The sequence below is a fragment of the Podarcis gaigeae genome (assembly GCF_964106915.1).
Source record: "Podarcis gaigeae genome assembly, chromosome: 16".
NCBI lineage: Eukaryota > Metazoa > Chordata > Lepidosauria > Squamata > Lacertidae > Podarcis > Podarcis gaigeae.
In genome coordinates this window covers 3,418,934-3,479,881 of record NC_139693.1, presented here as the reverse complement: position 1 = coordinate 3,479,881, position 60,948 = coordinate 3,418,934, and the positions used below count along the sequence as shown (strand labels likewise).

Sequence of the window (60,948 nt, the reverse complement as noted above, 5' to 3'; positions counted from 1 at the left end):
TGGATCCTCCCATTTTTTTAAGCCTTGCCGCTTTCCCACTGAAAGAGAAAAATGGAAAATAACCTAGTTTCTCCCCCATGCCCCCACCGCCAAACACACTTCTTTTTCCCCTCTCGCCACCAGATGGCACTGCCTCCTCAATAGGAACAACACAGAACAAGGTCTCAGCGGGGAAACATACGCAGAAAGTCTTTGGAATAGCCTTGACCGTAGACGCCGTCCTTTGCCTGGGAAACACCTTCCTCGCTCTCCGCCGTCCGGTTTTTGCCATAACCCTCCTTTTAGGTCGCAAAAAGGTTTGCTCTCATTTAGGATACGGCTAGTTTCTGCCGCGAGGTCAGATCCAGAGAGGAATGAAACCGTAAAGTCGTATTACACCCCCCCCACCACCCCCATCCTGGTTTTCCCCCTCCCACTTAGCGCATTGGCCAAGCGCCCTTCCGCCATTTTGTCTCCTGGCCAAAGGCCATCCTGCCATCTTTGGTGTAACGGAAGGTCGGGGGACGCGGGGGGCCGAAAGGTGCAAAAGGGAGGCCCGTTACGCTTTGGTGCAGGTGACGGCCGAGGAGGGGTTGGTGGCGTGGCCCCCCGAGGACGGGGAGCGGCCCTCCTCCATCCACTTATCTAGGCTGCGCCTCCGGGCGTTCATGAAGAAGTTGCTGACGGTGGAGAGCTCCAGGCCCAGCTGCTGGGCGATGGTGATCTGAAGGTCTTTGGAAGGGCGCTGGTTCTCGTGGAAGATGGCGTGGAGCGTGCGGCGCTGGATGTCCGTGAAGACCAGGCGGTGGCGCTTAGGGACGTGGTTTCGGTCGGCTTTGCCTTGATCTTGCTCTTTCCTTTTGCAGGCTGGTGGGAGGCAGCAAAATGGAAAAGAAAAGAGAAAATGAGATGGCGTTTGTGACGCACCGCAGGGCCAGATCATTGGGTCCTCTCACTCAATGTGGCCCCTGAGGCCTTTTTTGGCCTCCCCCACCCTTGCAGCCCTTCCCCCAAACCAGGTAAGTGAGGTGCTGGGCTTTGGGAAGATGGTGCGATGGCTCTGGCAGGGTCCTAGAGTCCTCCCAACTCCTCCCCAAAGCCCGGTTAGTGCTTTCCCAGTTTTGGGAAGGAGGTGGAGGGGCTCGGGGAGCCTGCCAGAGCCTCGTGCAGGGCTGGATCAACCTTCAGCACTTAAGCACTTAAAAGATTTGGGTGGCACGTTTTACATGTGGTGGAATTGTAAAGAAATAAAGGAATTCTTGGGAATATATAATGAGCCTCCGTTGCTCGGTCCCTGCTCCTGCCAACCTAGCAGTTCAAAAGCACATCAAGTGCAAGTAGATAAATAGGTACCACTCCGGTGGGAAGGTAAACGGCGATTTCGTGCGCCACTCTGGTTTGCCAGAAGTGGCTTAGTCATGCTGGCCACATGACCCGGAAAAACTGTCTGTGGACAAATGCCAGCTCCCTCGGCCAATAAAGCGAGATGAGCACCGCAACTCCAGAGTCAGTCACGACTGGACCTAATGGTCAGGGGGCCCTTTACCTTTACCACATGTGGTGGAATTGTAAAGGAATAAAGGAATTCTGGGAAATATATAATGAATTGGAAAAAAAATATGTTTTAAATAAGCCTTTTTGTTAGGAATTGTAGGTGCAGAGATACCGAAGGGAAAGAAAAGACTGTATATGTATGCCACAACAGCTGCAAGGTTATTGCTTGTCCAGAGTTGGAAAGACGACAAGGTCCCCACCAGAGTGGGCTGGCAGATTAAACTATTGGATTATGCCATTGGTATGAAAAGTTGGGCCTCCCTGATCTGTCTGCACTGATCGGCAGTGTTGTGGACAGGGAGTCTCCCCAAACCCCCTTCCTGGACATGCCTTTTCAGGGATTAATCTCTTCTGCATGCAAAGCAGGTCTCTGTTCCTGAGCTACAGTCGTCCCCTTAAAAATAAACCAAGTCTCTAGTCCTCATGGTTCTGAGGAAAATGCTGAGAAATAGTAATATCGGAAGCAGTCTTATACTGAGTCAGACCTTTGGGCCATTTAGCTCCGTATTGTTTACATGGCCTGGCTGTGGCTCTCGGGGGTTTCAAACTGAAGTGTACCCAAACCCTGCCTACAGATGGCTTTTCAGGCTGTTCCCTTAAAAACTGAGCTAGACGGATTTGGTTCTGTGTACGGCACCTTATTACTGCGTCCCTCTTTAAACCAGCCTTTCCAAAGGGGCCAACGCTTTTAAAGTTTTGCTTCTAAAGGGGATGATGACCTCAAAAGAACATGCCTCCCTTGTTTTTAATGCCTCTGTTTAATTGCATGGATTGGAGGAGGAGGGAAGAAAGGAGGGAATTTAATGCCAAATCAATAGTTCTGGTGACTGAAGTCTTCCGTCTCCATCCCTCGCTCAAAAAAAACTCTCGGCTCCCTTCCGTATAGCTTCCCCCCTCTAAGAAAACCATGCTGGATTTCTGTCCTGAATGTGCCTCCCGGTGATGTAGCATTCCCTGGGTTTCTTCTGTGCCGGAAGCTTCCGGAATGGTCGAATGTGGTGGGGAAAGTTCTTCATCTCTCCTGCCCCTCACCCCAAATAAATCACCCAAAAGGTGCACACATTTATGCAATTGGGGTGGTTTATTCTGAGCTGGACCGTAAAGAAGGCTGATCGCCGAAGAATGGATGCTTTTGAATTGTGGTGCTGGAGGAGACTCTTGAGAGTCCCATGGACTGCAAGAAGATCCAACCTCTCCATTCTGAAGGAAATCAGCCCTGAGTGCTCCCTGGAAGGACAGATCCTGAAGCTGAGGCTCCAAGCCTTTGGCCCCCTCATGAGAAGAGAAGACTCCCTGGAAAAGACCCTGATGCTGGGAAAGACGGAGGGCACAAGGAGAAGGGGACGACAGAGGACGAGATGGTGGGACAGTGTTCTCGAAGCTACCAGCCTGAGCTTGACCAAACTGCGGGAGGCAGTGGAAGACAGGAGGGCCTGGCGTGCTCTGGTCCAGGGGGTCACGAAGAGGTCTCCATCCAGTCCAAAATCATGTTCTCACAGTGACCATAAATGCCCCAAAGAACCTAGAAATCTAGAGGTGAAATCCCCAAAAAGGATGTTCCTTTTTTCTGTATGGCACAACAGCTGTGAGAATATTACTAGCGAAGAATTGGAAGAAACAAGATTTACCAACCATCAAAGAATGGCAGATGAAGATGATGGACTATATGGAACTTGCCGAACTGACTGGAAGACTCTGAGACCAGAGAGAAGAGACGGTGGAAGACGTTTAAAGAATATCTGATAAAATATGTTAATATTTAAATCTTAGAATAGCTTTGGAAGTGCATATAGGCTCTATGGGTAGTGTATTTTAAAACAGTATTATTTGTAAGTGATAAAATGTGAAGTTTTTTATGGTAAAAGTAAGCGTGATAAAAAAAATAGTTAGAAATTATGATATATGTAAACTGCTAAAGACGAGGTAAAATGAAAATCAGATAGGGGGGACTTGGGGAAGCCCACCTAACAATGTTTAGAAAAAATAAGGATAAGACAAGAATTTGTTTGTATTGTTTGTATTTTCTGTTTGTGATGTTTAGTTGTGTTATAAAATGAATAAAAAAAATGGGGGGGGGAAAGAACCTAGAAATTTGGGTAGACTCCCTCTGGACCTGGAGGTTCCATAAGAATGTCAGAAAAGCCTGGATGTTGGATCAGGCCCAAGGGGGCGGGATGCTGTTTAGTTCAGCATCCTCTTCTCACGCTGGTCACCCAGATGCCCCGAAGGGAAACCAGTAACAAGATCCAAGTGCAAGAGCTCTCTCTTCTACGGTTCTGGTATTCAGAACCATTTCTACCTCCGACTGTGGAGACAGGGCAGAGCCATCTTGGCTAAAAGTTCTTCCTTCCTCCATGAACTGGTCCCACCCTCTTTTAAAGCCATCACTGAAACCTCCTTTGAAGACACTGGTAAAAGGTAAAGGGACCCCTGACCATTAGGTCCAGTCGTGACCGACTCTGGGGTTGTGGTGCTCATCTCGCTTTACTGGCCGAGGGAGCTGGCGTACAGATTCCGGGTCATGTGGCCAGCAGGACTAAGCCACTTCTGGCGAACCAGAGCAGCACACGGAAACGCTGTTTACCTTCCTGCCAGAGTGGTACCTATTTATCTACTTGCACTTTGACGTGCTTTCGAACTACTAGGTTGGCAGGAGCAGGGACCGAGCAACGGGAGCTCACCTCGTCGCGGGGATTCGAACAACCGCCGACCTTCTGATTGGCAAGTCCTAGGCTCAGTGGTTTAACCCATAGCACCACCCATGCCCCACAGGTAGGAGGCGCAAATTTTTCAATTTCAGTCTCTCAGTTCAAGAGCAGATCTCCACATTTCCATATGAGTTTGCAAAGGAGAATAAAAGTTAAGTCCACATGGAAATTCATTCCATCAGTGTGAATTTCTCTTGCTAGACACATATTTGCATGCAATTTTGCCTGATGTTTGTTTTCATCCCCCAAAAGTTTTTGATTTGAGTTTCTACTGAAATGAGGCTGCATTGTAATGTTGTGTTTTAATCTTGTTTTCAAATTGTATTTTAATCCATTGTTTTTATATCTGGTGTTAGCCGCCCTGAGCCCGGTCTTGGCTGGGGAGGGCAGGGTATAAATATTATTATTATTATTATTATTATTATTATTATTATTATTATTATTATTGACATACCTGCACAAGCAATTTTGTCTAACACAATGCATTTGTGGATGTCATTTTCCCTAATATCTTTTTTGGGGGGGCACATATACCCTAGCATGTGCATTCCTGAACCTATCACTCAGCTGGAGGAGGGCACGATATCATTCGGAGATAATTTTGGAGGATGGCTGTGTTTGGATTTTTGGTATCGTTGTGTGATGGCCTGGGACATGTGCTCGGACTCGGAGCCAGAGGAGTCTCAGTCTGCATCGGATCCTTTGCCTCAGGTGGCAGCTGAACAAAGTCTGGGGCCTGATCCTGAAGAGCCCCAGTCTGCACAGGTTCCCCTGCAACAAGCACCAGCTGGGCCGAGTCAGGGGCCTGAGCCTGCCCTGGCTCCAAATGCGGGGATGACCTCGTTGCCTCCAGCTGGGCCATCACTTACAGCTGCTCCACTACCGGTTGGGTCAGGGGAGGCTGAGGCGGCCCCTGGGTCTAGTAACCCACCGACGTCTCCCGAGCTGCAGAGACTGAGGTCTGAGAGAAGGAGAGACCTGAGTACTCGCAGGAGGAGTGCTCGCCTTCGGGCGAGACAGGGAAGTGAGTCGCCGGGGGATCAGGACCGGCCATTACCCCGACAGAGATAAAAGGCTGTCGGACCCCACCCCAGGTTGCAGGAGCAATATTGCTGTTTGCCAGAACCTGCCTGAGATCCTGTAACTGACCTTGCCTGGTTTCCGGCCTTGGCCCTGTCGGACTGACTCCTGGCAGAACCCTTGGATTCGGGACCAGACCTGGACAGTGTTACTCAGCTTACCCCCGGGCCCAGCACACGTTTTGCCAAGTGAGAATGAGGCAGATCTGCTTTTCGCTGCGACCTGAATTGAATTTCTCTACCATTCCTACTTGAGATAGGAAGGGGGCCAACTTGGAAAGCCTGGAGAGGGAAAGGAGGAATTTGAGGACATTGAGGGGCAAAAAGCAGTGGCGCCCCCTAATGGTGAAGGCTAAGCATCTCCCCTCACCCCCATTACCACCGTTGGTGGTATAAAGTGTCTGGCAGTGTCTGGTTCCCCAGACGTTGTTGGACTACAAATCCCATCACGCTGGCCATGGATTATGGGAGTTGTAGTCCAATGACATCGGGGGTGGGGTCCCAATGTTGAAGAACAGTGGTGGATGTATAGCGTTCTTCTTGTAAGAAAACACTGTCCCTTGTTGCGCTTGATTCCATGGGATGAGACCCTCCTTTAACCTGTAGCTTTGTGCAAATGTGGTTGCCAATTATTTACCGGCCCCTTGGAGAGTTAGTGGGTCTGTTAACATCCATAAAGCCCATACACCAACAACTTCCAGATTATGGCAGACTATGCTCTCCAGCAAATGCAACTATGTAAATATATATATATAAATTGCTGGGGGGGGGGCAAGCTGCCTCCTGGCCCCTTGTCAACAGAGCACTGCCAACCTATCTCGCTGCCGTGAAAAGTTTAGGCCTGCCAAATTCTGTGAAAAGCACAAGAGCGTCCAGATCCTTATTCTCCTGATCAGTTGGCAATCCCTCGCCTGCATTCCCCCGTGGCGTCTTTTGACAGCTGCCAGAAATGGACAGAAAATGGAGGTGATGCACACACGAAAAGGAAAAGAGGATAGGGAAGGGAATGAGACGGCAGTGCTAGCAGCCACCCAGGTCCATCATAATATTAAAACAAGATGTAATTTTGCAAAGCTAAGACATTATTAAGCAACCTGGCAAAGGGTCTCCATTAACATTTAATGGGCTGAGATTTTACGGCCCTGTATTAAAACCTTGCAGGTTTTCTTATTTCTAAATGAGTCTTTTATTTTAATTAACAATCTGCAGGAGAACTTTTCAGGATGGCTTGAGGGCGATGGCTTCGGCAGGAGGGCTTTTGGGTGGGCAGGAAATGTGTGTGTCTGATAGCACAGATTTCTGTCGCAACTTTATCCCAGTGTCAATGTTTACACTTAAAAGGAAAGGAAAACCAATTCACTTGGTGGCTCACCCAAAGGCCGGAAGGTAGATTTTTGTACAGCGTCTAGCACACCGTTAATCTGTTTTTCTATATCCACTTGTATCCTGTATGTCTTTACTAAGGGAAAGTGCCTGGCATTACTTGGGAATCCCAAAAAAACAATAAAACCAGGGCAGTTTTGCGGTCGGTGGTAAGAATCGGGGCAGCTTGGAAAGTTTCTGTCTGCCATCTTGATTCAAAATGGCGTCCAGTTGTATCCAAACATTGATGAAAACTTGTTCCTTGGTGTCAGGAGCTGCCTGAAACCCCAGAGAGCCCTTCTACAATGCTGTCCAGGGTTGTAAAGACGGCGGAGAGAATAATTGGGTGCACCCTTCCCACCTTGAATCAAATCTATGCTGTCAGGTACCATAAGAAAGCTGCAGAGATAGCGCAGGATAGTGCGCACCCCGGAAATGATCTCTTTCAGCTTCTGCCTTCTGGAAGAAGGTCCAGGGTTAGAAAGACCAGGACTAGCCGCCTGAGAAACAGTTTCTACACAAATGCAATTCTGGTTCTAAACGCAGTATAAGGGGTCTCTATAGTATAGTGTATTTTAAAATGGGGTTTCAGAGTTTTTAGGGGTTTTGGAATGTGTTATGTAGTTATTCAATTTCATTGTTCTGCATGGGACAATGACAATAAAGATATCATATATATGAACAGTACTGAGCTAGGTGGACCAGGGGTCTAAAGTGGCATAAAGCAGCAAGCTTTCTATGTTCCTGTTTGAGGCAGCACTTGAGGACTAGAAACTTGCTTTGCTTTTCAAGGGAGGGCCGTTGCACAGTCTAGCAGCCACTTTGTGCTGCCTGCCAGTGTTGACAATGCTGTACTAAATGGACCAAGGATCTGATCTGGTATATAGCACCTCCTTATCTTCCTTTGCTGTCGTCCTTAATTATGTCTATTTTTTTAAAACCATGTTACGTTTTCTTTCTTTCTTTCTTTCTTTCTTTCTTTCTTTCTTTCTTTCTTTCAAAAAAGCTGCTTTGGGTCTTGTATTTTTATTTTTTAAATTCTGCTCCAAATAATGAACAAAATAAAAAGAAAAGAAAACTCACTAGCAATGGGAGCAAAAAACACCATACAATTAACTTTTTAAAAAAATAGTCTTAATTCATTAACAGCTTTGCTTGTCTGCCTGATGGTCTTGCGCTGGGGTTTTTTTTGGGGGGGGGATGTTTGTGGTTTACTTTATCCTGCTTTCTAAACATTTTATTATATGTTAAGTTTACAACGCAATTGGGATCCCCCTCGCTGCCTCGCCCACCTCCTTAGAAAAGTGTCCAAAAAACATTTTAAATGGGACAAATGCAAATCAGATTGCAGGTGTGGCAGGTCCCAGGGCAGAGGTAGATGGACGAAATTAGGAAAAGGGGGATTATAAAATGTGGATAACAGATATCAAATTAAGTTCTGCTTAGAGCAGACCCGCCGAAATTTATGAAACTAAGTTCACGTTGATGAATTTCAGTGGATCTCTTCTGAATAGCACTGGCAACAACCCAGTCACAAGTTTACACCTCCGTATTAAATCCGAATCGTATGCCGTCCCACAAGACCCTTTCCTATCCCTTACAGTCTGCATGCAAATATTTCAAATCAGATCAATTATAAAACAAAACAAAACAGCAGAGATGGGACAGTCCCAGATCAGAGGCACCAGAGAGAGAGGAGGGAAGAAATGAAATTAGATGATGATGATGATGATGATGATGATGATAATAATAATAATAATAATAATAATAATAATAGATGTCTTTTGGCATGAAGCAGCGAGGCTTTTCATTTCATCTCATTTTTGGAAGAAGCCCTAATCTGTATGGCGTATCTGCCTTGCGGCCATGAGACGTGACGAGCTGCCTTCACTCTCCCGTATTCCTCCTTCCCTCTCCACATCTTCCCTGAGTGGGCTCAGCTCAGCTCCCCCCCCCCACCTCCGCCCCCTGCCTCTGCACTGCCTGCACGCTGATAGAAAATATTGATCAGATCCAAGCTACGCCAGCTGCAAAGACCAGCCAGTTTTGCATTAACCCTTCCTGGGAGGGAACGGCGGCACGCCTGCGCCGAGGAAAAACGAGACGGGGACCCCATCCCCTCGCTCTTTGGGAAACACGGAGTGGGGGCGACTGCCTATTATTTTAGGGGAGAGCTAGCAAAGCCACTGGTGATGTGGGCGGCGCTGTGGGTTAAACCACAGAACCTAGGACTTGCCGATCAGAAGGTCAGCGGTTCGAATCCCCGCGACGGAATGAGCTCCTGTTGCTCGGTCCCTGCTCCTGCCAGCCTAGCAATTCGAAAGCACGTCAAAGTGCAAGTAGATAAATAGGTACCACTCTGGCGGAAAGGTAAACGGCGTTTCCGTGCACTGCTCTGGTTTGCCAGAAGCAGCTTAGTCATGCTGGGCACATGACCCGGAAGCTGTATGCTGGCTCCCTCGGCCAGTAAAGCGAGATGAGCGCCGCAACCCCAGAGTCGGCCACGACTGGACCTAACAGTCAGGGGTCCCTTTACCTTTACCTAGCAAAGCCACTGAGGGAGGAAAAGGTTTATACAGAACATAATAGATCAAGCCCGTGGCCCGTCGAGTCCAGTGTCCTGTTCTTGCGGTGGCCAAGAAGATGCCCCAAAGGGGAACCCCACAAACAGGGCCCAAACACAAGAGATATTCTCCCTTCCTGTGGTTTTCAGCTACTGGTATTCAGAAGCAACTATGGAGTCAGAGCAGAACCATCATGGCTAGCTATAATCCATGTTACTCATCCGTAAACGTGCCCAGTTCTCTTTTAAGTGATTTCCCCAGTTCAACTACACGTTTCATGAACAAGTTATTTCTTTCCTCTGTCCTGTTCAGCTTCGTTGGCTGTCCCCCCAGTTCCCAGAGTTATGAGAGAGGGAGGAAAACTTCTCCCCTGAGTAGTAGTGAGTGAAATGTTTGCCTTTTTTGAACCATCTGCCAATGCATGGGCTAGGCAGAAAATATCCAGGATCGCAGAAGCAAGTGCACAGGTTAGGCCGCAGCGGTTCTCCACCTGTGGCTCCCCAGATGTTGTTGGACCACAACTCCCATCATCCCTGAGCTCTGGCCTTGCTAGCTAGGGGTGATGGGAGTTGTAGTCCAACAACATCTGGGCAGCCACAGGTTGAGAACCGCTGGGTTAGGGGGAAGCAGGACCAGAGGAACCTCTCAATGGCAATTCCACGTAAGTTTGCGCTGCCAGGTGAATCTGGAGCAGGGCTTGGGCCTGATGTCGGTGTGGGAAACGGACAAGCAGGGTTGTCCAGAAACTGACAGGCCAGGCCTGCTGGAGACTCGGGTCTCTGATTATTTGGCCTCTGCTTTTTGGGAGGTGATGCCTGTGTCTGAATGGAGAGACTCCATCTAAAAGCTGCATTCTTCATGAACAAGGCGCAATCTGCACTTTACACTTAAAGCAGCGTCATCCCACTTCAAACAGTCACAGCTCCTCCCCCAAAGAATCCTGGGAACTGTAGTTTGCTCAGGGTGTGGAGACCTGTTAGGAGACCCATTCCCCCTCACACAGAGCTACAGTTCCCAGAGTTCCCTAGGAAGAGGGGTTGATCTTTAAACCACTTTGGGAACCATAGCTCTGTGAGGAGGACAGGGTGGTTTCGCAACTCTTGGCACCCTTAAACTACAGTTCCCAGGATTATTTGAGGGAGGGAAGCCATGACTGCAAAAGTGGCGTGATTCTGCTCTGAACGGATCGTGAGGATGGGGCCTGAATCTTGCAGCAAGGCAGCCACACACTTGGACCCCATCTGCTCATGCGACAATTTGTGTGATGCCGCATGAAGATTGTCCGTTTCGGTTCTCCCACTTTCTCATTTTCCCCTAATATTAAATTCAGCTCTCCACATTTTGCAGCAATTTGCGGGTTTCTTTATTTTTAATTCGCGTGAGAATTAACCAGCATTTGTGTGCAAATTCCTTCTAACGAACACATCTTCGCGTGAAGTTTTGACTAATGCACGCATTTTTCCATCTTCCCCCAATATAATGAATATATGCATGTTCTTTTGACTAATACCCTCGTTTGTATGCCCACTTTGCCCTAAAAGATGCATTGGAGAGAAGTGCTGGAGAATTTGGATGCGTGTGAATTTTGACAGGCGGCTATGTTCTGTTCTACACATTGTTTGCAATCGGCTTTAAATGAGAACAGAGTGGAATTTCTCTCCCCGTCCCCATCATGCTGATTCTGGTAGAAATTTAAAAATAGCCAAGTGTGGCTGCCAAGTGATCACCCACCTGCCCATCCAGCTCAGATGGTTCTTCCTATTTTTTTAAATATCTATATACTTTCCCCATTGAATGTGGTTTGTATCACTTACTTAAACTTTCTCCACGCAGATGGAACGGTGTGTCCAGTCCTCTAAATGTCAGAAGCATGCACTTTTTTTTGGGGGGGAGGGAGTTATAAAATATTCTCGAGAGAGATTTACAACAGAGATAGAAAACTCTGTGCCCCCTCCCCTGTTGTTGGACTACAAGCAGTGAAGCAAGAGTCTGTTAATTTCAGTTTCTATTCATTTGTGCTTTGAAAAAAGCTCAGTTCTCCATTTCTGCAACTTTTTGCAGATTTCTTTAAAAAGGTCCTTACAAAAATTCACCAGTGTTCTCCTAACGAGCCTGTTTTTGTATGCCATTTTTGCCAAATACGGATGCTTTTGCAAACAATTTCCCCCTAGCTGATGCATTTTTCTGCATGCTCTTTTCACAAATATATATGCATTTGGAAACACGCTTTCCCCCACAACATATGCGTTCTCCTACACATTATTTGGTTGCAGAACCACATCGCAAAATTCAGAGCGGTGTGACCATCAAAGGTTCGCTATGTTTCAATACACGTGTCAGTGTGATTTAGGGAGATTTGCTTTAAAATCTGAACCAAATTTCTCCCGCATCCATTAACTCCAACTCTCATTTGCCCTGGGTGGAAATTAGAGTTCAACAACTTCAGGAGAGGCACTGATCTGTTTGTGCATCCCAACAACAATTGGGTCAAACTGCAGGTGGGAAAATCCAGAAATTTAATCTCTCTCTCTCTCTCTCTCTCCTCCCCCCTCCCCCTCCCCCTCCCCCCAAACAAAAACATGCACATTTTGGGCACAGGGTTAAAACCAAGAAGGGGCAATTTTGGGCCAATCAAAACGGGGGAAAAAATCAATGTTTTGCTTTGCAGAACAAAACACCCTGGGGAACGGAACAGAGGGGATTCTGGGGGAGCACACCGCTTGCTAGCTTGTGACTGTGTCTGCCGCAGAAAATAAAATCAATGACTTCCCCTTATATGAAGTCCCTCAGTAGGTCGAGGGCGGGGGGGGGGGCAGAATAGAACTGTTTGCCTTCCCCTACCGCCCCACCCCAAACAGCTGCTCAATTCTGCGTGGAGGGGGAACAGGAGACTGCCCAGACTTTTTAACTGAGCTTTTTGCACACACACAAACACCCTGGACAATGGGAAATGCTTCTGCGGCCACCATGATATTAATAGCCAATCGCCGTGCAGTTGGGCTCTCGACAACATGGCCGACCCATCACGAAAACGTCCCCGAATCTTGACATTCACGCTTGCTTGCGCTAATATGTTCAAGCGCTCCATCATGTCACAGCAGGCCTGGCCCAATTGAACTGGATGTGCAGAATCCAAATGGTCCTACCCCCCCAATTGCTCATTAGGATGGGGCCCAATCCAGTACTGACTGCCACTCCATTTAAAATACATCCCTGCTGCCCCCTCTAATAATCTATTGACGACATCCTGAGAACTTGGCGCGGTTAAATGGATTGATTAAAGCTTAAAGAGAGCTGTGCTTGTGCCTGTTTACTCAGGAGTAAGCCCCAACTGGGTTTATTGGAGTTTAATTCTAAGGAAGCGTGCCCAGAACCGTTCTCGGCTGGTTTTTGTGAAAAGGCAGGCCAAGTGTTAAGAGCACACCTGCTTTTAATTTCGGGGCAATGATTTTGAGGCCGGTGGTGTCGCTACAAAGGGGGACGTCTTAAAAATCGTTAAAGGGAGCCTTTCTCTTCTAAAAAAGCAATGGGTGGCTGCTTCTTTTTTTATTAAAAAAAAAGCAAATTGTACTTTTAAGATGCCTCCTTCGCTCAAACTCTCTGCTTTTAACAAAGGAAGTGTTAAGCTGTGTGTGCGTTTTGTTTTTAGAGAGCCATGGGGGAGCTGTGATTAAAAATAAAATAGAAATACGTCAGCCACCAATCCTTAGGTTTGGGGGAGAATGCACAGGTTTTAAACTTTCTTTTAAAACTGAGTCAGTCTCGTGGTTAAAAGGAGGACAATAAATGGACTAAAATTTAAGTAAATTCGTTGACCATTCATAAAATAAAAATAGTTAAGTGTGTGTGTTTTGCTTGCAGTGTGTGTGTGTGCGTGCGTGCTTAAAATAACTTTTCTACACAAATGTTCTCATTGCTTCCTTTGACACTTGTCCTCCCATTACAAACTCCCATTTCTAAAATTAAAAAGAGTGTTCTTTTACCTCTTTATACAACTGGCATTATCATCCAGTCAGTCCTAAAGAACAGTCCTGGCCTCAGGTGGGAACGGACAAATCGGTAATTTTTAATTTTTCTTACTCGTTTCAGTTTCCTGTGTTTCCAATAAACGCATTTGTTACTGCGTTTGCAATAAACAAATGGGGGGAAAAACCTGCTAAAAAATTGTCGAGTGCTTTAGTGCAAATTTCTCCCAATTTCCCCTTCCTATTTGCAAGCAAATAATTCTCTATGTTCCCCTAATATATGGCATCTTACGGCACACACACGACTCTTATTTTGGGGCAGGAGGACTGCCTTGCAAAATTCAGAGAAGTGCAAATTTCAAAGCATCGATGTGTTTTGGTTCGTGCGTTGTTTTCAGGAAGTGCAAGCCAATTTCTCCCTCCCCACCATCCCTGCCTGACAGTAAGACCTAGTGGTCGGACTCGCTTGTAAGTCGCACCTTGCGCAGCACAGAGGCAGTGCTGGTTTTTAAAGGTAAATGATCTTTTCCCGAAATCAACGGGAGGCTCCGGGACGGGATAGTTCCTCACGCAGCTTTGCTGCTGATCCTCCCTCCCTCCCTCCCTCCCTCCCTCCCTCCCTCCCAGGAAAGCCCACTTCCAAACGCTGGCTTGGAACTTCCTGCTGCTTCGGGGAAGAGACACAACGCGTCCGCTGGCTCGCCTGGGCCCCCTTGAACATCCCAGCGCGTGACCGTCCTTCTGATGGATCCATCACCCCGTGACAGCTTCATTAGCTCCTAACAAGCCAGCGGTCGCTCTCTGCCGGTGCAGGTGACGAGGCCCCTTGCTCTGCCAGGGAAATGGCACTCGCGCAGGGGGAACGGAGCATGGTGGAGACACCCAGGGGGCCAGGGAGGGTCACCGAAGGCTGCCGTCGAGAGAGGGGGCGGGAAACGGCGGCCGGGTGTTTAAAAATCTGGTTGCTGAGAGGAGATGCGCCAGCATCGAGTAGGAATGAAAAGCTGCTGTGTTGGTTGTCTAAATGCACCCAGTGTTTGGAAAGCGACAGGCTGGCTGGAAGCACGGTTGCAGCGGTTAGAGGGTCAGCTTGGGTCTGGGGAGACCAGAGTTCAAATTTTCATTTGGCCTTGAGTGACCTTGAGCCGGTCACTCTCATACGAGCAGAAGAAGAGCCCAGCTTGCTGGATCAGACCAGTGGGCCATGCTGTTCTCACAGCGGCCAACCAGGTACCCACAAACAGGATTGGAGCCCAAGAGCAGCTCTCTACTCTCTTGTGGCTTCCAGAAACTGGTCCTCAGGAGCATTGCTGCCTCTGACTTTATAAATTCATCCAATCCTTTTTCAAAAGCCATCTAGGTCAGGGGCCATCCTGTGGCAGTGAGTTCCATAGTCCAGGAGTCCTTTCTAGTAGGCACGCAGCCTCAGCCTTAACCTCGCAGGGTTGTCACGAGGATAAATTAAGCACCCCAAGAACAGAAATGTCAAAAATATGCTGGATGAATTGGGTGTTGGTGAGGAATAAAGCTCGACCGTGTGTTCTGATTTACCACGGACATTTGCTGTCCCATTTTGCCTCTTAAGAGTCTGAGGATTTTTTTAATGAACGAGACTTGTCAATCAGGTTTCAGCCTCACCTCTGGGTCCTTTGAAGCTGGTTTTCTTGGTTAGGGGGATGGATGCAAATGAGCACTAGGGTGACACACAAAAATTGAGAGGCCTTGTCACTGCACACCCAGCACAGGAAAGCTATGTTTTTGTGCTGTCAGTTTTAACAGATTTTTGGGCCTCTGTGTGTGTGTAATATCAAAAGCAGAGACATCACCTTGTCTCTGATCCATATTGTTAAAGCTCTGGTTTTCCCAGTAGTGATGTATGGAAGTGAGAGCTGGACCACAAAGAAGGCTGATCACCGAAGAATGGATGCTTTTGAATTCTGGTGCTGGAGGAGACTCTGGAGAGTCCCATGGACTGCAAGAAGATCCAACCTCTCCATTCTGAAGGAAATCAGCCCTGAGTGCTCACTGGAAGGACAGATCCTGAAGCTGAGGCTCCAAGACTTTGGCCACCTCATGAGAAGAGAAGACTCCCTGGAAAAGACCCTGATGCTGGGAAAGATGGAGGGCACAAGGAGAAGGGGACGGCAGAGGACGAGATGGTGGGACAGTGTTCTCGAAGCTACCAGCATGAGTTTGACCAAACTGCGGGAGGCAATGGAAGACAGGAGAGCCTGGCGTGCTCTGGTCCAGGGGGTCACAAAGAGGCGGACATGACTAAACAACTCAACAACAATAACAATATCAAAAGCACAAACACTCTTCCAGCTTTGAAATCTGCCCACATTAGGCATTGTACATCAACTGTGCAAAGTTAATTCCTAATCTTTGCTGGGAAGACGAGAGAGAGACTTTAAGCAGTGATCCACAGTGAGGAGGGTTATTATTTTCTTATTTCCCATCTTCCCCCCCACCAAATCTATGCAAAGTTGGAGTCTGTGCCGTGATTGGGCACCAGTGGTAAGGACCTGCACTCTGCACATGCTCTGAAAAGCCATCTCCTGTCTAAATAACATATGACAGTCTCCAGGACTATGGCACCGCGTGGCCATTAGAAACCTGGCTTTTTTGAATAACTATCCAGCCTTTGCAATTCAGTATTAAGCTATGGATAAACATCAACCGTTCAATTTTCTAACACGCTTTCAAACGAGCAGTTGGAGTTTACAAAAGGCTGGTGGTTAAGGGCATGTGGTGTGAGCCAAACACTGTTCACACCTTGGTTGAACCAGAAACCGCAGTCTGTGCCCAGGAATAACATTGCTATCTCTAACCTTGTCTGATTATTTTGAGCATCCGTATTGGAGGGAATTCAATATGTCTAGCTGAGCAAAGTTACATGATAGCCAAATATTTGAAAGGCTGTTGCATGGACTATGTGAGCTTTTAACAAAATGGCACCAGTAATTGGGAATATACCCTCCCCACTTAAATCAGACAGGCACCTGCGGTACTGACCATTTTGTCACCCACTGAAAATGTTTTTGATTTATAGAATCGTAGAATCGTAGAGGGGACCCCAAGGACAGAAGCGGATTTAGGGGAGCACAACCTGTTCGGTCGCACTGGGTGCAGAGCCTCAGGGGCACTGCAGGGGGCGCCACAACTGTGATACAGAATGGAGTGTGAGAGGCGGGGGCTGAATTTTGCAGTTCAGTTTGAGACCCAAGGTCTGCCACTGCCAAGGATAATCTAATCCAGCCTTCTGCAGTGCAGAAATGACAGCGAAAGACAGTGTTGGCAAAACTATAACCTGTCGGCAAGTTTAATTCTATCTGTTTATGAACACCATCAAAGCCAATCTTCTCTGACTTAAAACTGGGGTTTATTTGAGAGTAGTTGGTGGTCTTCTTGGTGCTGTTGGGCAAATCTTTTGGAGTTCTACTAGTTATTGTTTGGAATTCTTGCTGAGTTTCATCGCGTTTGTTTTTCCCCTGATGCATTTAGTTGTTTTGAATTTTTGCTTTAAAATATTATTTATTTCTTTTGCATTTTTAGCTGCCCAGGGTTGTGGTTTTGGCAAGATAACGCAGGATATTCATTTAAAAATCAACAACCACAGATATATAAGCAGGAAAATTCTGTTGTCACCAGTGTCTGCTGGAATATCTGGTCACTGTGAATATGTAAGCTTTCCACAGATTAAACTGATTTTATTTTATTTTATGGTATGTATTTGTGTGTGTGTATATGTGTGTGTGTACTATACACATACTTCATGCACCTCAGAAAAGCTTATGTCATAATAAACAGGAAGCCGCTAAAGACTATTTAAAAACCTCTCTAATAAGAACAATTTTTGTAAAGCTCTCAGCCTGGTGCTTGCCGCAGACTCTCTTTGCTGTGGCTCCTGAAATTTCACACAAGAACTGCCCCAAATCTCTAGCTTATCTTTACGGTAGTGCAGTGCAGTGGTCAGAGTATCAGACTAGAATTGGGAAGCTGCAGATTCTAATCTCACACTCAGCACAGAGCCCATCAACATCTCTCATCCTAATGGGGTTTCTAGAGATTTTTATTTTTTATCATTCAGTGATTTTCTTTGTATTTATGATTTTCTTCATTTTATGATGTTTCTGTAATGGTTTTATTGTACACTGCCATGCTTGCCTTTTTTAAAGAGTTGGTGGTTTATAAATAGTCTTATAAATAAGTAAGGAGAGGATGGAACAAAACCGCTCACTGCTGTTTCAGAAGGTGAGACCCAGCAGAGAATGATTTCAGCTCAGCATTAAGAAGGGTAGAATTTGGGACCCAGAGGGCTGGACCCAGAGGGGTCCACTTCCTGGAAGAATGATTTAAACAAACATGAGAAGAACTTATTGAAGCTACGAGCTGTTTGACATGGACAGTGTGGGTCCTCTCCTTCATGGAGAGTTTCCTGTCTTGGCAGGGGGATGAAGAAGAAGAAGAAGAGTTTGGATTTGATAACCTGCTTTATCACTACCCAAAGGAGTCTCAAAGTGGCTAACGTTCTCCTTTCCCTTCCTCCCCCACAACAAACACTCTGTGAGGTGAGTGAAGCTGAAAGACTTCAGAGAAGTGTGACTAGCCCAGGGTCACCCAGCAGCTGCATGTGGAGGAGTGGGGAAGCGAACCCGGTTCACCAGATTACGAGTCCACCACTCTTAACCACTACACCATGCTGGTGTACCAAACTCACACCTTACGAAACAATTTGCCAACACAACTACCCTTTGACATTTGCACTTCTCTGAATTTTGCGCGTAAGCGAGACATTCTACCCTCCCCCATTTTCCAACAGTTCAGAAGCACCGCTGCCTCTGACCACGGGAACAGAGCACAGCCATTGTGACCAGTAGCCGCCATAGTAGTCCGTATAGTTCAAGCTCTGGTTTTCTCAGTCGTGATGTATGGAAGCGAGAGCTGGACCGTAAAGAAGGCTGATTGCCGAAGAATGGATGCTTTTGAATTCTGGTGCTGGAGGAGACTCTTGAGAGTCCCATGGACTGCAAGAAGATCAAACCGATCCGTTCTGAAGGAAATCAGCCCTGAGTGCTCACTGGAAGGACAGATCCTGAAGCTGAGGCTCCAAGACTTTGGCCACCTCATGAGAAGAGAAGACTCCCTGGAAAAGAGCCTGATGTTGGGAAAGATGGAGGGCGCAAGGAGAAGGGGACGACAGAGGACAAGATGGTGGGACAGTGTTCTCGAAGAGACCAGCATGAGTTTGACCAAACTGCGGGAGGCAGTGGAAGACAGGAGTGCCTGGCGTGCTCTGGTCCAAGCAAGAGGGTCACGAAGAGTCAGACACCACTAAACGACTAAACAACAACAACAGCCGCCACTAGCCCTACTCTCCTCCGTGAATTTGTATAGTCTTTTAAAGCCATCCAAATTGGGGACCATTGGTGCCTCTTGTGGGGGAGAGATCCACAGTTCAACTATGTAATGTGTGAAGAGGCCTTTCCTCTTATCTGTCCTCGATCTGCCAACATTCAGGATCGGTTAAAGGCGAGCTAAGTGATCTTGGAAAGGAAAGGAAAGGACGCCTTTTTAATTCCCCATCAAGGCAATGCTTGGCCATTATATATCATTTGTGATGGTCAGCAGAGTGAAGCCTGGGTTTATGGTCATCTTTTGACAGGGCATGCCGCCACGCGGGAAATATTATTAGAATAACAGTGTCTCAGCATATCTAAGTATAGAGACATTGATTCCTTTGGTCTATCCTTTCCACAGGGGGGTGGGGATGTCTCTCCTCCCTCTCCTCGGACATGAGCTCATCTGGCGAGCTGGGCAGACCCAGCTCTGGTTCTGGATTTGCAGGAAAAGAGCACTGAATACCCAAGGTCAAACCCCACCTGGAATACTGTGTCCCGTTCTGAGCACCACAATTTTTTTAAAAAGGACGGCCTGGAGTGTGTGCAGAGTGGGAGACCAGGAAGATTAAAGGCCTGGAAACCAAGCCTGATGAGGAACGGTTGAAGGAGCAGGGTTTGTTTAGCCTGGAAAAGGGGAGACTGAGAGGTGATTTGATAGCCATTTCCAAATATCTAAAGAGCTGTCACATGGGCGATGGAGAAAGCTTGTTTTCTCCTGCTCAAGAGGTGAGGACCTGAAATGGTGTACAGTCATACCTCAGTTACAACACCTTCAGGTTGGGTTTTTTCGGGTTGCAGACTGCTGAAACCCGGAAGTACTGGAACGGGTTATTTTTGGGTTTCAGTGGTCGTGCATGCGCAGAAGTGCTAAATTGCACTTTGCGCATGCGCAGAAGCGCCGAATCGCAACCCGTGAGTGTGCAGACGTGCAGACGCGGCTTGAGAACGTGCATCCCGCACGGATCACGTTTGCAACCCGAGTGTCCACTGTATTTAAATTACAAGAAATGAGATTTTGAGTAAACTCTCTCATGGTAAGAGCTGTTTGGCTGCGGAACCGACTCCCTTGGAAGATGGTGGACTCCTCCTTCGCTGGAGGTTTTGGAGCAGAGGTCTGTTGGCCATCCGCCAGGGATTCTTTAGCTGTGTTTTGGCATTGCGGGGGGTTGGACTAGATGAACTTTGGGGGTCCCTCCCCACCATAGGATTCTATTACAAGGAATGTGAAAGGGGCAACAGCTCTGCTGTGTGTCTTTCGGTGGTAACACGGGAGTGCCTGCGTGTTGCGCCAGGACTTTGGGGACCCGAGTTCAAATCCCCACTCGCCTTTTGCTACATGTGACCTTGGGGGCAGCCACTATCTCTTGGCCTAGCCTACCTCACAGGGTCATCGTGTGAGGATAAAACAGCGAGGGGTGTGGCGGGAGGCAGGAGTTGGCAGGCAGTGCTATAAGGAACCAAGCCAGAAGGCAACTGTGAAATATCAGGTTCAAGTCCCCATCCAATGGTGGTCTGCATTGTTACAGGTCAGCAAATGCCTCTTTGGCATTCATTAACCCCTGCTACCATTAGGGGGGGTCCATTTGAGCAAGTGGGGCGCTGCCCCACCAACCTCAGTCAGCCCCCACCTGGCTATCTTCCTGCTCAGCTTTGTCTCTCTGTTGCCCCTTGGAGAACTCAGCAGCTAAGAGGAAGGTGGTAAGAACTAGGGTGATTCCACCTGGCCATTGGCTCTGGCGCCCCCTACTGCCTGGCTCCCTGCTTTCTGCCCTACCAGTCCCAAGGGGCACCCTTGCCTGCTACATTTCTACAGGTACAAGAAACTCCCAATTCATGCACATTTGAGTCACGTGCAACTGGGTTCATGTGCATCGCTGCAAACCTGGAAGTGGCACTTAAAGAAGCAGAAACGCCCATGCCCCCCCCCCCCCCCGAATGCAAAAATGGTGTGAAAACAGCGTCTAGCAATCCTAAGAGCCTTTGCAAGTGCAATCCCAGGAGCCTTTGCACCGACCTTTGAGGCCTATGGAGAGTTGGAGTTTGAGAAAGGAGGTTTGGAGGGAGTCTGGAAAGTGCTGCTGGGTTTTTTAAAGGGTTTCGCAAGAGTTTCCAGAGGTTTAGAGAGCGTCTGCAGTTTTTTCGATGGTGCTCCCAATATACGCGATTTCACTCAAATGTGCGGTGCCTGGGAATGTAACCCCCACATAAATGGGGAGTAGCCTGTACTTGTAAAAATGCTTTTGCCTTGCTTTTTTAACCACAAAGGAGGACCCAAGCCTGTCTCAAGAACCTAGCAAGAACCCTCCTGAATGGAACAGAAGCCCCATCAAGTCCATCATCTTTCTTCCCAGCACAGGCCAATCAGATGCTTGCAGTAAGCTTACAAGTGGGCCATGAAGGCAACAGCCCCTCCTCCATGGGGGGGGGGAGGATAGAGGTTATTTGAGGGTAGACTGCGCCTGCACTTGGCCGTTCAACTGAGTTGTGGACAGACCTGCAGTCATGATTATTTTTTAATCCCAATTAAAGCCAGCGAAACTTCTGCCCATCACCCTGTTTTCTGGCGCCAAGTCCCTCAAGCTCACTGTTAGTTGCATGAAGAAGGATGCTATCTTTTTGTCTGTCCCAAAACCTACCAACCGTCAGTTTCATGGGTTGACCCAGAGCTCTAGAATTCTCTGCCCTGCCTTCTGCCTTTTCTACACTACATACAGTTTTAAAATTTCTATCCTGCCTGCGCTTCATCACCGGTTTTTTGTCTCAACTAAAAAGCCCCCCACACTTTAGCTTTACTCTATAAAGAACAGTGACAGGGGAGAGATGTCTGATTCTGTCTGCACTGTAGGCAGTCCTACCTAATTCATATTTTCCAAACCCAGGTGCAAATTGAAACGCAGCCGTCCTTCAAAACTCGCACTTTTCTGAATTTTGCAGTGCAAAAGTAATGGGTGTGCAAATGCATATGCTTGTGTATCTGGTGACGTTAATGTCGACATTAACTTTCAAATTTTAAATTGGGAAAGTGCAGCTTGCAGGGGATTCCACAATCAACACAATCAGCATTGCAAGGGGTTCAGCTAGATGACCGTAGGGGAACCCCCTTCCAGCCCTACAATTATATCATATTTAACACCTTGTGCTTCTGTTTACTCAGAAGAAATTACACCACCCCACACATCCTGGGTAGTTTTTAATGCTTTACTTTCAATCCTGGGCAAGTCTACTCAAAGGTAAGCTCCTCCACACCACTGCCGCTTCTGCTACACAGGGCTTATTCCCAGCCAAGATGTGTGAGCGGGATCACAGCCACATGGCTAAACCTTAACCTTGTCATCTTAGAAGTGAGTCCTACTGAATTCAAAGGGGCTTATTCCCAGGTAAGTAAGGTTAGGATCGCTACCCAAGTTCTGCAACTGAATTGTTACATTGTATATGTGTGTGTGTATATATATATATATATATAACATCCTACTAAACTCAACTATATATAAACCCTACTATATATATAGCATATAACATATAACATCCTACTAAACCCAACAACACCCGTATTTTAGATACGCTGGGGGTGGCTATTATTCTAAATAGATTATCCATCTCAGTTTGCCCTTGAATCACGAGAGCTAGAGGCACGGAAGAAGAACAGAGCAGCGTGTGTTTAGTGGCAAGGAAATTTTTCAGAGGGGGCAATTCGACTCTTGCAGTAGCATCCAGTAGAGGCCATGGGAAAATATTTGAGGGAGGCGCGGAACAATACAAGGAAAGCAGAAATATAACCACAAAGAATCTGTGGACAGATTTCCCTATTTATTGGGCAATCTTACCCCAACCCCAGCAAACCACTCTTACAGATATTGGATCCGACTCTATTGCAAAAAGCCTAATCAATAGCCGAGATTCATATTACCCAACAATAATGGATCCGAGAGGGTGATTATTCATTCAGCGCTCCGATATTCAGGACTTAACAGTTTTCAAGAAGTCGCCATAATGGTGACCTTTTGGCTCTTTCCTCCCTCACGCCCCTCTCTTCGTTTTATATATATATATATAAAATAACTGTGAGGGTTTACTTCCACACTCAGCCATCTACACCCGCCTCTCTGTGATCATGCGAGTGAATGACAGTTTGCAAGGCCTGGGGGGGAATGGCACTGAGCTGCAGCCCAGCACCCAAACACCACACGGAGGCATTTTGCAGGCCCCAATGAAGCCTGGTGTTGTGGTCAGCCTCTAAAGAACTGGCTGAGGAGGGAGCGCTGGGTTCGATCTCCTCGCCACTGTCGTGGACTTCCGTTGGGTTTGCCCATGGCCGTGTGTGGATCCTTCCCTGCGGCTGGGGAATGGCGCTCAGTGGGGCTCAGAGTCCCAATGTCCTCCTTGGCCATTGGCCATGCTTGCTGGGGCAGATGGGCGTTGTAGTTCAACAACATCTGGAAGGCCAGAGGTCCCCCCCACACCTGGTCTGGAGCTTGGGGATATCCCAGGGGCCTGATGAACCTGGTGGCTTGAACATTCAGGCTGGCGCCAAAAGACTTTGACTCCATCTTTTCACCCTGGCAACCCATCCCAGCCTGTGGCCTGGAAGGCTGGGTGCAGGATTTCGGAATGCCCCCAGTAACCTAGGCTGGGATGCTGTCCTCCTTCCAAGCCCAGTCCTGTCTCTCAGTGTAAGGACATCAGGAGAGACCTGCTGGATCTGGCCAATGAGGGCCCCTTTAGTCCAGCATCCTCTTCCCTCAATGGCCAACGCCCCTGATAACATACAAATCTAGCTAGACTGTCTCTGGAGCTGGAGGTTCCATAAGGACATCAGGAGAGCCTGGCTGTGATTTCCATTTCCCTATCTCAGGACATGCCAACAAAGGAAGAATGGATTTGTAAATTAAGTGAGTATATAGAATTGGCAAAATCAACTTCAATTATAAGATATAAATCTTATAAAGTTAAGAATGGAGTGGAAGTATTTTGAAGATTATATGTCAAAATATTGTTCTAAAAATGATATGTTAATAGGCTTAGAATTAAAAATGTAAGCAATAACAAAACAAAGAAAGAAAGAAAGAAAAGGAAAAATAAGAATTTAACAAAAATAATTTATTATAGAATGCAAGGGGAAAAGGTAGAAAGAAATATAAAGAAGTCGAATTGCTTTGGAGGGAAGTAGAGGGTGGGAGGTGGGTTTTATAATTAAGTCTATAATTATGCAGCTGTTGTAATTTAGGTGTTATATTTTATGTGAGGGAATCATTGGGAATTTTGGTTACGATGTATATATGTTAAGTTTCAATAAAGATCTCTGGGGAAAAAATCAGGAGAGCCTGTGCTGCTGGATGAGGCCAAAGGGGTCCCGTCTAGTCCAGCACCCTGATGTTCCAACTGGAAGCCCAAAAGCACAACCTGAGTGCTTGCAATTCACATCAACGGGTCTTCTCCAGAGGGGCTTTCAAATTCCAGCGGTGCCCTGCGCAGCACCAAAATTCGGTGCGCGATCCTGCCTCTCAACTTCCATTCAAAGTCTTTGTCGTGGTGACCACTTGGCTCAGCACCCAGTGAGGACAGACCAGACATGACCCCCTAAATCTGCCTCCGTCGCTGGAGGGAGCACACAGCTGGTAGCCCCTGACAGCCCAATCCTCCTTCCTGAATTTGTCTAATCCTCATTCAAAGGTGGGTGGCCATAGCTGCCTCCTGTGGCGGTGAGTTCCACGGTTTAACTGTGTGCTGTGTGAGGAAGAAGTCCTTCCTTTTGTCCCCAAGCCCTGGGCTGAACAAGGTGTTCCTCCTTCGAGGAGACCCTTGGCAGGTCTGTTGTCTCAGCAGCCAGGCCTAGAGAGTCCAGCGAGGCTCAGCTCCCAAGCAAGGGCCTGCCTAGAGCAGTTGGGGGCCGCCCATCCCATTTCGCCACCTGAAGCAAGATGGGAATGTGCCGTCACCTGCCTGCCCCCCGACTGCCCCCATCGCACCCCACGGCTTCCACCGCACGCTGGAATGCAACCCCATCGCCAAATTCAACGAGGGAAGAGCACTGAGCAAGGCTATGGCCATGTCTTCTCCACCGATGGGGTGAAACTCAGCGAGGGGGTGGTTTCTGCTGCCAGCGGAAATGGACGCTGCTTCACCCCACCTAATGGGTGCTCTGGCTCTGTTAGCAGCGGTTCCCAAGTGGGTGGTGCCACTGGTGTGGGATAGGGGTGGGATTCCCTAGTGGGGAGCTAAGGCGCAAGGGGGCAGCAGCGGCTCCAGGAGACGCCAACGCCCAACAGACTTTGGAAAGCCGAAAGCGCTGGATCCAGTTCATTCCTTCTGCTCACTTAATTAAACCAAATAGTTTTGGTTGGGTTTCGAATAAATGTGCAATTAATTGTTCCTCTTTTGAACTCCCTCGGGAGATGCTGGACGCTCTTTCCTTGGAGGTTTTTCAGCAGAGGCTGGATGGCTGTCCGTCATGGATGCTTTCGCTGAGATTCCTGCATTGCAGGGGGTTGGACTAGATGACCCTCGGAGTCCCTCAGGGGTGCCAACTTGAATTAAAAAATGGGGGGGCCTAGGTAAGCCCCAACCCACATAACCGACCACAAGTTTATGAATGAGACACCATTTGAATGGCAATGTGCGTCAACTTGGGGAGGGGGCTGGCCCCCTCAAATATTTTATTGGGGGGTGAGCGGAAGAGACTTTGACCCCCTAGGAATGGGCTCCTATGCTCCCCTACAATTTGGTGAGTCAATGAATTTTATTGGGCTATCATCTTCCTTTGTGGGTCATGCAAACCGCTGTTCTGAATAACGCTTTTATTGGGGTAGCAGACACAGGGGATGAGTTTGTGGAACCGAGGGGGCAGCATAGCTGTCAACGTTTCCCTTTTCTTGTGAGGAATCCTATTCAGAATAAGGGAATTTCCCTTAAAAAGAGGAAAACGTTGACAGCTATGGGGGGGCAGTGGCCCTGAAGAGGTTGTGAAGCCCTGATAGATAGGGTTGTCATGTCTGTCAAGGACCTTGGGGGGGGCGGCAACAGCCCCTCCCCGCTTCCTTGTATTGTTCCAGCCTTGCTTGCTCCCCTTGCTTGCATCTGGGGGAGGGTGGGGGTCAAAAATTATCTTACCTTCTAACCTTAAAGCTGCCATCCTCTGGAACTCGGGCTCCTGCAGCCACCTCCACATCCTCTTGAAGGTCTCCCTCCCGGACTTGAGCTTGCTCCAGGGCTTGGGGTTCCTCAGGAGGTCCGAGAGGGTGCCCTGCGACCGGCAGAGGACCCTCTCGGCGAAGATGGCTTGGGGGATGCTGTAGCGCTTGAGCTCCGCGATGATCCTCTGAGCCACCTCCTTGGTGTTGATCTCCTCCAGCTGGCTGGAGAGGACGGTGGTCTGGGTGGCGATGGGCGGGTTGGGCCGGGCGTTCATCTCCGCCCGGGGGTGTCCGTAGGGGGTTTGGCCCATGGCGCTGGGAGAGGCCATGGTGGAGTTCTGCGAGGGGGACATCTCCCGGGAGAAGTGCTGCTCCATCCTGCCAAACATGGCGGCCGAGTGCGCCTCGAAGCCGTTGCCCAACACCATCTTCTCGTTGCCCAGGGGGGCGGAGGAGTGGCCTGCATAGTTGTGCATGGGGCCCAGCTGTGGGCTGGGCAGGGAGGACAGGCTCTGCCCCATGCCGATGTCCTTGGGGTAGGGGCTGTAGAAGTTCCCCCCGGCGCCCAGGCCCCGGTCCTCCCGCATGAGGGTGAAGCTGCCGATGACGTTCCCCATGGGGAGGCACTGGTGGTGGTGGTGGTGATGGTGGAACTTCTCGTGCAGGGGCTGCAAGGGCGTCAGGGTGGTGTAGCTGTTCCCCGCCCCGGCAGAGGGCGACTCCCCGCCAAAGCCCAGCCCTGGGTGCAAGGTGGTGGCCAGGGCATGCTCCGCCGGGTGGTACTCGCTGCCCTCCAGGACGGAGGCCACCAGCGACGGCCTCTGCAGGGCCGAGTGCAGAGCCCGGCTGTCGCTGTGCATCAGCTCCTGCTCCTGGATGGACATGTCCCCGCCGTTTTCCAAGCTCAGCTGGACGTTCATGGTGCAAGACCCCTGGCCCTAGGCCATCATCTTCTCATCCGTTGGGCGAACCCGGTCTGAAATCTCCAGCTCACCGGGGCTCTGGGAGGATGGGAACTGTGGGCTCTGGAAGGTGGTGGTTGGTTGGTTGGTTGGAGAAGACCAAGGTGGTGTTTCTTACCGTCCTTGAGAACCTTCAGTGGGACAGAAGAGCATCAAAACATACAAAAGAGTCTGGGCTTATGGATCAGGCTCAAAGGCTCACCTAGCTCAGCTCTAGAGTAGGTGGGCCTTTGAGGAATCTAGATAGACTTGCTCTGGACTTGGAGGTTCCATAAGAGCACAAGGAAAGCCCTGTTGAATGAAGCTGCAAGGTCCAGCTCCCGGTTAGTTCAGTAGCCAAAAGCCCCAAAGAATCTAGCTCAGGCATAGGCAACCTCAACCCACCAGATGTTTTGAGACTGCAACTCCCATGATCCCTAGTGGTCAGGGATGATGGGAATTGTAGTCCCAAAACATCTGGTGGACCGAAGTAGCCTATGCATGATGTAGCTAGACTGCCTCTGGACCTGGAGGTTCCATAAGAACACTGGAAGAGCCTGCCTGCTGGATCGGGGCCAAAGCAAAGCCCATCTCGCCCAGCCTATCAGTGGGCAAATGCCCCATAGGACCTAGGAACGTGGATAGACTGCTTTTAGATATGGGGGTTCCTTTGGGATATTGGTAGAGTCCTGTGGCTGGTTCATCTACTCCAGCATCGCGGTCTCCCTGGGGCTGGGCAGAAGCCCACAAGCAAGACCCAAGGACAGCAGCAACACTACCAGCAACGGGCATTGAGAGGCATCCTGAGATAGGTGAACTGCTGGTCTGATTCATCCCAGGGCAGTCTACCCCGCGGGAGCCTTCCCGGGTCAAGTCGAAGGAAGCCCACTGAGTCCCTCATCCCATCCTCTCCTTGGTCAACCAGGTTCCTCAATGGGGAGCCCACCTGGAAGGACCTGAGGGCCACACATCTCTCCCCACCTGCGACCCCCAACACCGGCATTCAGAGGCATCCTTCCTCCAACAGGGGAGGACACAGCCATTGGGGGGAGTGGTAGCCATGGATAGCTGCCTACGAGTTTGCCTGGTCCTCTTGGAAAGCCATGCAAGCCAGTGGCCGCCACCACTACAGAATTTGTGGGGACGAATTCTGCAATTTCGCTATGTGCTGGGAAGTGGCTGAGGGGCACACAGGCATGGGAGAATGCAGCCGATTTTTAAAAAAGAAAATGCATTCATCAAGGATGCCAAATTAAGGATGCACCGGTCAAACTTCAAAGCTCATTTGTTCCCCCCTTTTTGCACTCTCGAAACAGGTAGATCCTCATCGGAAATTGGGGTGGGTGGGGGAGAGACTGTTCAGAGATGCTCACGGCTTCTGAATGCAGAGGACCCCAGAAGCTCCTTGCCCCACAGGTAAAGTGGTCTTGGCACTCCCCACTTCATGCACACAAAGCGAGAGACACCTGCCCACTCTGCCCCGTCCAGTTGAAGGCAGATTTGGAGATCAAGAGGCAGATTACGAATCGTAGCAAAGAAATCACACACCCATCTTCTCCATCCCTCTGCAAAAGTCCGAACGGCCCTCCCCTCCTAATTTTTATAATTAATAAAAACAATTAATTAATAACAGGGCTCATAATTTATGTGCCTTACCTAGCGTCGAGCGTTGTATTTTCTGAGCATCTTGGAAGCACGCAGGGCTGTAAGAAGGTCGGGGTGGGGGGGGGAAGCAGAGCAAGAGTGAAAGAGAAGAAGAAAAAGAGAAATTATTTTCAAACCTGAGCGTTTTTCAAAGAAAGAAAAAGCATCTTGACCAATTCTGCTTCTTCAAAGGCATTTCCTCCCCCGCCCCCCAGAGCGGCTTGCCTCCCTCTCCTTCTCCACCTTTATAAAATAAAAATAAAAGAGGGGGGGAAAGGCACTTCCTGAACGCAAAAGAGATTCGAACTCCCTCTTTTGGTCAGAAATTAAAAACCCATCTGCATTTCACATTCCTCTTAGTCCCCCCCCCCTTTTTTTCTTTTCTTTTTTTTTTAAAGTCCCACTCTCTTCAGATCTGTCAAACTGACTGGCTGCAGGAATTGCTGAGGATGTCCAGGAAAATCCCTCATCAGATGCGTGGAAATCTGTTTTTTTGTTTGTTTTTTAAGGCTGGTGTCCATTTAATTTTCAGTTTGTTTTAGAATCGGTCCAGCATCAACTAACCTCTTCCTTTGTCTCGTTCTCTCTCTCTCTCTCTGATTCCTCTGCCTTCCTCCAGAGAGCTCTGCCCTGCTTGCTGCTTTTCAGCCCAAAGCCACTGGTATCGATTCCACAACCCAAACCCTCTGCTTCCCTGCTCTCCCACGTCACCAGCCTAAAAAACTGACAGATCGCAATCAGGAGCCAACCTGATTTAACCCAGTCAGCCCTGGACCCAGAAAGTATAAGAGAGAGAGAAAGAAAAAGAGAAAAAGAAAGAGATTGAAAACTGAGGCTGCTGTGGAATGGAAGAGGGGAGGAAATAGATGTTCGCTGGTGCTCATCAGTGCCACCGTTGACACTGCCGTTTTGCGGGCGGCTTAGGGTCAAGACCCTCTGCCATTTAAAAGCAAAAACATTGCATCCCAATAGATTTGCATGATGTGCAGAGAGAGCTATCAGATGCCTATCTTTGTCTGAGTTTGGCACCTGTCCATTTCGACGAGGTGAACTTTGGGAGGGCCCGTCTCCAGGGACTCGGCTCCCTCCCCTGGCCTGGTGACTTTTAAAACTAGCACCTGGGGTTCGCCATCTGAAACCAGAGCTCAGAAACCCAGAAGAGGCCTGCCCAGATCAATGCAAAGGCCCGGTTTCCTGTTGCCAATGGTGGACAGCCGGATAATTATTGGTAAGGCCCCCAGGAAACAAACCACCGCCCCATTCTCTGCTTGCTTCTGGGATCTCGTCGTTGGAGGTAGACTGCCCCTGAGCCTGGATGCTCCACCTCTGTGCATTTGTGTTCATCCCCCTATTTAACCCTGTAACCATCGTCTCATATTGCAACAACAAACCCTACACAGCAGGGTTGACAAATCTATTTCCCTGTCTGTCTGTCCTGAATTGACTGCTTGCCAATTTCTGCGAGAGCAAAGAAAATACCTCTCTTTAACTTCTCCTTTATGTTGCATTTGGGGCGTCTTTGGGAACAATCAGTAAACAAAATAAAAATGAGGTTTTCCTTAAATATATCCCTCCTCTGGATATTATACAGAGCTTCACTTTCTCGGCTATACTAAGCTACGTAGGAATTCAGATCACTGTTATTATAAATCAGCATTGGCTGAGTGCTCTTCATCTCCCCTTTCACAAGCGCACAGAAGAATTTATTCAATTTTTTCCCTCCCTGTGGCAAAATCTTTCCATAGTCCTTTTCCACCCATGAAACGAACAAAACACAGGCCTTCTTCCTATCTGTTTATGCGGATATTGGTCATGAGGAAAGAGTGAGCAGCCAGATGGAATCATGGTCCAAACCAAGTGACTTTCTGTAGTCGAACGACAGGAACACAAAATGCAGGAGGCATTCTGAACACCGGGCAGTGTGTGTGTGTGTGTGTGTGTGTGTGTGTGTGTGTGTGTTTTAAGATGCTGGGTATTATGGGATCAATTATAGAATTTATTGACTGTATGCATACAGCCCACCCGATAACGTATATACTGTAGATAGCTTATAGATAATAGATATTATAGGGGTAGGGTTTTTTTTGTTAGATTTGTAATATATCTATATCCATATCCATATCTATATAAATATATCAGTGTGATTTCTAATAGGATAACAGAATAGAAATACATCAGAATTGAAGAAAGAAAATGCAGATTAATGTGTCCAGACAAGCTCATATGCTGATATTCATACTTAGTGATATTCTCCGAAGATAGAGAGAAATTCGGGAGTGAGGTTTGCTTTTATTAAGAAACTTACAGCAGGTTATGACCAAATGGCAGTGGTCCCCAGAGTCGACTCATTGAAATTCATGTGCACGACTGATTTAAATCCATTAATTCTGGTGGGTCTACTCTTGTGTAGGACTAAGTGGGAGGCAGAGTATTTATTGGTCTTAAATTCCATGATGGTCTTGGTGGTTTTAATGCACAAGGAAGGAATATTACTAATTAGAAAGGGCTGATTGACTCTTTTTTCATAGAGGGCTCAAACTGTAACAAAATGTGGGGCACCGGGGATTAAAAATCTCCGCCTAAAATCTGGGAAATCCTGGCTGTGGATAACATCTCACGTCAGTTAAAGGCTACAGCTAATCCCAAATTTACAGATGACTTTTATAGGCATGGTTCCAGAGTGCTTTTTGTTAATAGCCACATTTAAAAACTCAGTACATGTGTGATTTACATTTTTAAAAAATGAATGAATGTATGCACATATGCAACTTATTCTCCATCCAAATCTGTCAACAAAGAGAACAGTAGCTCAATTAATCAGTGCATCCTATATTTAAAAATGGACTGATAATATTGACGCAGTCGGTGCAATATTCATAGCGTCCTAGGGGTTACTCGATATTTTTCCACCTTCCTGTTTCTTTATGCGGATTTAATTGCGGGTTAGCACATATTAAGGTGCCGTTTAAAGAAATGAACAGTTCTGCAATAGACACACGGGGCTATTCTCCTAGGGAATGATTCTGCTCCTCCTAGGCGAGTCTCTAGACCAAACCGAATCGTAGGTGGACCTACATTTGTTTACAAAAAAAACCCCAACCCTGCTGTTTCCTCAGCAACAATCAAGCCTGCAGGCCTTTCTCCAGTGCTAGGAGGTCAGACCCCTAGGCTGGGTGTGGGCAGTGGGGGGAAACCTTTTTAAAAATGGTACTATTTTTGAAACATCTGTGCTACCTTCACAAAGCAGGTAAGCTTAGGGAGTTAACCTTCTGTTCATTCTGCAATTGTGATTTTTTAAAAAATATAAAAAAGGAGATTAAAAACCCAGGCTTTTAAAAAATATATAATAAACCAGAAAGTAGCAGTGAACAAGACCACATCCCCACATTTTGGAAGCCTGGGCTGGCGGATTACCAAATAGGAAGATGTGCCCAGCGCACTCTTAGAAACATGCAAAGCTGTGGCAGCTTTTAAATGTACAAACCCTCCTGTATCAATATATATATATATATATATATATATATATATATATATATGCTTTCGTAGATTTTCACGGGTACAGGATATATATATATATATCTCAAAACCTCTGCCCTCCAAAAACATCCTCAGGGTGATTTAGAAGACACACACGCCAGAGGAGCAGCAACATTTTCAAGAGTTGATTCCAACAGGCCGGATCCTGAACCAATGGATTCAAATTACAAGAGATTCCGACTAAACATTAGGAAGAGCTTTCGGGCAGTAAGAGCTGTTTGCCAGCAGAAAAGATTCCCATGAGAAGTGCTGGACTCTCCTTCCATGGAGGTCTTTAAACAGAGGTTGGACGGCCATCTGTCAGGGATGCTCAAGCTGAGATTCCTACACTGAAGCGGGTTGGACTAGATGACCCCTGGGGTCCCTTCCAATTCTACAATTCTGTGAACAGATCCACTAGAGCCATCCTCTAGTCTAGTGGGAAGCTCCTGCTTAAAGCAGAAGATGTCCTCTGCTCAAACAGCTAAAATTTGAGACCAGCTTTCTTTTAATAATAATAATAATAATAATAATAATAATAATAATAATAACAACGACAACAACAACAACAACTCTATTTAAAAAACCTCTACCTTTCCAATCGGAAGGAGCAGTATGCAAGCTTTCTGATGACACAGGACTCTAGATTGGTAGGATCATCAGCGTCTGCTCAAGAGGTTTTTTTGTAATCTCAGGGCTGAAATATGTGGGTTAGGCATAGCTTTCAACGTTTCCCCTTTTTTAAGGCAAATTCCCTTATTCTGAATAGGATTCCTCACAAGAAAAGGGGAAAGTTGACAGCTGTGGGGTTAGGGGGTGTGCCCACCGCGGGAATCGCTCTTCATTCAAAAGGGGTTTGCACAAACAATGTCTTAACATCGCTCAAAACGCCTTGCGATTTTTATATGGCTCATTTGTTTTTCCAGGATCAATGGCATGACATCTGCAACTAAAAAAAATACCGTAATTTTTGCTCTATAAGACTCACTTTTTCCCTCCTAAAAAATAAGGGGAAATGTCTGTGCATCTTATGGAGCGAATTCCGGCTGTGCAGCTATCCCAGAAGCCAGAACAGCAAGAGAGATCGCTCCTTTCGCTGCGCAGCGATCCCTCTTGTTGTTCTGGCTTCTGAGATTCAAAATTTTTTTTTTCTTGTTTTCCTTCTCCAAAAACTAGGTGCGTCTTGTGGTCTGGTGCGTCTTATAGAGCGAAAAATACAGTAATCAAAGCCCCAGGAGAGCTGTGGCTCCCAAACTATTTCACCTATGTCACGGCCAAGATTTGAGAACGCCTTTGCTGGATGAGACCAAAGGTCCACCTGGTTCGGTCAGGTGCTTCTGAAACGGCCACAAGTCCAGGCCACAAAGGTTTCAGTTTTCCCCTCTGTTGCTTTGTCCTTAGCAGTGGCTACTTGGAGGTTGATTGCTCCTGTATACAGGAGATCTATCCTCTGTGATAGCCGAGGGCAATACATTCCCTCCAGGAGCCCTTCCGCTCTGCTATGGGGCACCCCATAGTGTGGGGATGCATGGCTTCCAACTGTAAGGGGTTGGCATGTGGGTTGCCCAGCTCTGCATCGGGGTCAGATTGGACATCCTCACAGTGCCCCCTCTGCTCCGGGAATTGGGAAATAAATAATAATAATAATAATAATAATAATAATAATAATAATATATTTATACCCTGCCCATCTGGCTGGGTTTCCCCAGCCACTCTGGGCGGCTTCCAACAAAATATTAAAATACAGTAATGCACCAAACCTTAAAAGCTTCCCTAAACACAACCTTTTTAGGACATGCAAGTTTGATTGCTTACAGAATGTTTTACTGACGCCTCGCCTCTGCCAAGTGAGGAGACACCAGGCGAGTAGGAAACTCAGTTTCAGCCCACTGAAATGACTGGGTCTAAGTTAGTTGTGTTGATTGATTTCAATGGGCCCGAGTACCTTGACATCGGATACAGCCCACCAGTTTTTCATTTTCTTAGCTATATTCATTACTAAAAAAATAACCCTAGTGTATATTAGCAGCATTGTTGGGGTGGGGGTGGGAGTTGGACTCTACTTCATTGGAGGTTGTTAAGCAGAGATTGGAGGAACATCTGCCATGAATGATCTTGTTGAGATTCCTGCAAATCAGGGGGTTGGACTAGATGATCCCTGGGTCCCCTTCCAATTCTAGGATTCTGTGATTCTATTATTACACACAGAGAAGTATCTTCAGGGCTGCAGCCCATATGAGTTCAACCAATGAGCTGTCCTGAGATCCTTTATTTTATTAAAACAATGCCCCCCTTTAGGATAAATATTCTCAGGGCAGCTTAATACAATAAAAGACTGAAACAAATTATACCAAAACAATAATGAGATTTATTTATTTTTAAGGGATGATGTCGACATAGGTGCTTTAAGAAATAATCGCATCAGGTTTCAAACGCAACAGGAACAACCCTTCTCTAACTTTTATGAAGAGGGCTGGTTATTTGGGTTGGGAGGGGAAACTTTCCCTACTAAATTCTGCTAATTTGATCCTGGGGGGGAAATATCCGTCCCCTGCACGACATTTATCTGATTTCCTCCCTCCTGCGTACAGGTGCCTGCTAAAAAAAAAAATCCTGTTTAGACAAGCTTAACCAGATGCTTAGAAAGTTGAGGTAATTTTAATTTGTTTTAGTATTTTAACTTCTGTATGTTTCAAAGGATAACTGTGGTTTTTGTTTCCTCAATTCCATTGTTTTATATTTTTGTAAACTGCTCTGAGGGGTTTGTGTGTGTGTGTTTACAATCAAGTGGCGTATGAAATAATGAAATATGAAATAACTTTATGAAATAAATAAAATAAAAGATAGATGGATGGATGCAACAGGTATGCTGATTCTTCATTCCAGCTTTCTTGAGATCGTGGTGCCTATGATCTAGGTGAGTAAATTGAGGACCAGCGGCATGAGCAGGCACAGCACAGCATAAAATGGCAACTGCCTTGCTTCCTTAAGCGTCCGTGCTCATTGGTCCCCATACCTTGTGACATCTTTCCTCGTTTTAAGAGATGGATGCAACCCACTGCAAAGCCATGACTCCAGCTGCAAGCACCAAATAAACAACTGTGGTTTGAATCCTGCCTTAGCCTCAGGCCAGCCAGGTAAATTTATTCAAGCCACAATTGTTCGTTCCAAATCGCTACACCTGCTTTATGGGTTGGTGTGCCTTGTGCCTGTTGTTTATTTATTAACAAATGAGTATGTTGTACAGGTTATTTACTTTTTAAGACAGATGGGTGGCCATCTGTCATGGTTGCTTTAAAGGTTGAGATTTCTGCATTGCAGGGGGTTGGACTAGAGGACCTTTGGAGGGTCCCTTCCAACTCTATTATATATACCCCCATCCTTCTGGTGATTTCAGAGGGGATTAGTAGATCATGCCAGTGATCTTTGATGCTCTGAACTCTCTACTTTTCTTTCAGGCTAAGCGCTTTAGCAGCTGGTGGATTATGTTGCCGTGAACACTTGTGATGCAGGACTTTAAAAACACATCATGTCAGTGCATTCTTGTGCAAAGTGCAAAGTGTTGGTGCTGACATTGAAAGCCCTAAATGGCCTCAGTCCAGTAGACCTGAAGGAGTGTCTCCACCCCCATTGTTCAGCCTGGACACTCAGGTCCAGCACCGAGGGCCTTCTGGCAGTTCCCTCGCTGTGAGAAGCCAAGTTACAGGGAACCAGGCAGAGGGCCTTCTCGGTAGTGACCCCCGCCCTGTGGAACGCCCTCCCACCAGATGTCAAAGAGAAGAACAACTACCAGACTTTTAGAAGACATCTGAAGGCAGCCCTATTTTAATATTTGATGCATTATGGTATTTTAATATTTTGTTGGAAGCTGCCCAGAGTGGCTGGGGAAGCCCAGCCAGATGGGTGGGGTATAAATAAAAAATTATTATTATTATTATTATTATTATTATTATTATTATTATTATTACTGCCATGGGCTGGACTACTCAAGCCTTTGGGTCCCTTCCATCTGTACAGTTCTGTGATTCTATTCATCTGGAAGTCTAAATGTTATGCACTGCTAGCAGTTTATAAACAGATTTTGGGGACATGACCCCAGGGTCCCATGCCCTCTCCTCGCCCCTTTGTTATGTTCTAACACTTAAACTGTAAGTTCTATGGATGCAGAGACCTGTAACAATCTAGCCTTGCATGCACAACCCCTCTCTCTTGACCATGGCTCCGTGCAGAATCCCAGAGGTTTCTCTAGGCTCTAGAACAATTCTCCACCCAGCAGTGACTGGTGTCAGTAGTAGAATCCCCAACATTTATTTTTTATTTTTATTTTAATCAAACCGATGAAAGAAAGGGGTTAGGGAAGGCCAATTCAATCCTAAGTATTGTGGACTCACTGTGGAAGGCAAACTATTATGGCAGGCCTTTCGTCTGCAGATGAAGTTCAAGCACTGTCTGCGTTGTTTTCCTCCTGACTTGATGAAGCGCTCTGCCGAACTCACAAACTTGCATGCAAAGCCAGAATATGTTGGTTGGCCTAACAAAAGATATTCCCATAATACGTACCATATTTGAGCATTTTCCGTGTCTTTTGTGGAGGAAGGAAGAGGCATTTCTAAGGAGCTGTCCAGCTCATTCGGTGCTGAAAGGATCCGGATTTGCTCGCGTTCCTTAGAAATCGCCGTAGCAGAGATACTGAGTGCGAATCTCTCTCTCCAAAATATTATTATTGGTTTGTTTGTTCGTTTAACTTCAGCAATCTGTCTTCCCAGACCTTTATTCTACTCGAATAGGAGATTTTCTTGTAAGTAGCAGCACATTCCAGAATCATACGCTGCGGTTACAGTTTTATAGCATGCAACAATACTTTTCCAGCAAGACTTGAGAAAGACTTCAGCTAGGACCAAACGGCACGGGGTTGGCTCCATCCCAGATTATACCAAAATCTCCTCTTCTAGAATTCAGTGAGGGGGGAAATGCACGATTATTAAAAAAAAAAAAAGTCCCCAAACAACAAAATTACCGGGTACACTTCCATGCTTCTCCCCTAAATCTTAGGTCTAGACTGGGAAAGGATTTTAAAATATGGGTGTTTGTTGTTGTTGTTGTTGTTTTTGCACAGAAATATCAGTGGCCTCTTATTCTTATTCTTTCCCTGACTCTGTGTGTGTGTGTGTGTGTGTGTGTGTGTGTGTGTGTGAGAAAGAAAGAGAGAGAGAGAGAGAATGAAAACTGCGTTTCCTGGAGCGCATGATAAGAAATTGATATGCCCCCCCCATCTAAAAGAAAACTATTGTTATAAATATGGCTTTAAAAAGGCATAGATTTTAAAGATTTGATTTTAGATGCCTGAGCTTCTCCAGAGATCTGTGTGTGTGTGTTTTAAGAGAAGGCAACGCAGTTTTCCTATTATAAGTGAATGCAAATTCAGCAATCAATGGATAAGAGGACAGAAGAAAATGTGGGCATATAGTTCATATTCCAATTTAACCTAATTATGAAACAACAGCAGACGCTTTGCAACTCTGAAAGCCCTCTCAGGGAATCCGAGGCGGCTCCTACATAACTCTTTAAATGGAGTTGTCACATCAATTTGAATTTTTTTTTTAAACTCCCTTGGATAGAGTTTAAAACACCATTTGGTTGATTAATTGTCTTTTATTGATCAATCTGCTATTTGGCAGAGGGACACTGTTCGCTGCATAGATTTCAATACATTTCCCAGTCATTAGGAGACACCAAATTCTCTTGATTCCTTAAAATATATATACATATACACACACACATACTGTATAGATACACACACACACGCATATACTGTTTGATCCCCGCCTCTCGTTTCAAGAAAATCTGAGCAAGAAATATATGTACAGGCCCCATCGTTCACTCTGCGGAAATGAAGACGCCTATAATGCAATCGGAGACCCTTTTAACAGCAGGAAAATTGCATTATATCAATTTAGTCTTTTCCCCCTTCTCCTCCTTTGCAGGGCTTCAGACAAATCACTTGCCCCTTTTTAATGAAATGCAAGTCAAATTTACTGAGAGGCTTAAAAAAAAACCCACCTGACGTGCAAATCAAGTGATTTATAAAGGGGGAGAATTATTTCTCCATCCTAAATTTCACTGGACCAGTTTTTCTGGGGGGGGGCAACACTGATTGTTTTTAAGGACAATAAAACCTCCTGCTATTTAATATTTCTCTTTCCCTCAGACTCCAGGCAGACACCATATTTCTTCCCCCCCCCCTCAACTAATCGAAAGAGGTTTCAGAATAAATAAAATATACCCGCCCTCGACTAACGGCCGAATTGTTATATTTAAAATATCTCATATATAAACACACACCCCATATCGATGTCCCAGACGTCTTCGGAGGCTCTGTTGTTTAACAGAATATATTTTTAAGAAATGAAGAGATCATTAGAAATGTGAGCGTGTCAGACAGACGCATTTATTTTTTTAATTCCACGATAGTTTGAATTTGCCACGAAATTCTTTTGCACCAATCGTTTGGTCTCGAATCACAAAACACTGTAAATAATCTGGGCAGAATGAGCTGGGGTGGAGTTATATATATATATATTTCTTGGTGGTTTTTCTTTTTTCTTTTCCAATCAAGAAATCCAAGTCTCTCCGAATCTATATCTATATATCTGTGTTTGAACTCTGGGATGAAAAGAAGAAGAAAATATGATTAATGCAGGAGGCATCAGAGGAGGACCTCGGTGATATTTCTCCCCAGGAAAAATCTGCCCACGCTGGCAATTTTCGTCCCTAAGTGCTCTTTTTATAGGAGAACTGCGGTCTCTCTCTCTCTCGCTCTCTAAATGTATGCAAAATCTATTTAATGGAGATCTTCCTCCCCGCCCGCCCCCACTCCAAAAAAAGAAAAGAAAAAGAAAAAACAATTTACATTTTCAAGGTATAGATACAGTACAAGTTTATAAGCACCAGGTCGATTAAAAAGCAACTCCTCACTAATACGCCTCCCCTCCAAATTCAGGATCCATCAGCTTACACAAAAACAGCCGGTCAATACTGGCTTACTCGAGAGCAAGCCCCGCCATCCGGTGGTTCCACGCCCAGGATCGGGAGCCTGCTTTTTAAAAAGGCTGCTGTCCTGATTTGCGCTCTTACCTTGGGAGTAAGCCTCCGTTTGGACCGCAATGGATCTTTTACTCCTGAGTAAAAAGAGGATCGCACTCTTAGGGCTGAGATCCCAGGCCCCTTCGCCTCCCCTCCACTGAATTCAGTAGGGTTACTTCTGAGTAATCAGGGTCCTCTGCAGAGGATTCTGACACACCTGGATGGGGGAATATTGAATTTAAAGCCATAGCTTTCTTCTAATGGGATTGTATCCGAGGGAGTTTATTCATGGAAGTGAATGGTCAGCCATGTCTGTTAATTACTCTGAGCACGGCCAGAAATGGGTGTCGTGATTCTTATTCTTATTACTATTCTTACATTAACAGAAGCGACCAAGACTGGGGAAAAGCCAGACACGGTTATTCAGACGGGCTTAATGGGTGTTTACAGGCTTAAAGTGTTTGTGTGCGTGTATATACAACCATCCTTACACGCTGTTGTTGTATTTCAGAGTTGATCGAGGCCACGAAAGGAGGATTTGAACCCACGACTTCCCCCTGCCAATAACTTGCCGAGGAACTATTAAAAAAATTAAATGGCAATGAAAATTCCCCCCAAAGGTCCTTGCTGGATCAGTCCCCAAACAGTCACAGATTCATAAGACTTTGGAGGGAGGGGGGAAGAGTCGGTGGAGTTTACTTCAGAGTAATCCTGCTTTAGGCTCGCAGCTGGAGGGGCCCTGAAACGGCGTTGGAGCCGCGGTTGCCACTTTCCCCCTTCTCACAAGCCTCTCCGCTCCCATGCCCTTTTCGCAGGGCCTCGATCCGCAGCAGTTCGTGTCGGACTTTCCCCCCTGTAGAGAGGCTTCCTTGCTACGGACCGAGCTGCCAGTTATAAAGGTATACAAGAGCCGGCCAGGGCGTTTTGCCCTGGTCAGTTGGCAACCTTGAAGGCAGTCCAGGCGTCATATTCAGGGGAGAACCCTGTTTATTATTATTATTATTATTATTATTATTATTATTATTATTATTATTATTATTATTATTATTATTATTATTATTTCATGGCAGCGGATTCCTGTGCCTTTCCCATCTGCTTAGCAGGCAGAAATCCAACAGGTTGCAGCTGCCCTCATTCCCCTTCTGGGCGAGGATGCTCACCTGTTGAATTTACGCCTCTTACGAGGCTGTGAGGCGCGCAGAGTGGACACAACGCAGTCACTCTAAATCAGATTTCCGGGGTTATTTTTGACCCCAGCAGTAGAGTCCAAAATCTATTTATTTTAATTTTTAGAAGCCCCCCCCTTAAAGAGAGTCAATTGTTCATAAGCGTTCTGCTTTTGAACCTATCTAGTTTTTGGAATTTATTTTTTAAAAAGATATTTTAACATTATTTCGAGGTCCCGATTTTAGGGACCCACATATAACTCTTCTGGTTCATTCATTACTATAGCTCCCCCTTCACTTTCACGGTATGTTAGTCCTACTCAGAGTAAACCCATTGTAATAAATGGATTTAAGTAACCTGGTTGATTTCAGAAGCACTACTCTGGAACTTGGTTGACAACCCCCCCCCCAAAAAACATTAAAATGAGCGGACGTGACCAGCTGGAGTCCATTCATTTCAAAGGATCTGCTCTATCTATTAGATACAAATAGGTCTCTGCCTCTAGCCGCTTACAATCTTAATACTCCTCCCAGGGGAATCCACGCGGGTCTGCTTTATTTACAAGACGTGTGGTCGAGATTTGCTTATCTCTGCATTATATACGGCAGTTTAAACACATCAGTTACTTGAACACCCTCCAATCCTGACTAGTCAATAAAAGCAGTGATCGATAACGCCTCGGTTTTATTACGGAGAGAGGCCCCCGATCCACCCGTGCATGTTCTCACTCGGAAATAAACCCAGCCAGGTGGGTTTCAAACAGCCACGTCGAGGTACATCTTTCCCTCGACAGATCCGCCACGGAGGAAAGGCCGCCTTCTTTCTCCCCACAGGGGCAAGCCTGTCCAATGGGGTCTACTCGGGAGTAAACCCCTGGGCGGCGGTCCAAGGGCTTACTCCCGAGTAAGGGTGCGCTCAGGACTTCGGCTCGGGTGCTGCCAGGGCCCCCTTAAGGGAGACCCATGGGAACGGATGCGGGTTTACTCCCGAGTAAACAACCGCAAGGACCTTGGGGCATATTTAAGAGCGCAAGGGTTTGAGTTGGGCAGCAGGGAACTCTGTTCAGCGCCATCCTAGGAAGGTCGATCCACTGAGATCCGTGGGGGTTACTCCCAAGAAAGGCAGCCTAAGGTGGAAGCCGCGGTCTCTGCCCCGCTGCCCTACACAGTAAGAAGGCAGTTTGCTCTTGGGTTTGCAGGGCGGGAGACATATATTTAAGACACATTGTGCTATAGCGTAATCTCTTACACTAACCCATTAGGATTCCCCTTGCAAATATCAAATTCGATACCAAGCACAATATATTTTTATTAATAGGTGGTGCAGGTGTCAGGATTGGACCTGGGAGAAAGCAGCGTCAGCCGTGAAGCTCCCTGCCTGCTACCTTGGCTCTGTCGCTTTTCCTCTCCTACCTCACAGGGCTGATGAGGAGGAGCAAAAGATGGGATAGGAATGCAATAAATAGATAAATCCAGTGGCTGTCCTGCTCCTCAGATGAGACCTGTTGCAATCAATGGACACGATCCGCTTAGGCCCAGTCATTTCAAAGGGTCCTCTCTTAGGAAGAACTCGCTTGGCTACAACTCAATATATTGACTGACAAACGCAGCGCCGGTTTACGGAGCGACGTGGATGGTGCAGGAAAGGTCTTCGCCCCGCAACGCCTACAGACGTTGGAAACAGCAGGGGGAGAACTCGGAGGGGAGGCGATCAGCCTAAGCCAATGCACTTACATTGTAGGACTTGGCAGAGGGGGGTCGCTGCGTTGGTTGCGGCAGAAGCAACGAAGAGCCTTGTGTTAACCCTAAAGCTGGCGCATTTAGTGAGGCTATTACGTTTCCAGGGCTTCTTCGGACGCATGGAGCGTTAACTTGGTTTGAGAGAGAGACAGACAGACAGAGAGAGATGGCTGAGGCTTTTGTGTAAACCGCGCGGTCAGAATGAAACAAAACTCAGGAAAAAATGGCATTTATTAACATGGCCGTTTCCCCCGTCTCCCAAAGCGTTTTGGATATCACCAACACCTCGAGTAAGAGAGATTTCTGAACCGGGGTCGGGGAGAAATCCACTCCTAAACAATTGGGGTGGTGGGTAGCGGGGCTGGCCTGCTGGCTGGCTTTTATAGGCCTGCGTTGCTTAATTTGGGAACTGAATCCCACCTGAGAAAGAGCTGTGTGCGTCCCGGAAGCTTGCTTACTCTTCCCTGCCAACAATGCGCATCCGCGGAGACAGGACTGTCTTTGCTTTGGCGCTGATTCCAACTTGCTGGATGTTTTTAAAATACTGCGTGTTCTCCGAAAGAATGGATGAGCCCGTTTTATTGCTTATCTCAAGTTCCAAGCACGCCATAGATCCGGTAAGAACCTAAGCCTTGCAAAGTAGATCCTTTATTAACAACAAGACGCTGAAACAGAGTCTGGCCTCGGGTCATTGATCTGAGCTTGTCCTCTATCCTAATATTACCTTTTCTGGTAAATATTTTTAATCTCATTTCACATTGTATAGAAATATCTTAATGCTACTGATCAAATTCCCCGACACCCCTCATAACTAGAATAATTTGCCCATCTCCTTTAAATCTATGGGGAATTTAATAATAATAATAAATTTTATTTATATCCCGCCCTCCCCAGCCGAAGCCTGGGGCATCGCGGCAGTTTTGCCAGCCGAGGTACAAACATACGGCGAGAATTCTGAGTTTGCATGTATAGAATCGCCACGTAGCGCAGTACGATCCTATCTATACTTGCTTGCAGGTTGCTACTGCATGCCTTGGAGACCTCCTCCCTTATTTAACGTGCTTAGGATCGCAGCCTGGCGCCGTGATTTACCATCTAGAATTACGAAGTCCGGAAATAGCAACGCCCACTTTCCTTTTTAAGAAGCCTTAATCAAATAGGGGAATAAATTATCTCCAAGCCCGGCAGAAAATTTTTCACAGCTCCTAAACCTTCGGAGAACGACGGATGTGGCTGGTCTGTGTCTGTGCGCGGGCGCGCGCGTTTCTAAAGAGGGAGAAAATAATAATAATAATAATAATATCTAAACCTGATTAAACCTAATCAGCATTATTCAACCTATTCCCAGAAGTATCTCCTCCATGAAGTTTCCCTCGCAGAGAAAAGGAAACGGAAGAAAGGGAGATTGAATTAAAATCCCTGGGTTTGCCAACGCCTTGACAGGCGGAAAGGAAAAAGAGAGAGAGAGAAAAGCGGCTGTGAATCACTTTCCATTTTAAAAACCGCGAGCGCCTTTTGCAAAGGGGGGCGGATTTTTGCAGAGAGTCGGATTGGTCCCTCCGCAGCCGCCGAAGGCGCTCTCCGAGGTGCTGAGTAAGCGGTGAAATTAACCATCTCCCTTTAGCAAAAGAGCGAAGGAAAAATGAACAAGGAAGATGAGTCCAATGTACTCCAAGGCAGTCCCGTAGGCTAGCTTTCTCCCTCCCCTTCTTTTTGCTGGTGTATTGCCACACCCCAAAACAGACACACACACACACACACACACACACACACACACACACACGAGATCCACGATTCTTATGGGAGTTTAAAAGTTGACTTTTTAAAAAAGGAGCGTCCCCCATCAGTTCCCCCCCCCCCGCTTTAAGTATAAGGGGAGGGGGTTAATTCACAAGATGGGCTTCTCCGGTGTATCTCTCTCACACACAAACACATATTAAAGCACAAAACCTTCACATCTCAAGGACTTTATGCTTCTAATTTTGTCTGTGGATTTTTTTTTTAATTAAAAAAAAAGAGATGAATATGTTTGGGAAGCAGAGCTAGGCTTGCAGCCTGTAGCTGAAAGGAGGGAGGAAATTCTCCTGGGCTTCTAATTGAATTTGCTCAGGGTTTTCTTCCGAGTAAATCTGCAATAGGTCTTTCTGCATTGCTATGATTTTAAATTTTGGTTGGAGGTTTTTTGTTTTTGTAAGAATCTCCCCTTCTCTTACATGGGAGCAAGCGCCACAAAAATCAGTGAGCCTTACTTCTGAGTAGACTATATTCATGTCATGTTGCAACCTAAAGCGCAGGATTCTGAACCACAGCATCACACCTCCTTCTCTATCTAAAGCCCTGAATAACTGAAACAGGTGTGCTTTTAATATGTGTCTTAAGGGGAAAAGAGGATCTGAGTAGCTTCCGTAGCTCATATCCACCTTTCTTTTTTCCACCCCAAACTGGCAGGTCAGAAACCTGTTCAGTACCTTTTTTGTTTTCCTGCATTTATCTCCTTCGTTTCTTATTGATTGGAATGTGTGCATAACACACACACACACACACACACACACTGGGCAGAGGAGAAAAAAGATAATTTGATTAAAAGCGTTTGAGATCTCCCCAATTAGAAGACAGGAAGGAGGTGTCTGCTAAGGCAGCATGAAGTTACATATTGGAGGAGGCTCTGGGAGATATTTCCAAAGTAGTAGCAAAGGGGCCCTGTCTCTCCTCAACCTCAGAAGTAATTTTAGAAGGGTGTGTGTATGATGTATATAATTTCTGACTCACATACACAAAGTATTTTCCTTTTCAATACAGTATCAGGAGCAATTTAAAGGGAGATTGTATAACTCTCACCCACAAACACGCCACTTTCCCTTTCAATGTAAGTGTGTGTGTTTGTGTTTGAGAGAGAGAGACAATTCTCCCTTTCTAAATCAAGAGTCACTTGAAAGGAGTGTATATATGAATCTGTGTTACGCACAGATTAAAACCCCCCGCAAACCTCACCTTTCTGAAGCCCCGTTTTTAAACCAACATTTTAAAAATGCCAGCTTTGTTTATTTACAGATCAATCAGAAGGTATTATTCAGCCACAGCGCTGTAAAACGCTTGCTAGCCTTGTCTCCACCCATAAAACGCTGTTAGGTGAGCTTGGCTGGCTCTCTAGTCATCCATCCATTTGCACACTCATTATAAACGCCAAATCACAACTAGCACTAGTGATTCCCCACGAGCTAATTCACAGATTCTGCAGAAAGGGAGAAGGCACATTATACTAATAAAATATGGCCTTGTTTTAGAAAACCAATTTGGGTGGGATAAGGTGGGTGGGCAGAAGTAACAGAATGAGCTTTGAAACAGGTAGAATTTCTTGGAAGAGATCACCTTGTTGATTAGGGATGAGCTGGGAGGAAAGTGTGTGTGTGTGTGTGTGTGTGTGTGTGTGTGTGTGTGAGAGAGAGAGAGAGAGAGAGAGAGAGAGAGAGAGAGAGACTGAGATTGTATCTCCCTCTCTTTGTTCGCTTTCTCTAAAGGAGACCTACAAGATAATGAAACAAATTAAAGGGATGCTATCTTAAGAGTTGGATCTGGTGCTAACCCTACTCAAAGTAGACCCATGAACACAACTCATTTTCCATGGGTCTGCTATATGTGTAGAATTCATTTGTATACAGTTCTGGAACAATCAGCTTGGGGACCCAGCCCAGTCTGTGTTCTGTATTGTAAGACATGTTGACCAATTTTAAAGGAGTTTATTGCTGTTGCAGAAGGATGGGAGAGATGCTTGATTCTTCACCCTGCTCTCAAACCAGATTAGGTCAGCCCCAATGTATCGACGGCTGAATATAAAATATGACAATTTTTCTCCAATGCTTCAGTTCTCAATAGCAGGGAGATTTTTCCTGCCTCTTGCAAGTCAATCTGTTTGTCTATCAATGATCTCTCTCTCCGAAGATTTTATTAATGCAAAAAGAAAAAAAAGAAAAGGAAAAAAAGAAAAGAAAACCCTGCCTGGAAATTAATTTAATTGTATTTGAATGCACTAAGACTGGCACCGTGTAATCCGAACCCTGATTGGCTGGGGAAATTTCATCAAACACACACACAATCGTGTCGAAATGGATCACCAAGGGAAATCAATAGGACCAAAAAAAAACACACAACATTTATGAGTGCCGAATTAGATTTTTGGACACTTCCCAATCCTGAGAAAAGCCCAGGATTTTCTTCAGTGTGAGAGAGGTTTGCAAAGCCCCTGAAGAAACACAGACACAGCCAGTAGTGTGGAAGACTGAATTTCCTCCCATTCAGGTCTCTGCTTTTTGTTTGGTGAGATATATGATTGACACCTGTCCTGTCGCGAGAAGCAGTCAGAGATTGTATGCAAAGTCCCTTGAACTGTGGCTATGCCAATGGAGATTATTTGTTCTCTTGCTGGAAAAATGCAACCAGCCCCCAGCCATGTTGTAGGGTGATGGGTCTTCTTGACCCACTGTGAGAGAGAGACTGGGGAAGAGGAATGGAAGCAGGTTTATAATCAACCCTAGGAACCAGCCCAAATCCAGAAAGTGGATTTATTTGTGTGTCAAGGGAGCAAATCTGAGTGGAATGACTCAAGTGATGAGTGAAAGGAGCTTTTCACATGCTCAGAGACCCTTCCACTATTAAGCTCCACTGATGTTGAATTCAGTAGGTGTTTTAACTGTGTCTCATTTGTGGTCCAATGATTTAAAGTGGGGGAAAGGGGTGTGTGTGCAGGCCTCCAGTTAAGAGTATAAGAAAAGCCCGCTGGATCAGGTATATGGCCCATTTAGTCCAGCATCCCATTCTCACAGTGGCCAAACAGATATAATAATAATAAGAAATAATAATAATAAATTTTATTTATACCCTGCCCTCCCCGGCCTGAGCTGGGCTCAGGGCGGCTAACACCAGTAAAATTACAGTAAAAACATAATAGGGGGGGAAAAAACACAATTTAAAATACAGGTTAAAATGCAATTTAAAATGCAGCCTCATTTTAAAAGTCAGAACCATAAGGGGAGGGAAACATAAGTTTCAGACTGAGTCCAAACCGAAGGCCAGGCAGAACAGCTCTGTCTTGCAGGCCCTGTGGAAAGATGTCAAGTTCCACAGGGCCCTAGTCTCTGAAAAGGCCCTGGCCCTAGTTGAGACCAATCTAACCACCTTGCGACTTGGGACCTCCAAAGTGTTGTCATTTGTGGACCTTAAGGTCCTCCGCGGGGCATACCAGGAGAGGCGGTCCCATAGGTACGTGGGTCCTTGGCTGCGTAGGGCTTTAACAGTCAAAGTAAAGGTAAAGGTACCCCTGCCCGTACGGGCCAGTCTTGACAGACTCTGGGGTTGTGCGCCCATCTCACTTAAGAGGCCAGGGGCCAGCGCTGTCCGGAGACACTTCCGGGTCACGTGGCCAGCGTGACATCGCTGCTCTGGCAAGCCAGAGCCGCACACGGAAACGCCGTTTACCTTCCCGCTGGTAAGCGGTCCCTATTTATCTACTTGCACCCGGAGGTGCTTTCGAACTGCTAGGTTGGCAGGCGCTGGGACCGAGCAGCAGGAGCGCACCCCGCCACAGGGATTCGAACTGCCGACCTTTCGATCAGCAAGTCCTAGGCGCTGAGGCTTTAACCCACAGCGCCACCTGCGTCCCTGGTTTTAACGCCACCTGCGTCCCTGGTTTTAACGGTCAAAACCAGCACCTTAAACCTGACCCTGGACTCCACCGCGAGCCAGTGCAGTTGGTAAAGCACTGAATGAATGTGATCCCATGGCAGGGACCCCGTGAGGAGCCTCGCCGTGGCATTCTGCACCCGCTGGAGTTTCTGGGTCAGCTTCAAGGGCAGCCCCACGTAGAGTGAGTTACAATAATCAAGCTTGGAGGTGACCATTGCATGGATCACTGTGGCCAGATCAGGGCGAGAGAGGTAAGGGACCAATTGCTTGATATGGCAGAGATGGAAAAATGCCACATTTGCTGTGGCTGCAACCTGCTTCCGCCATGGAGAGGGAGGTGTTGAAGGTCACACCCAAGCTCTTGCCCCGAAGAGAAAACCACAACAGGACATGAGCACAAAGTCCTGCAGTTTCCAGCAACTGATATGGACTCAGAGAATAGCCATTGTGGCTGGTAGCCACCGATAACATTCTCCTCTTCCACAAATTTGTCCAATCTTCTTTCAAAGCCATCTAGATGGCTGGGCCATCTCTGCCTCCTGTGGCAGGGAGTTCCACTGTTTAACGATGTGTTGTGCTATCATCGTTCCTGACCGTTGGCCCACGCTGCCTGCTGGGAGTCCAACAACATGCGAAGAGCCACAGGTCGCCCAATCCCTGCCTTGGGCTGGAGAGACAGACGGTGAACCTGTGCGGTTTCTGCCCAGCTCCACGGTTACTATACATCACTGGAGCGAAATGCATTTTAAAAATAATAGCACTGCAACTAACAGTGGGGGGAAATGAACCCCAGTCTGTCCTGATAGATCCAGATCACTAGCAAACCCCACAGTCTGTGAAGCTCCCTGCTTTCTACACACACACACACACACACACACACACACACACACACTACAATACGCTTCACTTCCAATCATTTCTGGCTCATCAGCATGTTAATGAGAAGCTGTCCTAATTAATAGTTTCCATCAGGAAAACAAGAAGATATGATGCTTGCTGTCTATCATTTCCCCTCTTCTCCCCCCACCCTCAAAGCCCCCACCCCACCCTCCGCTCACTCCATTGCGACCAGCTAATGAAAACAAATACTCTTCATGGGTTCATTTGACAAGCCAATTTAATTATTCCCTAAACCAGATATGAGCATTTCCAGAGTGGAAACGCCGGGAGATTCATTCATCTCACCCTTCTCCTTCTGCTCCTCCTCCTCTGCCTGGTGGTATTTGGCGAGGAGAAAGGTGAGTTTTGTTTCCTGTTAGTTTGGGGATGTGGCCATGCAGGTGTTTCCAGGCATCACAAATACAGGTAGGCAGGTAGACACAACTTGCGTACGCAGGTGATCGCCTGCATTTTGCTCAGAAGTGTGCTGGTGTCAGGCAATGTCAACGTGTGGGCAAAAGTCTTAGCTTAGTGGCAAAGCATGCGGAAGGCCCCAGATTCAAATTGTGGCCTCACAGAATTGTAGAGTTGGGAGGGATCTAGTCCTACCCCATTCAACGAAGGAACCACAGGCAAAATCCTTAAGGCTGAGGGTAGAAGCCACCCCGAATGACAGATCTGCACCGCAGCCCCACTGACACAAAGAGGACCTGTGCAAGATTGAACAGGCGGATCTCCAAGGAAAGGGAAGTGTACCTGTTGGATTTCTGCCTGTCCAATGTCTACCAACAGCAACTCTGCCTGTGTGTCACTTTTATTGACTCTGGGTGGGTCTGGACTGCTATTGGGCTTTGCATTTCTTTTAGCCTAGCGCTAGCGGGTGGCGCTGTGGGTTAAACCACAGAGCCTAGGACTTGCCGATCAGAAGGTCGGCGGTTCGAATCCCCTCATCAGGGTGAGCTCCCGTTCCTTGGTCCCAGCTCCTGCCAACCTAGCAGTTCGAAAGCATGTCAAAGTGCAAGTAGATAAATAGGTACCACTCTGGCAGGAAGGTGAACGGCGTTTCCATGCGCTGCTATGGTGCGCCAGAAGCGGCTTAGTCCTGCTGGCCACATGACCCGGAAGCTGTACGCCGGCTCCCTCGGCCAATAAAGCGAGATGAGCACCGCAACCCCAGATTTGGCCACAACTGGACCTAATGGTCAGGGGTCCCTTTACCTTTACTAGCTCCAGTTGGACTTGGTATTTTGGATATTGCTAACTTTCAAATTCCAAAAGCATTCTTATTTTGGGGGAAGGGGGAGTTTGCCGTAAAACGGCAAGGCAACGTGCACCATGGCATCCAACACTTAATCTGAAACTCAGATTTTGAAGTGTCTGTCAAAATGGAGAGTGGTTTGCTCCTTATTGAGAAAACCTGGCTTGTGGTTCTTTGGTTAAGAACCAGGCACCCAAATGTTCATCTACCTGTCAGGAGCACACCTGAAGCCTTTTATCCAGGTGGCAGACCTAAGTGGATGGAGTGATGTTGTAAGAAGAGCTCTGCGGCTGGATCAGGTCAAAACCCCATCATAACCCAGCATCCTGTTTCCACAGTGGCCAGCAATATTCCTCTCCACTCGTGTTGCCCACCCACCGGTATTCAGATAGACTGCCCTGAGCATGGAAGTTCCATACAGCACAATGGCCTCCAAGGTGAATAACCGCCTAATTCCCTTTTTGAAAGCAATTTGAGCTGGCATCTTTTTTCTGGGAGTTCCACAAGCGCATTACATTTCAGGAAGAAGGCTGCCCCGGGTTTTATTGTTATTTATTTCTGATCATTTATATACCGCTTTGCTGAAAACAAACAAACAAACAAACAAACTTCAAAGCAACCCAACCCAACCCAACCCAACCTCTAAGCGGTCTACAAAAAAAATAAAACGATGTAATTATCAGTTTAAAATAAAAAAGACCAGTTAAAAGCAACTATTTAATACATTCCAGAATGAGTTAAAATCAAAGATAAGCTGGAAAACCAGATTAAAACGCGTGACCTCATCCTGCAGATGTAGTTAGGCTTGCCTAAAGAAGGTTTTTAGCAGGTGCCGAAAAGAGTTCAGTGAAGGCACTTGCCTGGCGTCAAGAGGCGGGGAGTTCCAAAGGGAATCAGCCTCACCAGCTGAGTATTCTCAACATGGACCAGCAGTACTTCTCCAGGTTTCCAGGTGGGAGACTCTCCCGGACTGTCCTACCTGGGGATGCTGGGGTTTGAACAAGTGGCCTACAGCATGCAGAATGCTTGTTGCTGACCTAGGTTTCTAGTCCTCATGGTTCTGAATAAAGGGCTGGTTTTAAATAGGAACACAGGGAGCTGCCCTACCTGGACTGGTTACCCATCACCCCCCCACACCTGTGGCCCCAGTTCTCAGAGAGCCTCGGGTGGGGGCTGCATGCCCACAGAATCCCAGGCAATGCACGGGGGTCCTTTGGTGTGGTGGGTTGACAGATCCCTGTAGCTCTAGGGACCCCCCCCTTCCCATCTGTTTGCTTCCGCCTCCAGGATTCCTCCAGCTCTCCTGGCCTGGGGGTCCAGAGTTCAAGAGGACGGGTCAGGCCAAGGGGCTTTAATAGCCCCCCGCCAGATGCTGCCCACCGAAACCTCTGCTTCCACCACCACAGCCCCACCTGGCCTCTGCCTCTCTCCCCACACCACCCAAATCCCAGTGGCAGTGACCTCTGGGTCTCCCGCCTGCCCGCCCAATCGGCTGCCCCTCCATCCTCGATGCAGCGGTCGCCTAGGCAACCGTATCTGACCCCGGCCGGCTCCAAGGACCGCCCTATCGATTGCCAAGATAATAAATGGACAGCCAGCGATGTGCCCCTTTCCAAACAGCCAGGCTACCTCTGATCCATTTTTTACTCTTTTTCTGGTGAATCTCTTTGATGGAGTCTCGGGGAGGTGTTTTTTTTTCCCCATCCTCTGTGTAGGGAGGAGAGGTAATTGGGTTAACTCTTTATGAGCTCGAGGGAGGGAGAGGTTTCGGGTAGGCCAAGGTCTCAAGGAGATGCCAGAGGTCATCTGGAGGGTCTGCGAGATGCTTGGGAACCGGAGCACGGAGGCTGCGGAAGGCATTAAAAAATGCCTTGCCGGATTTGGACCAGAGGCGTGTCCTGCTTCTCACAGTGGCCAAATGCCTCTAGGAATCTAGGTAGACTGCCTCTGGACCTGGAGGCTCCATAAGAGCATCAAAAGAGCCTTGGAGCTGGATCAGGGCCCATCTAGTCCAGCCAACCATATGCCCCGATTGGAAACCCACAAGCCAGACCCAATCAAGTCTCCCCACTTGGGCTTCCCAGCAACTGATATGATTTATTGCAACAGTGGAGGGAAAGTATAGGACTATAGGCCATTATTGATGGAGAACGGCACTGCAGAATCCAGATTCTGAGGGATGGCTGTGTTTCGGTATTATATATTGTTTCAGAAAGTGATAGCTAAAACTGCCTTTAAATGCAGAATAAATCAGATTTCTCCCCATCTCAAGTGGGCTCCTATGGGCAGTGGCGTAGCGTGGGTTGTCAGCACCCGGGGCAAGGCAAGTAATTTGCGCCCCCTAACCCGTGGATTTGCGCCCCCTAACCTGTGGATTTGCGCACCCTAACCCTAACCCCCAGATGTTGCGCCCGGTGCGGCCGGCCCCCCCTGCACCCCCACGCTACGCCACTGCCTATGGGCCCAGTTACAGTGGTACCTCGGGTTACAGACGCTTCAGGTTACAGACTCAGAAAGCTAACCCAGAAATAGTACCTCAGGTTAAGAACTTTGCTTCGGGATGAGAACAGAAATTGCGCAGCGGCGGCAGCGGGAGGCCCCATTAGCTAAAGTGGTGCTTCAGGTTAAGAACAGTTTCAAGTTAAGAATGGACCTCCAGAATGAATTAAGTTCTTAACCTGAGGTACCACTGTACTAGAGCAGGGACAGAGAACAGGTGGCTTTTTAAGGTTTCGGTGGACGTGATTGCTGGCAACATCAACCTTGCTGTGTGGGAATCCCTCGCAGATGACCACAGTGCCTGGAGACAGGCAGGTCGGACATTCATAGCAGTGACCAGAGGAGGAATGACCACTGGGAGCAGTGCAGAGAGAAGAAACGTCGTGGTGCATCTGCAGCAGCAGAACCGGACACCTTTATCTGCACCCGGCTGCAACAAAACATGTCTCTCCTGTATCGGTCTTTACAGCCACAGCAGGCGCTGTAACTTCAATGGTTTGACTTCACCTCCGAAGGCACACTCCTCCATTGTCTCGCGAGACAGACGGATGCCAGCGACTACAACTCCCATTGACGGGTGGAGCAGTTTGGCGACTTTGGACACTGGGCTGCCTTCAGATGTCTTCTAAAAGTCTGGGAGGTGTTGTTCTCTTTGACATCTGGTGGGAGGGCGTTCCACAGGGAGGGCGCCACCACCGAGAAGGCCCTCTGCCTGGTTCCCTGTAACTTGGCACATCATTTATATGGGAGAGCGGCCCCCCAAAATCAGGATGGCCGGTGGATAAATCTTGGAAGAAATGTTTGACGGGGCCGTGGCACAAATGTTTGCCGCTCTGGTCTCTCTGAGAAGCCGGTTCTCTCCCCTTCTCCTGATGAGCAGGCTGCCTCCCAGAGCTGTTGAACTAGTGGCCCTGTCGCTTCTCGCCCCGAAAGTGGGGGAATGGCTGCTACACGATCCATTAAGGAAGAAAAGGACCGTGCTAAGCACTTAATTTGCCGTGTGGGGATGAGCAGCCCTCGTCCATTTAGGCCTCGCCACCGGAGGGGGGGTGTCGGAGCCCCGGAGTGGGGTGATGTGGGGAGGAAGGGGCCCCCAAGCATATGACCGGAGTGGCACTCTGGAGATGAAAGGGGCAGCCAGAAAGGTAAGCTAATGGACAGCTCAGGAGAAAAAAGACAGGGTGCCCCCCCCTCCTCGCCTGCAGGAAAATGGCACGAGGTCCACTTCAAGGCCCCACTTCAGCCGGCTCCGAAGGCGAAGCGAACATCAAAACTTGCCCTTCGAGAACAAAGCCCTCTCAGAGGCCTTTTTGTGGCTGTTCTGAAGAGCTTTCCAGAGAGGCCACCCAATCAGACGCTCTCTCTTCCGCCTGCTCTCTCGAGGTCTCTTTCTGTCTCCTTTGCTGCCTCCCTGGAGTTTTTTTCATCCCTTCTCAGCGCCTGCTCTTCACGGACACCCCCTGCCCCCTTGCGAGAGTGGCAAGAGTGTCGGGACTGATGCTTGCTTGTTCCCTTGCCACCAAAGCATCCTGTTAACTCCAGGCGAAGGATTTTGGGTGCTTCAGCTGGCCCAGGATGCTGCAGCCTAATTGCTGGCTTTAGGACCATTAAGGGCAAGGGTAGGCAAACTAAGGCCCGGGGGCCAGATCCGTCCCAATCGCCTTCTCAATCCGGCCCGCGGACGGTCTGGGAATCAGCGTGTTTCTACATGAGTAGAATGCATCCTTTTATTTAAAATGCATCTCTGGGTTATTTGTGGGGCATAGGAATTGGTTCATATTTCCCCCCAAAATATAGTCCAGCCCACCACATGGTCTGAGGGACGGTGGACCAGCCCACGGCTCAAAAAGGTTGCTGACCCCTGGTTAAGCGGAACATGTTGCTTGCCTTGTTAAAACAGCATGGTGGGCTGTGGGGCCATTTCCAGTCACTATTCAAAGTGCAGGTTATGACCTGCCAAGCCCTAAGTGGTTTGGGTCCAGGATACCTGAAAGATCGTATCCAGCAATGTCCAAAGTCCATTTCGGGGGTTTAATTTGGCCCCTGTGGCAGTTTTATTTCCTGGAGTGAAATCCTAAAAAAACCTCAACAACTCCAACCCTAAAAAATGCTCAACGAAAGGTCAACAACTTTGGTCGGCCCCCACGACCCTTCACTTCATCAAATCTGGCCCTCTTTGAAAAAAGTTTGGGGGCCTTGACAAACTTGCCCAGGTGCCAAGATCCTCAGGTGAATGCATTCTTTCAGTCCCATAAGCATCAGAAGCACAGTTTGGGGTGACAAGAGAGGCAGAGCCTTTTCCGGGGCTGCTCCCGAATGAAATTCCCTCCCAAGAGAGTTTTGCCTGATTCCCTCCTTTGCTCCTTCCACCTTCGGGCCCAGACCTTCCTCTTCAAACAGGCCTTTGGAAACGGACGCGCAGGCAATGCTGTGAGGGCAAGCTGTACTTTAATTGCTGGCTTTAAATGTGTTTTAATGTATTTCAACTAGGTTTTTTTTGTTTAGCTTTGCATTTAAAAATGCGCTTCTAAATGTTGTAAACCACCTTGAATCCCAGCTTGGGAGAAGGGCAGGATGTGTATGTAAGTATGTATGTATGTATAAGTGGCGCTGTGGGTTAAAGCCTCAGCGCCTAGGACTTGCCGATCGAAAGGTCGGCGGTTCGAATCCCTGCGGCGGGGTGCGCTCCCGCTGCTCGGTCCCAGCGCCTGCCAACCTAGCAGTTCGAAAGCACCTCCGGGTGCAAGTAGATAAATAGGGACCGCTTACCAGCGGGAAGGTAAACGGCGTTTCCGTGTGCGGCTCTGGCTCGCCAGAGCAGCGATGTCACGCTGGCCACGTGACCCGGAAGTGTCTCCGGACAGCGCTGGCCCCTGGCCTCTTGAGTGAGATGGGCGCACAACCCCAGAGTCTGGCAAGACTGGCCCGTACGGGCAGAGGTACCTTTACCTTTACCTTTATGTATAAGTATATATATATGGAATTGCCATCGTCTTATGTTCTGCATCTACAGTCGGAGACAGGATACTGTTGAATATTAGTTGCTAGGATCTCCTCTGCACATGCTCAGAGGCAAGTTTGCATGCTGGTATGGGAGCGGCGGAAGGCACTGCTCGTTTCCCCCCTTTCTATGAAAATGTTTAATTGCACCATTACTTCCCTTTTAAAAAATAATAATAATGAAAGTGTTTAATTGCTCAAAGCGGTTTCCTGCCCGCTGCTCAGAGTTTCCCACTTTGGCTCCCCAGCCTACTGTCTCCGTTGGCAAGGGACAGCCATGGAAGCAATGAAGGCGGAGCCAATGCAGAGCCCGGAAGATTCTGATTGGCCGGGGGAGGAGCTGGCTGCATTGGCTTCTGGAAGGCCGAGACACGATCTGGTGAGGAGGTGGCGCATACGGTGACAAAATTTGGGAACGTTATGAGTGGGGCCTGGAGGACTTTGTGGGCGGAGCTTGGTAGAATATGATGAATTTCAGACACACACAAGGGTGGTACTAACTGGGCACAGATTTGCTGGTAGACAATCCCCGTTTCCAAAAAAAAGTCTCCTGATTTTGCCATTTAAAAGCAAGCGAGCATATTGAGAACCTGTGACTTTAAGAAGCCCAATCGATCAGCAGCCAAAGGGACTGTGACCTCTGAGTCGCTGCGAGGTTAAAGATCAGTGGTCCCTTCTGTTGCTGCAAGGGCCCAAAGCCCCCACCAGATGAGCTAATTAGAGGCACGCTTTTGCTCCGAGGGAGGGGGAATAACGAGGAGGTGACACGTTTGTGTGCGTGTGAAAGAGAGAGACAATGTTCAAAAAGTTTTAAAACATCTGTGCTTTTCCTGCATAGCAAAGCTGATTTGAGACACCAGTATCCAGAGGATATCAGTGCCACAGATGACATGTGCATTATGTAAGGACAGGGGAAGGAATTAAGTTCAGCTTGCACTGAGAGGCAAACTTCACCCAAGTCATACTTTTCAAAGCAAGACATAGGCAGCATCCTTCGAAATCTGCACGCCTCCAGATTTTGCAATGCAGTTCTCCGGCGGAGATGTAAAAGAACATATTTGAAGTTTGGATATAAATGCCTACACGGGTGGAAAATGTTGTGCAGGAAGTGCATTGCATTAGAACGAATTGTTTTGCAAAGGAAAGGTATGTCTTGGGGGGGATGCATACAAAAATGAGTATGTTAGGAGAAATTCACACTAAAGTGCTGATTGTTATCATCATCGTCATCAATGATTTATTCATTGCTTTCCAGACCACTGTCTCGAGGAGATTTGCAATAAGATAATTTTAAAAAGCAGGTGAAATCACGAAAACAAATACATTTAAAGCAAGACTAAAAGTCCAACAACTGGGCCCTCGTGGTAAAAACCCAACTTTCACGAGGACGTTAAAAATATATATAAATCACAAATTGATATAGAAATGTGGAGAGCTAAGAGTGGAAAAACAAGAGACTGAAATGGATTGATTCTCTTGCTCCCAACTCCAAGGTGAAAATAATCCTGACTCTTCTAACTCTCTATAACTTGCAGACAGAAAAATCAGTTCTACGTGCGCCCGTGTACACATGGATTTTTAGTAATAACAAAAAGCCTCGTTCGCTTAAGAGGGAACAAGCCAGTCTGTGTAAATATAGCTATACTCTGCATAAGAGGAAACTAAATTCAGCGCTGGGCAACGTCTGTGTCAGCGCTCTGAGGTATCCATATTAGGCATCTCTGCAATAGATACCCTTGATTTCCCTGATTTGTTCTAGGCCTGGGGTGGAAAAGGCTGTGAGTTCAGCACAGCACCGAGATGTTGTGTGAGCTCAGCACAGCACTAAAATCGCTGACGTGGAGACTCACCCCTCCAGCCACCTGGGGCAGTCCAGATGTTTGGGACTACAAGACCCATCAGCCAGCACGGCTGGCTCAGCACTAGGTTGGCAAAGGGCGGCTTACAGATTTGTTTTGTTTTTCCTTGCAAAAAAATAATAATTCCACCATGAGGACTGGAGACTTACATTTCACTTGCGGGGGGAAAGAAAAGAAAGACAGGAAGAGTTTCGGGGAGATGTGGCCTAGTCTACACATGTAGCAGAACAAGGTAGCAGAATCAGGGACCATTGCTCAGTTAGTAGAAAATCTGCCTTGCATTCAAAGTTCGCGGGTTCAATCCCCAGCTAGGGCTGGGAAAGACTCTGTGCCTGAAACCCTGGAATGCTGCTGGCAGTCAGAGCAGACAAGCTGAGCTAATTGGACAAATTTAGCTTGCTCTTATATTACACCCCAGGGACGCGGGTGGCGCTGTGGGTTAAACCACAGAGCCTAGGACTTGCCGATCAGAAGGTCGGCGGTTCGAATCCCCGCGACGGGGTGAGCTCCCTGCTCCTGCCAATCTAGCAGTTTGAAAGCACGTCAAAGTGCAAGTAGATAAATAGGTACCACTGCAGCGGGAAGGTAAACAGCGTTTCCATGCGCTGCTCTGGTTTGCCAGAAGCGGCTTAGTCATGCTGGCCACATGACCCGGAAGCTGTACGCCGATTCCCTCGGCCAGTAAAGCGAGATGAGCGCCACAACCCCAGAGTCGGCCACAACTGGACCTAACGGTCAGGGGTCCCTTTTACCTTTATATTACACCCCATTCTATCGTCTCGCAATTTGAGCCCCTACTTCCTCCTACATCTGTGTTGACCAGCAGGCCTCACTTTTGCAGCCCAAATATCCGTGCTCATAGGGACTAGAAACTTGAATGACGGGTACTCCCTGCAGACTCCTGCGCCGCAGCAGAGGAACTGCAGAAGCGTTACAGGCGCACCGTCTCTTTGCAGCCCCGCAGCGCCGCGGCTGATCCTGAAATATGCATATAGGATAACGAGAGACCCCCTTATGGCTAACCTCGCCCTGTGGCGGGCGAGGTTATCTGAACGAAAGCCTGAAGCTCTGTAGAGTTAAAGGGGTGGGGGGAGGTTGTAGGGTAGAAAATACATGATGAAAAGAGGGGAATGAACCAGCGAGAGAAGGAATACTCATCCGGAATAAACAGTGTCTGATATTGATTTAGGCCTATGGTTAGGAGGAAGAATGTGAAATTGCCGCGGAGTCCTGAGTGGACAGCAGGCTTTGGCTGAGCTGATCAATAGCCCAATACATCAGTCGTAACCATGGAAACCCAGGGCTGGAGATGGGGTGTGGGTAATGGAGGTGTGGGGAGAGGAAAGGCCGCGGGGCGGGTGGGGGGGAGGAGGCAGAGAAGAGAAGCTTCATCCAAGCTTCTCAAAGAACCCTATTCCTCAAGGACAGGTGTTTGTATGAACGGCAAGAAGCAGGCTATAGGGAGAAAGAGTGGGAGGGGATGAATGATTTTTGGGGTGGGTTATGCTCCCCATTCCTAAACTGAATTTTTAAAATATATTTTGGTTCTGCTTCATGTGATATAGGTCAAAGAATATATAAGCATTTCAGATTGGGGGCTCAAAGGACATCAGCTTCTGGGTTTCACAGAACTCCTCGTCACGACCTGCAACAAGCATCCTGGGAGGCCCAGAGTCTTGCCCATTTGTATCCCGAGCTAGACATAATGCTGGTTGGTGCCTGAGCTTCTAAAAAAGGGAGACACTTTTCAAGCGGGATGCAAGCTTCCCTAGGAGGTGTGCTCCCCTGGCCTTGAAAGCTGCTATCCCACCTCACTTGATTGGAGCACCTAAGTTGGGGGAGACTCTATAGGCAAGTGCAAAATCCAAACTCTGCAGCAACGTACAAAAGCAATCAGGGTGGCTGCTCCTCAACTTTGAGGCATGGATTGAAAGAGGACTGGGCAGGAAGGATTGCACTGTCCATGACTGTCACGTCAGGAACGGGCAAATCTCTAGTGGGTGGTCAATTTCATCTCAGGGGTGGTCAGTTTCACTTGGTTTCCATTTCTCACCCTTCCAAGCTTAACTGAAACTTGGAAAGGCGAGAAATGGAAACCAAGTGAAACTTGGTTCTCCACATTTCTGCATCAGTTTGTTTTATTCATTCCCTTCAATTTAGGTGAAGGTGACCCGGAAACTACAGTGGTACCTCGCAAGACGAATGCCTCACAAGACGAAAAACGCGCAAGACGAAAGAGTTTTCCGTTTTTTGAGTCGTTCCGCAAGACAAATTTCCCTATGGGCTTGCTTCGCAAGACGAAACGTCTTGTGAGTTTTTGCGACTTTGTTTCCTTTTTCTTAAAGCCGCTAAGCCGTTAATAGCCGCTAAGCCACTAAGCCGTTAATAGCCGCTAAGCCGCTAATAGCCGTGCTTCGCAAGACGGAAAAACCGCAAGACGAAGAGACTCGCGGAATGGATTAATTTCGTCTTGCAAGGCACCACTGTACAACTAATCCAGAATGCGGCAGCTAGACTGGTGACTGGGAGCGGCCGCCAGGACCACATAACACCGGTCCTGAGAGATCTGCATTGGCTCCCAGTATGTTTCCGAGCACAATTCAAAGTGTTGGTGCTGACCTTTAAAGCCCTAAATGGCCTCGGCCCAGTATACCTGAAGGAGCATCTCCACCCCCATCGTTCTGTCCAGACACTGAGGTCCAGCGCTGAGGGCCTTCTGGCGGTTCCCTCACTGTGAGAAGCCAAGTTACAGGGAACCATGCAGAGGGCCTTCTCGGTAGTGGCACCTGCCCCGTGGAACGCCCTCCCACCAGATGTCAAGGAGATAAACAACTAGCTGACATTCAGAAGACATCTTAAGGCAGCCCTGTTCAGGGAAGTTTTTAATGTATGACATATTAGTGTATTTTTGGACTTTGTGGAAGCCGCCCAGAGTGGCTGGGGAAACCCAGCCAGATGGGCGGGGTACAAATAATAAATTATTATTATTATTATTATTATTATTATTATTATTATTATTATTTACATAGCACTTGGGAAGACCCTCAAAGTGGTCTACAAAGATTTGCAATGATGGTGACGATTTGCCTAACACACACCATTTTTGCCATCGGTTTCCCCTAACACGACTCCATTATTTTCATTAATGTTTGTGGATTTTAATGCACACTTCTGAAGAGATGCTGTTTGTGTACACATTTTTTCGGGATGCGTGTAAAACTGCAGTGTAAAATTCCGAGAATGGCAAATCTTGAAGGAATAACCGAGATTTTGATCAGTGATTATTTTGAGGAGTGCAGATGAGGCAGGAACTCATTTTTCTCCCCCATTCCCACCGGTCATGCTTCCTGCATAGAACCTCCATGCTCAGGAGCAGCATAGCAGTGAAGACCAGGTGCTTGGGGACAACCAAGAGGGAGGGTCTGCTTCTCTTCTGGTCCGCTTCCTGAAGGCATCCGGTTGGGCACTTTGGGGGGGCAGCGGGTGGGCTGTAGGGAAGGCTCCAGGATGCGATAGACCTTCCTCCTGAACCAACAGGGCTCTTTTTAGAGTAGGAGAATGAGTCACTGCTAGGAGCAATCTGAGATGGTCAGTATTTAGGGAACTGTTTTGGTCACGGTGGTTCTTTAAAAGCTTAATGGATGTTAATGGGAAGGGATCTGCATCAACAGCAGGATTTGGGCTTTTTTTAAGTTAGCGGGAGCTGAGGGGATGACTTGCAGTGGGGCCGCCCCACCTAAGATCCTCATAACTGCCCATTCTGTGATTAATCTCAGGGAGAAAGCTGTAGGTTACAATGGGAATTTTCAAAAAGGTAATTGCAAGATTTTGGGGGTGAGATTTTCATGGGGGTCACAATCGGGGGGGCGGAGTTTAAACTCCCCCCCATTGCACTTAAGGGGGCAGGACTTGCACTTATTTATGTATTTAACACTGCCAGC

At 47.4% G+C, this 60,948-nt stretch overlaps 1 protein-coding gene across 1 annotated transcript; it reads right to left on the bottom strand.

The window, feature by feature from the left end:
* Positions 1-362: 362 nt before the first annotated feature.
* Positions 363-28,411, bottom strand: LOC310833299 (hepatocyte nuclear factor 6-like). Its single transcript, XM_083715919.1, has 3 exons — positions 28,341-28,411; positions 25,721-26,836; positions 363-846 (listed from the first exon to the last, which is right to left on the bottom strand). The coding sequence occupies exons 2-3, from the start codon at positions 26,661-26,663 to the stop codon at positions 539-541; spliced, it is 1,251 nt and encodes a 416-aa protein (XP_083572045.1). The 5' UTR covers positions 26,664-26,836; positions 28,341-28,411; the 3' UTR covers positions 363-538.
* Between the last annotated feature and the right edge of the window lie 32,537 nt (positions 28,412-60,948).

What these genes read in the sequence shown, in the direction of transcription:
- LOC310833299 (XM_083715919.1), bottom strand. Translation starts at nt 26,663, where the DNA reads ATGAACGTCCAGCTGAGCTTGGAAAACGGCGGGGACATGTCCATCCAG. An exon ending in GGCAGCTTTAAGGTTAGAAG is followed by an intron (nt 847 to 25,720) that starts GTAAGATAATTT and finishes GCCTCCCACCAG; the next exon opens with CCTGCAAAAGGAAAGAGCAA.